Source organism: Callithrix jacchus, chromosome 9 (genome assembly GCF_049354715.1).
Source record: "Callithrix jacchus isolate 240 chromosome 9, calJac240_pri, whole genome shotgun sequence".
In the NCBI taxonomy this organism is placed as follows: Eukaryota; Metazoa; Chordata; class Mammalia; order Primates; family Cebidae; genus Callithrix; species Callithrix jacchus.
The window spans coordinates 71735900-71807988 of record NC_133510.1 but is presented as its reverse complement, the minus strand read 5'-3'; the positions used below and the strand labels follow the sequence as shown (position 1 = coordinate 71807988).

General features: G+C 37.5%; 1 protein-coding gene, 1 non-coding gene and 1 pseudogene across 5 annotated transcripts; 2 read left to right on the top strand and 1 right to left on the bottom strand.

Moving 5' to 3' along the window:
* The first annotated feature begins 7971 nt into the window (after nt 1–7971).
* LOC100412031 (adenosylhomocysteinase pseudogene) lies at nt 7972–9202 on the top strand (annotated as a pseudogene).
* Nucleotides 9203–12508: 3306 nt separating this feature from the next.
* Nucleotides 12509–12615, top strand: LOC118144569 (U6 spliceosomal RNA). Its single transcript, XR_004729337.1, has one exon. It is a non-coding gene; the product is annotated as a U6 spliceosomal RNA (small nuclear RNA).
* A 23822-nt stretch (nt 12616–36437) lies between these two features.
* On the bottom strand, nt 36438–70415 carry CPSF6 (cleavage and polyadenylation specific factor 6). 4 transcript variants are annotated; one of them, XM_009004183.4, is made up of 11 exons: nt 70287–70415; nt 59017–59226; nt 57242–57345; nt 53950–54095; nt 52875–53048; nt 52637–52747; nt 51687–52191; nt 51239–51354; nt 50599–50752; nt 48243–48435; nt 36438–41295 (listed from the first exon to the last, which is right to left on the bottom strand). In XM_009004183.4, exons 1-10 carry the CDS (start codon nt 70344–70346, stop codon nt 48246–48248), a joined length of 1770 nt encoding a protein of 589 aa, XP_009002431.1. In that variant the 5' UTR covers nt 70347–70415; the 3' UTR covers nt 36438–41295; nt 48243–48245. The 4 variants fall into 4 exon arrangements, with proteins under 4 accessions (XP_009002431.1, XP_009002432.1, XP_009002433.1 ...); XM_009004184.4 differs by having other exon boundaries at nt 48243–48432; XM_009004185.4 differs by lacking the exon at nt 52637–52747.
* Nucleotides 70416–72089: the final 1674 nt, after the last annotated feature.

Sequence of the window (72089 nt, the reverse complement as noted above, 5' to 3'; positions counted from 1 at the left end):
ACCCATCTCTTGCTGCTCTGGTTCATTTCTAAAAGATGAAACTTTGGATCCAGGATATCATCAAGTTCATAGTGTCAACAGTTCTCCACATTTGCAGCAGAATTGTGAGACTGAAATTGTCTACATAATTGCCCCAAAAGGAATGGGTTTCCATTCCATCTACTAACCCACAAAAGATCCTGAATAAAGAAATATATATAAGAACTATTTTCATATATAGAGGCAACCCAATTTCTCCATAGTGTAAGTGTGACTGCAATATGGAAGGGTTTGAATTATTGTGAGATCATTGGTGTCCTTGCAAAGTTTTTGCATTCTTAGAAACAGAGGCTCCCTGTAAGTAAATATAACCAAGTTGTGGTAAAAGTCCATGATGCCCTCTCCAGTCCTATATGGGGACATAGGCTTATGATGTCAGAAAAACATGGAATTCTGTTTTTGAGGACTGTGGGGGCCTCAATATAGTCACTATTCCATACCTGTCTACACTCCCACTACTCCTCACAAGGAGTAGCTCATTAGAGGGTGAATATTTTGTAAAAATGTGTATTCTTGGGGTTTCAACTTTGTATCAGGAAAGGCAAGAAGTAGAGGATGGCCTTTCAAATATGGCTTAACTATTCTGAATCTATCATTATGACACTTGGCTTGTGCAAATCCCAAATGTCCATTGATTAATAATAACATTCTCTGACAGCTACTTTCCCATTTCTCTCTTCTTCTTTACCTATATATTATGTTTTAAAAATTAGATAGGGTCTTGCTATGTTGCCCAGGCAGGACTTGAACTCCTAGTCTCAAGCAATCCTTCTGTCTCAGCCTCCTGAGTAGCATGGATTACAGGTGTATGTCACCATGTCCAGCTTCTTTGCTTTTATTTGGAACAATGCTCTTATTGCTATTATTATTGTGGTTTAAAAACACACACACTGTTGTATTTACCATCTTTGTATTAGGCCATTCTTGCATTGCTATAAAGAAATACCTGAGACTGGCTAATTTATAAAGAAGTTTAACTGGCTCACAGTTGCAGGCTGTATAAGCATGGTGCCGACATCAGTTGGCTTCTGGGGAGGCCTCAGGGAATTTTTACTCATGGTGGAAGGCAAAGTGGGAGCCTGCATGTCACAGAGTGAACACAGGGGCAAGACTGTGGGAAGAGGTGCCACACACTTTTAAATGACCAGATCTCATGAGAACTCAGATCAAGAGCTCACTTATCACCAAGGGGATGGCCTAAATCATTCATGAGGGAGCCACCCCCATGATCCAAACACCTCCAACCAAGCCGCATCTTGAACATTAGAGATTATATTTCAACATGAGATTTGAGTGGGGACAAATGTCCAAACTATATCATTCCATCTCTGCATCCCCCTTCTCTCCTAATATTGCAAAATACAATTATGTTTTCCCAATAGTCTCACGAAGTCTTAACTTGTCCCGGCATTAACTAAAAAGTCCAAAATCTCAAACGAGGCAAGGCAAGTCTTGTCCATCTATGAGACAGCCTGTAAAATCAAACAAGTTATTTAGTTTCAATATACAATTGGAGTACCAGCATTGGGTAATATTTCCATCTCAAAAGGGAGAAAACAGCCAAAATAAAGGGGCTACAGCCCTTACGCAAGTTAGAAACCCAGCATTAAACCTTAAAGCTTCAAAATAATCTCATTTCTCTTCATGTCCCACATCCAGGGCATGCTGATATGAGGGCTGGGCTCCCAAAGCCTTGAGCAGCTCTGCCCCTGTGGCTTTGCAGGGTTCTACCCTAACAGCTGGTCTCACAGGTTGTTGAGTGCATGCAGCTTTTCCAGGCACAGGGTGCAAGCTGCCAGTGGATCTACCACTCTGGGTTCTTGAGGACAGTGGTCCTCTCCATTAGGCAGTGCCCCAGTTGGGACTGTGTGTAGGCTCAACCCCACATTTCCCCTCGGCACTGCCTAGCAGAGGTTCTTTGTGAGGGCTCTGCCCCTGCAGCAGGCTTCTGCCTGGGCACCCAGGCTTTTTCATACATCATCTGAAATATAGGTGAAGGCCGCCACACCTCATTCACTTTTTCACCCTACAGGCTCAACACCATGTGAAAGGCACCAAGGCTTAGAGTGGCTTGCACTCTCGAGAGTGGTGGCATGAGCAGTATCTGGGGTCCTTTGAGCCAAGGCTTGAGCCAGAGTGGCCAGAATGCGGGGAGCAGTGTCCTAAGGAGGTGCAGGGCTATGGGGCCCTGGGCCTGGCCCATGAAACAATGCTTCCCTTCTAGGCCTTTGCGCCTGTGATGGGGTTGCTGCCATGAAGGTCTCTGATTTTCCCCACTCTCTTAGATATCAGCACTTGGCTCCCTTTTAGTTAAGCAAATATCTCTAGCAGGATGTTGCTCCACAGCCTGCTAGAATTTCTCTCTCAAAACACCTTTTATTCTTTTTGCATGGCTAGGCTGCAAAATTTCCAAATATGTTGTCACCTTCCTGTCTTCTTCTGAGCCCTCCAAACTCTTCCAACCTCTGCCTGTTACCCAATTCCAAAATCAGTTCCACATTTGTAGATATCTTTATAACAATGCCCTACTCAGTACCAATGTTCTGCATTAGGCCATTCTTGCATTGCTACAGAGAAATATCCAAGACTGGGTACTTTATAAAGAAAAGAGGTTTCACTGGATCTTGGTTGTGCAGGCTGTACAAGCATGGCACCAACATTGCTCAGCTTCTGGGGAGGACTCAGGGAGCTTTTATTCATGGTAGAAGGTGAAGTAGGAGCTTGTACATCATGTGGTAAGAGCGAGAGCGAGAACAAGAGAGAGAGAGAGACAGAGAGACAGAGAGAGGTGGGAGAGGTGCCACATACTTTTAAAGGACCAGATCTCATGCAAACTCAGAGCAAGAGCTTACTTATCACCAGGGAATTGGCCCAAGTCATTCATAAGGGATCTACCTCCATGATCCAAACACCTCCTTCCAGGCCCCACCTCCAACACTGGGGATTGCATTTCAACATGGGATTTCATTAGAGGCAAATAACCAAACGATAGGCCAGGTGCAGTGGCTCATGCCTGTAATCCCAGCACTTTGGGAGGCTGAGGCGGGTGGATCATGAGGTCAAGGGATCGAGACCATTTTTTACTTAAAAGTGATTACATTTCAGTAGTGTTAAATATATTCACATTATTGTGCAACAGATATCTAGGATGCTTTCATCTTGCAAAACCGAAACTCTATACCCAAACACGAATTCCTCTTCCGCTGACCCCCAGCCCTTAAAAACTATCTTTCTGCACTCTGTTTCTATGATTTCTGACCACTCTACATATTTCATATGAGTAGAATAACATGGTATGTGTCCTTTTATGAATGGCTTATTCCACTTGACATCATGTCCTTGAGGATCATCTATATTGTAGTATACGACAGAATTCCTTATGGCTGCACGGTATTCCAGTGTATAAACATATCACACTTTCCTTACTCATTCTTCTGTTGGTGGACATTTGGGTTGCTTCCACCTCTTGGATATTGTAAATAAGGCTACAATAAACACGGGTGTGCAAGTATCCTTTACACACCTTGCTTTCAATTTTTCTGCATGTATACTCAGATATGGGATTGCCAGATCATATGGTTTTTCTATTTTTAATTTTTTGAGGAAACTCTATACTGTTTTCCACAGTGGCTGTGCCATTTTCCATGGCCACCAACAATACACAAGTGTTCCAGCTTCTTCACATCCTCTCCAACATGTGCCATTTTCTGTTCTTTTGATAGTGGCCATACTGATAGGTATGAAATAATATCTCATTGTGGTCTTGAATTTCTTTTTTAATGATTGGTGATGTTGAGCATCATTCTGCACATTTGTTGGCCATTCATATGTCATCTCTGGAAAAATGTCTATTCAGATCCTCTGCCCATTTTTTACTTGAGTTTTTGTTTTTGAATTGTAGAAGTTGCTTATATATATGTTCTGGACATTAACCCCTTATCAGATACATAATTTGCAATTATTTTCTCCCAACCTATAGGTTTTCTTTTCACTGTTTCCTTTAGTGTGCTAAAGCACTTACTTAAGTTTGGCGTAGTCCCATTATCAGTTACTGCTTTTGTTGCCTAGTGTTTTTGTTGTCGTATTCAAAAAATCATTGCCAAATCCAATGTCCTGACACCTTCCTCCCATAATTTTCTCCAGGAGTTTTATAGTCCTAAGTCGTAGAGTTAGGTCTTTGATCCATCCTTTTAAACTTACGTTTTGTGGGGTAAGGTAAGAATTCAATGTCATGCTTTTGCATCCAGTTATCCCAATACCATTTACTGAAGAGATACCTTTCCCTATTGTATGGTCTAGGCATAGTGCCAAAGTTTATTTGGCCATACATACAAAAGCTTATTTCTGGGCTTTCTATTCTGTTCCATTGGTCTATATACCCATCTCTATGCCATTATCACATCATCTTAATCACATTTTTTTTTGTGGTATGTTTCAAAATCAGTAAGTGTGAGGCCTCCTAGTCAGTCATTTTTAAAGATTGTTTTGACTATTTGGGGTCCCTGGAGGTTCCATATACAATTTAGATTTTTTTCCTCTTTTCTGTAAGGGATGCACTGGGATTTTCACAGATATTGCATTGAATCTGTAAATCACTTGCATAGTATGAATATTTTAACAATATTAAGTCTTCCAAGCCATGAGCATGAGATGTCTTAACATTTATCTGTCTTTTTTTTTATTTCTTTACAATGTTTTGTAGTTTTGAGTGTACAAGTCTTTCATGTCTTAAGTATTTTACCCTTTATGTTATAGTATATAGTATGTGTTTTTGTAATTTCCTTTCCTGGTCAATGTTAGTGCATAAAAACACAAATGATTTTTATATGTTGACTTTATATCCTGCAATTTTGTTGAAAGTGTTTATTGTAATTTTTGCAGAATCTGTAGAATTTTCTAAATATGAGATCATATGGTCAGCAAATAGAGATAATTTTACTTCTTTTCCAATTTGGATGTCTTATATTTCTTTTTCTTGCCAAATAGCCCTTGTCAAACTTCTCATGTTAGATATTAGTGGTGAGAGTGCACATCCTTGTCTTATTCTTAATCTTGGAGGAAAATCTTTCAGTCTTTCTCCATTGAATGTGACGCTAGTATGGGTTTGTCTTAAATGACCTTTATTATATTGAGGTAAGTTCCTTATATACCTTTTTTGTTGCATCTATATTCATCAGAAATACTGGTCCATAGCTTTCTTTTCTTTCTTTGTGTGCGTGTGTGTTTTGTTTTGTTTCTGAGACAGGGTCTCACTCTTGTTGCCCAGGCTGCAGTGCAGTGGCACAATCTCAGCTCAGCACACTGCAGCCTCGACTTCCTGGGCTCTGGGGATTCTCCCACCTCAGCCTTTTGAGTATCTAGAACTACAGGTCCACATCATACCTGGCTCATTTTTATTTTTTATATTTTTAGTAGAGATGGAGTTTTGCAATGTTGCCCAGTTCAAGAACTCCTGGGCTAAAAAGATCCACCTGCCTTGGTCTCCCAAACTGCTAGGATTGCAGGCATGAGCCACCATCCCCAGCCTCCTGTGTTTTATTTTATTCTGATTTTGTTATCAGGTTACTACTGCCCTCAAAGACTGAGTTTGGGATTGTTCCCTCCTCTTCAATTCTCTGGAAGAGTTTAAAAAGAATTGGTATTTGTTCTTTAAATGTTTGGTGGAATTCTTTTGTGATGCCATCATGTCCTGGGCTTTTCTTCATTGGGATGGTTTTGATTAGCTCTTCAATTTTTTAAATCATATTATGTTTATTCATATTCTTTATTTTTCATGATTCAGTCTTTGTAGGTGGGATTCCCCAAGGAATTTATCCATTTATTTGACATGATACAATGTGTTGGCATACCTTTTTCACAGAAGTCTATAATCCTTATTTCTGTGACAACTGTTGTAATGCCCTCACATTTACTTCTAACTTTTAAATTTTTATTCTATTTTTTTAGAGACAGGGCCTTGTTATATTGTCCAGACTGGTCTTGAACTCCTGGCCTCAAGCAGTCCTCCCACCTTGACCTCCCAAAGTGCTGGGAGTATAGGTATGAGCCACTGTAACCGGCCTTCTAATTTTACTAATTTCAGTCTTCTCTCTTATTTTCTCAGTTGGTCTAGTTAAAGGTTAGACAATTTCACTGATCTTTTTAAACAAAAGCAACTCTTGGTGTCCTTGATGTTTTTCTACGGTATTTCTATTCTCTAATTCATTTACCTATGCTCTTATCATTATTATTTCCTTCCTTCTGTTAACTTTCGGTTTAGTTTGCTGTTCTTTGAAGTATGAGGTTAGGTTGTTGATTTGAGATCTTTCCTCGTTTTTAATGTAGGTGTTTACCACTATAAGCTGCTCTCTCCCTTCTGCGTTCACTGCGTTCCGTAAGTGTGGTATGTCGCATCTTTGCTTTCATTTGTATCCAGATATTTTCTAAATTCACTTGTGTTTTCTTCCCTGATCCATTAATTAAGAGGGCACTGCTTAGTTTCCACAAATCATGTACTTTCTTGTTATTTCCTTGTGATTGGAGAAGATATTTTATATGATTTCATTCTCCTTAAATTTGTCAAGATTTGTTTTATGGCCTAACATGTCATCTCTCTTGGAGAACGCTCCCTGAATACATAAAGAATGTGTATTCTGCTGTTGTTGAGTGGACGTCAGTTAGAGCCAACAGATCTATAGTGTTGTTCATGTCTTCTGTTTTGTTGTTGATCTTCTGTGTGGTTGTTCTGGCCATAAATGAAAGAGGAGTATTATGTCTCCTACTATTATTATGTTGCTGTTAATTTCTTCCTTCAGCTCTGTCAATGCTTCACCTAATTGGGACTTTTAACACTGGATGTACATATATTTATAGTTGCTATATGTTCCTGGTGAATGGACCGTTTATCATTACACAACATCTCTTGTCCTCCTGACAGTTTCTCCTTAAAGACTATCTTGTCTAACATTACATATGGCCACCCCTGCTGGTAGGTTCCCATTTACATGGAATCTTTTTCTGTACCTTTACTTTTAGCCTATGTGTGTCCTTAAGCATAAAGTAAGTCTCTTTTAGAAAGCATACAGTTGGATCTTGTTTTTTAAAACACAATCTATGTCTTTTAATTAGTGTGTTTAATCATTTACATTTAAAGTAATTGCTGATGGGAAAGAACTCACTATTGCCATTTTGTTAATTGTTTTGTTTGTTGTGTAGATTTTTGTCCCCCCTTCTTCCCTTTTTTGTAGTGACATATTTTGATTCCCTTCTTATTTCCCTTTGTGTATATTCTGTAGATATTTTCTTTGTGGTTACCATTGCAATTACATAAAACATCTAAACACTGTAACATTCTATGTTATGCTGCTAACAACTTATCATTGTTATCAATGTTGTTAACTTATCACTGTTGTTAACAACAAAAATTTTCTAACTTATCAATGTTGTTAACAAAAATTTTCTCTTTTATAATGAGTATCCAGTAATATACATACTTAATTTCTTCTAATTTTTTAAAATTCAATTTTTTTTATTTTTATTTTAAGACAGGGTCTCGTTATAACATTCAGGCTGGAGTGCAGTGATGTGATGATCATGGCTCACCGCTGCCTCAAACTCCTGGGTTCAAGCAATCCTTTTAGGCTTCACCTACCCAAGTAGCTACGACTACAGGCATGCACCATCATGCCTGGCTCTTTTTTGTTTTTTTTTCTTTTTGAGAGAGAGATGAGGTCTTGCTATGTTGCCCAGGATAGAAGAGCAAATATAAATTAATTGGGAAAATAAAACCCACAACCCTGTGAGCAAATGAGTAACAATTGACTCAAAACAGGAAATAGCTATGGATTTTCAGCATATAAAAAGTTGCTAGGCCTGCCCAGCACTGCCTGCCCCATGTTGGAGTCCCAGCCCGCTTCTCCTGTGTCCATCATTCCATGCAGAAGCACCACCAGCATGTCTGACAAACTGCCCTACACAGTCACTGACATCAGCCTGGACACAAGGCCCTGGACATGTGGAGACTGAGATGGTGGGCCTGATATGTATGAAAGAATTGTACTTGGCTTCAAGCCACTGAAAGGCACTGACATCACCAGCTGCCTGCAAATGATGGTGGAGACCATTGTCCTCACTGAGACCCTCATTACCTCAACTGCTGAGATGCAGTGGTCCAGCTGCAATATCTTCTCCACCTAGAATTATGTGGCAGCTGCCATTGCCAAGGCTGGTATTCCAGTGTGTTCCTGGAAGGGTGAAAGAGATGACAAATACCTGTGGTGCATCAAGCAGATACTGTATTTCACAGACAGGCCCCTCAACATGATTACCTCATCCAACCTCATTTACACCAAGTACCCACAGCTTCTGTCAGTCATCTGAGGCATCTTTGAAGAGACCATAACTGGGTCCACAGGATGATGGCCAATGGGATCCTGAGGGTGCCTACCATCAATGTCAATGATTCCATCACCAAGAACAAGTCTGACAACCTCTATGTCTGCCAGCAGTCCTGCATAAATGACATCAAGTGGGCCACAGACATGATGACTGCTGGCAAGGTAGCAGTGGTGGCGGGCTGTAGCAGTGTGGGCAATGGTCGTGCCCAGGCCCTGAAGGATTTGGGGGCTGGCATCATCATCACAAAAATTGACCTACTCAACACACTGCAGGCTGCTATGGAGGGCTATAAAGTGACCACAATGGATGAGGCCTGTCAAGAGGGCAACATCTTTGACATCACCACAGACTGTGTCAATATCATCCTTGGCCGGCACATTGAGCAGATGAAGGATGTTTCCATTGTGTATAACACTGGACCCTTTGACATGGAGATCAATGCCAAGTGCCTCAATGAGAATGCTGTGGAGAAGGTGAATATCAAGCCCCAGCTGGATGAGTCAGTGGCTGAAGCCTGCCTGGGCAAGCTGACCAATTTGACCATGAAGCAAGCCCAGTACCTGGGCATGACCCATGATGACCCTTCAAGCCTGATCACTACTACTACTTAAAGGCAGGCCTGCCCTTCACCTTCCAGTTGCTGTCCTTGCCTAGGCCCCAGCTTTCCTCCCCAAGAGCAAATGACACCAACTTTGTAATTGGTTTGTCAGTGTCCCCCATTGACTCCATGAGGCTGATCCCTCAGTTTTTGACCTCTACTGCATCCCTCATATGGTTCCAAGTGTGACAGGGGAAGCTGAGGGGCACCTCCTCAAACCATGGTCATGATGGGGATATGAAGGAGACATCCACTGGAAACCAGCTCAGTGGTCTTGGAACTGCTAAGTCAGTTCTTCCTTAGCCTGGAAGTTGGCAGTGGGGTCACAGAGCCGACGTACTTTACCATTCAGAATGTCACTTGGCCTATAGACTTATGCCCATGTGCTTGGTTTACAGGTTCAGTGGTTTCTCAGCCCATGACAGATGAGAGGGAACTATATATATTGAAGGGCAAGGAAGAACTGTTGGAGTCTGAAATGTTCCTGAGAGCCTGGCTTAGTGCTGGGCCTTCTCTTAAACCTCCTAACAATAAGATTGATACTTTCAGTCCCTATTTTACAGGGGTTAGAATAGTTAAGTGACAACCAAGAAAGGACAGAAGAGAGACAGCTTGAGGTTGAGAGAGGCCAGAAAAACATAAAAGCAGGCATAGAATTGCCACCATTTTGTAACAAGAATTGTTCCTATTATAACTTTCAGTCAAAAAGAGCAATTTGGTTTATAATGTATATATAGTGTTTGTAATGTTAAAATAAAGCAGGAGTTTGGTAAATAAAAATTTCAGTGTCTAAAAGGAAAGAAAAGATACTTATGACCTTCATAACACAAGAAATGTGAATTAAAACTACAATCAGATGCTACTTTTGGTCTAATACATTGGAAAAAATCAAAAGGCTTGACATAATCATACACTGGCAAGGATACAGAGAAACAGACACCCTCATACATCGCTGCTGAGAATGTTCAATCTCCTCAAGATCATGTTGGCAACTTTGTTATCTGTCAAAACTACAAATTTACTCAGCCAATTCCTTTCTAGAATTTTGTCCCCTAAATACAGTTTCACATGTGTAAAATGACATGCATAAGGTTATGCTCTTATGCTCTTAGCTTAGCAAAACAATGGAAAAAACCTGCATGCATTGAAGAGGAAACTGCATGCATTGAAGAGGAAATTATGTCACACATATACAATGAGATAATATGTCATCATAAAGAAGATTAAGGAAGTTAATTATATACAGATATAGTATGCCTGCAAGATATATTTAAACATTAAAAAGCAAGGTACAGGTTAGGTGTGGTGGCTTATGCCTGTAATCCTAGCACTTTGAGAGGCCAAAGTGGGTGCATCACTTGAGCCCAGGAGTTTGAGACCCACCTGGACAACATGGTGAAACCCCATCTTACAAATACAAAAATGAACCAGTCGTGGTGCCTCATGCCTGTGGTCCTAGCTACTTACGGTTGAGGCTGGGGGATCACTTGAGCTGGGAAGAAGTTGCAGTGAGCCAAGATCATGCCACTGCACTCCAGTCTTGATGACAGTGAGACCCTGTCTCAAACAAACAGACAAAAATTACTAAATTCTGATATATGTACTTATCAGTACAAGTACTAACATATGTTACCACAGGTATAAATCTTGAAAAAGTATACTAAGTGAAAAGAAGCCAGTCCTAAGAGACCATATGTCATATAATTCCACTCTTATAAAATGTGCATAAAAGGTAAATTATTATAGAGACAGAAAGTAGATCTGTGGTTGTCTAGGTCTGGGTGGGAGGAGTGTTAGAGGATAGGTAAATAATAGCTAAAGGGCATGTAGTTTTTTTCCTTTTTTATTGTGGTAAAATATACAAAACATAAAATTTACCATCTAAACAAACTGTAAGTGTACAATACCGGGCCCTTAAATACATTCATAATGTTGTGCATCCATCACCACCATCCATCTCCAGAACTCTTTTTATTTTGTGAAACGGAAACTCTGCCCATTAAACAATAACTTTCAATTCTTCCCTCCCCTCTCCCAGTATCTGGCAACCATCATTTTACTTCCTGTGATTTCAACTACTCTAGGCACCTTACCTCATATAAATGGAACATACAGTTATTTGTTTTTTTGATACTGATATTTTATTAAGCAGAATGTCCTCAAGATTCTTCCATGCTGTAACACCTGTCGGATTTTCCTTCCTTTTTAAGGCTGGATAGTATTCCATTTGTATGTAGATGCTTTACCACATTTTGTTGAACCCTTCATCCCTGGATGCATGCTTGGGTTGCTTCTGCCTTTTGGCTATTGTGCCTAATGCTATGAATACGGATGTGCAAATATAAACACTCTTATTCACTCTATTGACATACAAAGATTTTTTTTTTAATGTGAGAGATTCATCTACGATCAAACCCTTTTGAAAATCTGTGGCAGGATAAATATACCAATTGTTTACTATGTTGAATCTCAGTCTACCACTTCACTAATTTCTGCGGTTATCTCTACAATTATCTTTCTTCCATTTGTAAAAAATTTGCTATTCTTTTGGTATCTTATTGTAAGAAATGCTTAAATCAGGGGATCAGCAAATTTTTTTTGTAATGGACCAGATGGTAAATATTTTAGGCTTTGTGATGGTAAACATTTTAGGATACTTACCCTCCTGTCAGAGTACAAAAGCACTCACAGAGAATAAACCTTTATTTACCTAAACTAGCATGGGCTGGATTTGGCTTATGGGCCACAGTCTGCTGACTCCTGGCTTACATCATTAGGTCCCTCATAGACTGGTTTCCATTGTTCATTGTTTCTCTTGGGTTTTGTCCATGCTTTGTCTTCTGGTAAATCCAATCATTTTTTATTGAGTGTCAGAATGCTAATTTGAAGAACTGTAGATAGTTTGAAACTCTGCATGATGTTAATCTTCTCCAGATAACTTACTTTTGGTTTTGGTAGGCAAGTAGACCAATGTCACCAGCAGTTCCTCTTAATTCCCATAAAACAAACAGGGATTGAGACAATCTGAAGCTGAACAAGTCTTTGGGGTTCCAAATGAAAACCTGAGTTATACACCCTCTCTTAGTGGCCTTTATCTTTAATTTTTGTTCCTTCAGCACCGTGCATCTGTTGAAACCCCTATTGAGCTTCTAGACCTCTTGGCCTCCTTCAGAACAGGCAGGAAGAGGTAGCCCCAAATACTAGACTCATATCTTTGGGTTTCTCTCCTTTCCTAGATACTAACTGCACAATTCCTCATGCATTACTTGCTTTCTGAGGCTTCAGTCAGATGTATAATTTCTCCAGCTTTTCTGGTTGTTTTCAGTGAGAGAGGAAGCCTAAACCATCTATTTTACTATTGCTTGAAACAGAGCTCTCTTTGTGGCAACCATTCTGGGTCAATATTTCCTGTTACAGTGCATCTTTTCAATGTATACATGTGAGCCTTCAGTTTGCAAAATTACATTTCGGTTTTCTACTAAGAATTTCAGTTGTGTGCTCACTTCGGCAGCACATATACTAAAATTGGAATGATACAGAGAAGATTAGCATGGCCCCTGAGCAAGGATGACACGCAAATTCCTGAAGCGTTCCATAATTTCAAACTGGCCAGCAGTGTGCAGAAAGCAGAAACTGGACCCCTTCCTGACACCTTACACTAAAATTAACTCCAGATGGATTAAAGACTTAAACATAAGACCTAACACCATAAAAACCCTAGAAGAAAACTTAGGCAAAACCATTCAGGACATAGGCACAGGCAAGGACTTCATGATCAAAACACCAAAAGCATTGTCAACAAAAGCCAAAATAAACAAATGAGATTTAATTAAACTTCAGAACTTCTACACGGCAAAAGAAACAATCATTAGAGTGAACAGGCAACCAACAGAATGGGAAAAAATTTTTGCAATTTACCCATCTGACACAGGGGTGATATCCAGAATCTACAAAGAACTAAAACAGATTTACAAGACAAAAACAAATAAATCCATCCAAAAGTAGGAGAAGAATAGGAACAGACACTTTTCAAAGGAAGGCATATATGAGGCCAACAAACATGAAAAAATGCTCATCATCACTGGTCATTAGAGAAATGCAAATCAAAACCACATTGAGTTACCACCTCACACCAGTTAGAATGGTGATCATTAAAAAATCTGGAGACAACAGATGCTAGAGAGGATATGGAGACATAGGAACACTTTTACACTGTTGGTGGGAGTGTAAACTAGTTTAACCATTGTGGAAGACAGTGTGGTGCTTCCTCAAGGACCTAGAAATAGAAATTTCATTTGACCCAGCAATCCCATTACTGAGTATATACCCAAAGGATTATAAATCATTCTATTATAAAGACACATGCACACGTATGTTCATAGCAGCACTATTTACAATAGCAAAGACCTGGAACCAACCCAAATGCCCATCAATGATAGACTGGACAGGGAAAATGTGGCATATATACACCATGGAATACTATGCAGCTATAAAAAATGATGAGTTCGTGTCCTTTGTGGGGACATCGATGAATCTGGAAACCATCATTCTCAGCAAACTGACACAAGAACAGAAAACCAAACACTACATGTTCTCACTAATAGACGGATGTTAAATAATGAGAACACATGGACACAGGGAGGGAAGCATCACACACTGGGCTCTGTTGTGGGGGGCCAAGGGAGGGACACGGAGTGGGGGGAGGTCGGGGAGGGATAACACAGGGAGAAATGCCAGATGTAGGTGATGGGGGATGGAGGCAGCAAACCACATTGCCATGTGTGTACCTATGCAATAATCCGGCATGATCTGCACATGTTCCCCAGAACCTAAAGTACAATAAAAAAATTAAATTAAATTAAAAGAATTTCAGTTGTGACTGTTAGATTTCCTTTGCCTACCTTCTTCTATTTCTGTAACTCAGTGGTGCTCAGTTTACTTTTTAAAAAGGTTTAAGAACTATTGTTTTTTAAAAAGGGATGTAGGATGCTGAGGTGGGAAAGTTACCTGAGGCCAGCAATTTGAAACCAGCCTGGGGATGTAGTTAGACTCTCCACCTCAAAAGCAAAAGATTGACTCACTTGTTCTTTCAGTATTGTTCTTAGGCCAGGCACAGTGGTTCACACCTGTAATATCAGCATTTTGGGAGGCTGGGGTGGGCAGATCACTTCAGGCCAGGAGTTTGAGACCACCCAGGTTAACATGGTGAAACTGCATTTCTACTAAAAATACAAAAACAAAAAAAATTAGCCAGGCATGGTGGTGCACACCTGCAGTTCTAGCTACTTGGGAGGCTGAGGGCGGAAAATCACTTGAACCCAGGAGGCGGAGGTTGTGGTGAGCCGAGATCGCTCCACTGCACTCCAACCTGGGTGACAGAGCAAGACTCCATCTCAAAAAAAAAAAAAGAAAAAAAACAATTTCATTTCTGTGATGGTTTTCCTTTTATTTCCTCCCTCAGTCTGTCATTTCTTACTTCATCTCCTTCAATTATCTGACCATCTATGTTGTATTTTTGCATTGTGTTCTTTTACAACAGCAATAATTGCCTCATTGTCTACTGATTTCAATTCGTAGTAAAAACAGTTGACAGCCCCGCTCTTTATATTTGCAGGGCCTAGGGCAAGAGTAAAAAGGGAACCCCTTAGCCATATGTCTAAATGTAAAGGTTATAAATCAAGCTTTGGAGCTATTTTAAAAAAGCACATCCTTTTGGATGGTTTTCATATGATTGAAACACAGTTAATATAAAAGAGAACTAAATTTAATGATTACTGCACATGTCTAGGTGTTCTCATCATGGATAAGCAATGTTTGCATAAAAAATAAACATGTATTTCATAAATAATATTTATTCCATTTTTTTGCATTCATTTTAGTACAATCACAATATATCACAACAAATGTTATACTGTTTTCACAAAATTTGTGTTCCATTGACAGAAATGATCTAAATGATTAAAAAAGAAACATTTTATTCAAAGTGTACCAAATTTCCACATGGAGTACAAAATGTGTATAGTTTGAACAGAAAGAGAAGCAATAAAATCAGTGGGGTACTTGGTGGAAAATAATACTTATTATACAAAAATCGTTTGCTTTTGTGTTGAAGAAAAATATGACAGGTAAATTATTTTGTCATTTCTGTTTCCTGAAATTTCTGACACTTTAATCCCCGCTGCTCTATGCAGCAGTGTCAGTAGCAGTCAACCCATAAATCAGATTAAGAGTTGGACACAGTTACCTATTGTTTTAAAGATATTGGGTAACAGATTTGGAGAAGCATTTCTCTGGGAACCAAATGGTGTTGTTCACAAAAAGTTTAGAATTATTAGTCATGCCGTGCTGACACTGAGCACCAAATCTAAAAGTGACAGACCTGCCTGTGTGTTCTTTAATAAATGTGTGTGCTTGTGAATGTGTGTGCTTGTGATACATGGGTCACTCTGAAGTGTGGAACTCAGAGCAGGGGCCTTTTTTTTTCTGAGTCAGTGGGTGATACTGGTATTTGGTACTTTTCATCTTCTCTATACCATGCTTTTCTGGTTACTTTTCTTTGTCTGATACCATGTTTTACTGCTCTAACATTTTTTCCCCTCTAGTATCCTTATCCACCAGTGCAATGGCAAATACTTCAGATCACATATCCTCATTGGCCTTTCTAGGAGCAGCTACAATCCCTCCCCAGCCCACTATGTCAACAGTCTATTCACATCACCTGCTGTCAACACTACTTCACTATTTTTACATTTGTGTATCTTCATCTGGTATCCAGTTTTGCTTGGTGTTATGGCTTGAATCGTGTCCCCATATAAGTAAAATATATGTTGAAGACTTAACTCTTAGTACTTCAGAATGTGACCTCATCTGGAATTGGAGTCATTGGAAATGTGATTGGTTAATATGGGGTCATACTGGAGTAGAGTAGGCTCCTGATCCAATCTTAATGGTATCCTTATAAGAAGACAGCCACGGGAGATCAGAGACACACATGGAGAATGCCATGTTATGACTAAGGCAGAGACTGGAGTTATGCAACTGCAAGCCAAGGCACACCAAAAACTGCCAGTAAATCACCAAAAGCTGGGAAGAGGCAATTAGACTTCTCTGCAGTTTCCAGATGAAGCACAGCCCTGCTTACACCTTGATTTTGAACTTCTAGGTCCCCGAACTGAAGAGACAATGAGTATCTATTGTTTTGTGGTACTCTGTTATGACAGCACTAGGAAACTAATACATAGTGTGTTTTACCCATGGGTTGTTTCTAAAAGAAGATGAAACTTTGGATCCAAGATGTCATCAAGTTCATACTGTCAACAGTTCTTCACAGCTGCAGTAGAATTGTGAGACTGGAATTGTCTACATGATTGCCCCAAAAGTAATGGGTATCCATTCTATCTACTAACCCACAAAAGATCCTGAATAAAGAAATATATATGAGAAGTATTTTCATATATGGAGGCAACTAAACTTCTCCATAGTGAAAGTGTGACTGCAATATGGGAGGGTTTGAATTATTGTGAGATCATTGGTGTCCCTGCAAAGTTTTTGCATTCTTAGAAACAGAGGCTCCCTGTAAGTAAATATAACCAAGTTGTGGTAAAAGTCCATGATGTTCTCTCAGTCCTATATGGGGACACAGGCTTATGATGTCAGAAAAATGTGGAATTCTGTTTTCCACTCAGTACTGTGGAGACTTCAATATAGTCACGATTCCATACCTTTCTATACTCCCACTACTCCCCACAAGGAGTACATACTGGAGGGTGAATATTTTGTAAAAATTTGTACTTCCTGAGGCTTCAACTTTATATAAAGAAAGGCAAGAAGAGGAAGGTGGCCTTTCAAAAGTGGCTTGAGCATTCCAAATCTATTATCATGGCACTTTGCTTTTGCAAATCCCAAACATCCATTGCTTAATAAAAACATTTCCTTCTAGTTACTTTTCCATTTCTCTTCTCTTCTTAATTTTTAAAAATTAGAGATTAGGTCTTACTATGTTGCCCAGGCTGGACTTGAAGTCTTGGGCTCAAGAAACCCTTCCTCCTCTGCTTCCTGAGTAGCATGGACTACAAGTGCATGACACCGTGTCCAGCTTCTCTGCTCTTCTTTACAATACATTTATTACTATTACTGTTGTAGTAAAAATAGAAAACACATAACATTATATTTACTATCTTAATCATTTACCTAAAATGATTAATTTCAATAGTGTTGAGTGTATTCAAATTATTGTGCAACAGATCTCTAGAATGTTTTCATCTTGCAAAACTGAAACTCTAAATCCACAAAACAGTAAGTCCCTCTTCCCCCAACCCACAGCCCTTAAAAACTACCTTTCTACATTGTTTCTAAGATTTCTGACCACTCTAAATATTCCATATGAGTGGAATCCTATAGTATCTATCCTTTTATGAACGGCTTACTTCATGCCCTTGAGGATCACTCATATTGTGGCACATGACAGAATTTCTTTTTAAGGGCTAATTTCCATTATGTAAATATTCCATTCATCTGTTGATGGACATTTGAGTTGCTTCCACCTCTTGGCTATTGTGAATAATGCCACAATAAACATAAGTGTGCAAGTATCATTTAGAGACCTTGCTTTCAATTATTTTGCATGTATATCCAGTAATGGTATTACTAGATCATATGGTTTTTCTATTTTTAATTTTTTGAGGAAACTCCATACTGTTTCCCACAATGGCTGTACATTACCACCATCAATGCACAAGGATTACAACTTCTCCATATCCTCTCCAACATGTATTAATTTCTGTTCTTTTGATAGTGGCCATAATGATGTGTATGAGGTAATACCTGATTATGGTTTTGATTTCCATTTCTTTAATGATTTGTGATACTGAACATCATTCTGTGCACTTATTGGTTATTTGTATATGATCTCTGGAGAAATGTCTGTTCAGGTCCTTTATCAATTTTTATCTTGGGGTTTTTTTTGTTGTTGAGTTGTAAGTTCCTTATATATTCTGGATACTAACTCCTTATCACATACATGATTTGCAAGTATTCTCCCCCATTCTGTAGGTTGTCTCTCATTACTTCCTTTAATGTGCCAAAGCATTTATGTTTGATGTAGTCCCATTTATCAATTACTGCTTTTGTTGCCTGTGTTTTTGGTGTTGTATCCAAGAAATCATTGCCAAATCCAAGGGTCTCTCCCATAATTTTCCAGTTTTCTATTTTCTAGGAGTTTACAGTTTTAAGTCTTAGAGTTCAGTCTTCAAACCATCCTTTTTACTTTTCGTATGTGGTTTAGGGTAAGGATCCAACATCATGCTTTTGCATCCAGTTTTCCCAACACCATTTAGTGGGGAGACTCCTTTCCCTATTGTGGAAAAGTGTGGTCTAGGTACACGGTCAAAGTTCATGTGGTCACATGCACAACAACTTATTTCTGGGCTCTCTGATCTGTTCCATTGGTTTATATATCTATCTTTATGCCATCATCACATCATCTTAATTGCAGTTTTTGTGGTATGTTTTGAAAACATTTAAGCATAGGCCTTCTACTTGGTCCTTTTTCGAGACTGGTTTGCCTATTTGAGGTCCCTTGAGGATCCATATACAATTTAGAACTTTGTGTATTTTCTGTAAAAAATGCATTGGGATTTTGATAGATATTGCATTGAATCTGTAGATTGCTTTAGGTAGTATAGATATTTTGACAATATTAAGTCTGGATACTTTAACAATATTAAGCATTTTAACAATATTAAGCCCATTAAGCATGGGCTCTTAAATCCATTTATCTGCATCTTCTTTGATTTCTTTACAATGTTTTGTAGTTTTCAGTGTACAAGTCTTTCATGTCCTAAGTATTTTTTTTCTTTTTTGTATTATAGTATATGGGATGTATTTTTAATTTCCTTTTCTGATTTAACACAAATGATTTTTATGTCCTGCATATTTTGCAAGACTTTGTGTCTTGCAATTTTGCTGAAATTATTAGTTGTAATTTTGTGGCATCTTTAGAATTTTCTAAATATGAGAGCATACTGTCAGCAAATAGAGGTAGTTTTATCTCTTTTCCAATTTGGATGTCTTTTATTTCTTTTCCTTGCCTAACAGCTCTTGCCAGACTTCCCACATTAAATATTAGTGGTGAGAGGGGACAGCCTCACCTTATTTCTAATCTTAGAAGAAAAGCTTTCAATCTTTCTCCACTGAGTGTCATATATGAAACTACATATATAGAGACACAGGGTCTTGCTATGTTGCCCAGGCTGGAATGCAGTGGCTATTAACAGGCATGATTCCACTACTGATCAGCACGGGCGTTTTGACCTGCTCCTTTTCTGACCTGCGCAGTTCACCCCCTCCTTAGGCAACCTGATTGTCTCCCACTCCGGGAGGTCACCATATTGATGCCCAACTTAGTAGATACCTGATTAGCATAGCACACTACGGCCCAGAACTTCTGGGCTCAAGCCATCCTCCTGCCTCAGCCTCCTGAGTAGCTGGAAATACAGGCATGTGCAACCATGCCCAGGTGACTTTTATTATATTGAGGTAAATTCCTTATATACCTATTTTGTTGCTACTGTATTAATCCAAAATGTTGGGCCATAGTTTTCGTGTTGTGTTTTCGTCTGTTTTCAGTATTAGAGTACTGCTATAAACTCCTCTCTCATTTCTACTTTTGCTGCATCCCCTAAGTGTGGTATGTCGCACTTTTGCTTTCGTTTCCAGATATTTTCTAAATTCACTTGTGTTTTCTTCTCTGACCTATTCATTAAGAGGGCACTGCTTAGTTTCCACAAACTCGTGGACTTCCTTATTTTCCTTCTGCTATTGATTTCTTGTTTTATTTGTGATTAGAAAAGATACTTCGTGTGATTTCAATCTCCTTAAATTTGTCAAGATTTGTTTTATGGCCTAACATGCAGTCTGTCTTGGAGAGTGCTGCAAGAGTACTTAAGAATATGTATTCTGGGGCTGGGCGTGGTAGCTCACGCTTGTAATCCCAGCATTTTCAGAGGCCGAGGCAGGTGGATCATGAGGTCAGGATATTGAGACCATCCTGGCCAACAGGGTGAAACGCTGTCTCTACTAAAGTACAAAAATATTAGTCAGGTTTGGTGGTGGGCACCTGTAGTCCCAGCTACTAGAGAGGCCGAGACAGAATTGCTTGAACCTGGCATGCGGAGGACGCAGTGAGCTGAAATCGCACCACTGCACTCCAGCCTGGGGACAGAACGAGACTCGGTTTCAAACAAAACAAAACAAAAGTGTATTCTGCTATTGTTGAGTGGACGTCAGTGAGAGCCAACTGGTCTATACTGTTGTTCATGTCTTCTGTTTTGTTGTTGATCTTCTGTATGGTTGTTCTAGCCATAAATAAGGGTATTATGTCTCCTGTTATTATTGTGTTGCTGTTAATTTCTTCCCTCAGTCCTATCAATGCTTCACCTATTTGGGAGTTCTAATATTAGATGTTCATATATTTATCATTGTTATATGTTCCTAATGAATGGACCCTTCATCATTACACAACATCCTTTCTTGTCCTCCTGACAGTTTCTACTTAAAGACTATCTTCTCTAATTTCACATATGGCCACCCCAGTCTTTAGCCTCCCATTTACGTGGAAGTGTTTTCCATCCCTTCACATTTAGATTTTGTGTGTCCCTAAGTCTAAGGTAAGTCTCTTGTAAAGAGCATACAGTTGGGTCTTTTTTTAAAAATCCATTCAGCCAGTCCATGTCTTTTAATTAACACGTTCATCACATCTACCTTTAAAGTAATTGCTGATAGGAAAGAACTCACTATTGCCATTTTATTGTTTTCTGTATGTCATGCAGTTTTTTTGTCCCTACTTTCTTCCCTTTTGTCTTGTTGTGTGTGTTTGTTTTTTTTGTAGTGACATGCTTTGATTCCTTTCTCATTTCCCTGTGTATATTTTGTAAGTATTTTCTCCGTGGTTACCATGGCAATTAAATAAAACACTTTAACATTGTAACAGTCTATTTGAAACAGCTAACGACTTTATTCATGTACAAAAACTCTACTCTTTTACATCTCTGTCCCCTCCACTTTGTAATAACACAGTTTTTCTGTTTTTATAATGAATATCCATTCACTCAGATATACAATTCCTTTTCACACGTTCGTTTTTTGTATTCAAAACTGGTGCCTGGGCATGGTGGCGCATACCTGTAGCCTCAATAGGGTGAGGCAGGAGGATTGCTTGAGGCCAAAAGTTCATGACCAGCTTGGGCAACAAAGCTAGACCCCATCATTAAAAATAAAAAATAATAAATTTTGTACTGGAATTAAAAGTGATTTGCACACCTACATTACAATATTATAGGACTGTATATATTTCTACGCATTTACCTTATCAGGAGCTTCTATACTTTGAATATATCAACCTATTCCCTTCTAGTCTGCAAGGTTTCTGCTAAGAAACCTGCTGATAATTGATTAGGAGCCCTCTTGCACATGATGAGTGCTTTTTCTCTTGCTGCTTTAATGGTTCTGTTTTTGATAGTTTATTATGATGTGTCTTGGTGGGATAGTTTATTATGATGTGTCTTGGTGGTCTCTTGAGATTTATCTTTGCTGGCATTGAGTTTCTTTTATATGTCAATTTCTCTCATATCTAGCAAATTTTTTGCTGTTATTTCTTCAATAGCAGCAATGTGTCTTTTTCCCCATTTTCTTTCTGAAACTCCTATAATGTTGTTCTATTTGATGGTGGCCCATAAGCCCCTTAGGCTTTCTTCACGTTTCTTCATTCTCCTGTGTCTCAGCAATTTTGAAAGTCCTGGTCTTTGAGTTCACTGATTATTTCTTCTGCTTTTCCAAGTATGTTCAATCCCTCAGAGATATTTTTTCAATTCACTTATTGTAATCTTCACTTCCAGAATATGTTTGGTACTTCTTTACAGTTTCTGTCCCTTTAATAATATTTTCAATCTGTTTATGCATAATTTTCTTGGTTTTGTTTACTATCTATGCTCTATTTTAATTAGGCATTCTTATAACAATATTTATGAATTATTTGGCACCTCATTTACCTCCATTTATTTCAAGTGGATTTCTGGAAATTTAATTGGTTTCTTAAATGTGCCGTGTTTCCATTTCTTTGTATGTCTCATTAATTTTTGTTGGGATTTTAGTATTGAAGAATCAGCCATCTCACCCAGATTTTCTGATCTCGTTTTATCAAAGACTTTCTCCATTCAGCCTGGCTAGAGATTCTGTAGGCTTCTTAAGCCTTTTCAGGGAATGCAGCCTCTTTAGGCTCATGTGTGAATTCTACTTAAGAGGTTTGCAGGATTTCTAATCAGAAGCTCCCCATGCAATACTGTGGTGTCTTGGGTGCTCTAGCAAGTCATGGTACTGGAGCTGCACCTAGTGTCTGTCTGCGGTACTGCAGACCCCAGAGCAGCTTGTGCCCAGAAATTACAGCTGGTGCCCCGTACCTGTTAGTGCTCAGACTGAGGCAGTACAGAAAACAGTCCCTCGGCCAGGTCCCTAAAACTTGGAATGTTGGATATATGTTCAATTCCTTTCAGCTGATGCCCTGTACCTGTTAGTGCTCAGATTGAGGCAATACAGAAACCAGTCCCTCGGCCAGGTCCCTAAAACATAGAATGTTGGATATATGTTCAATTCCTTTCTCTCTTCAGGTAGAAGAGAGAAGTTGGAAGATTTCCTTCCAATTGCTCCACGATGTGCAGGGGTTGGGGGCTGGGAGGCTCTGGCAAGAGACAGGGCACTGAATTTTCCTACTGGATTTGATGCCATTGATTGTAGTCTCACCTGTGGTAAAGCAATCTGTAACTGGTTTCTGGATTTCTCACAGAGGAATTTGGTTGGTCTATCATTGTTAAATTCATTTATCCATGATAGAAGAAGGGTCGTGGGCTTACTCTTTTAAAGACCATTTCTAGGATGGGCACAGTGGCTCATGCCTGGAATCTTCACACTTTGGGAGGCCAAGGCGGTAGGATAACTTGAGTCCAGAAGTTCAAGACCAGCCTGGGAAAGATAGTAAGACCTCATCTCTACAAAACATTTTAAAAATACAGCAGGCATGGTGGTGAATGGTTGTAGTCCCAGCCACTTGGGAGGCTGAGGTGGAAGGATTGCTTGAGCCTGCACCAATCCTTCCACTTGAAGGTTTGGTTGAGGCTGCATGAGCCATAATCACATCACTGCACTTCAGCCTCAGTGACAGGGCAAGACCCAATCTCCACAAATAAACAAAAGAGTGTTTTCACTTTCTCCCCACTTATTCTCTCGTCAGTTCACTCAAATGGCCCTTTTGTCCTCACCACTCAACTCAAACCATACTACTCAGCCACTAATGAACTTAATCGTCAAATCAAATGGTCAATTCAGTCTTCATCTTAGTCCACCCTTCAGTAGTATGCCAGACACTATGTTTTTTCCTCTTTTATGAAACTCTGCTTCAAGGCCTCCCCACTTAAAAAAATTTTTTTTCTCCTTCTCTCAGCTCTCTTGCCTCACAGGCTGTCCCCTCAGACTTCTTTATTAAGTCATTCTAATTTTCTCTATCTTAAATATAGGAGTGCCCCAGGTTTCAGCCTGCTGACCTTTTAACTATCATTCTCTCACTGAGCTCATCTGGTCCCACTGCTTTAAGCACTATTTATACTTCCCACAATTCTATCTCTAGCCCTGACACTGACCTTGAATTCCCAATATGCATATTCAAATGATTACTTGAGGTGTCCACTTGGTAGTCTGTTTTCTCAAACTCAACATATCCAGCATAAAATTTTTGATTCCTACCCCCTCAAAAGTTTCTACCCCATTCCCAATCTTCTTTTATTTCATTATTAGATGACTTATTTTTTCCTTCTTCCTTTTCTTAGGTCAAAAACTTTGGAGATTTTTTTTTCTCATATTCACCTATACAGCAACAGATGAAGTTAGGTTTATCTTAAAAATAAACTCAGAATTTTTGTTTCCACTGCTATTACCCTAATCTAAGAAACTATACTTTTTTCTTTTACCCATATTAAAGCCTTTGCTTTAATTCCAATTGGTCCACCTGCTTCCGCAATTGTTCTCTAACAGCTTATTTTTCAAATAGCAACCAGTGATAAAATGTAGGGTAATATCTTTTCTGTTCATATCCTTCCAATTTTGTCATACCATGAAAAAAGCTGAAATATTTACCATTCCCTATAAAGCCCTACAAAATTATGTCCTCAAATATCTTCTTGAACTCATTTCTCACCATTCTTCTCTTCCCTCATTCTACCAGCCTTTTGCTGCCTCAATTACACTTTAGTGCATGTGCAGTATTACTTTTGCAAGAATGTTTTCTCTGGCCAGGCATGGTGGCGCGTGCCTGTAATCCCAACTACTCAGGAGGCTGAGGCAGGAGAATTGCCTGAACCCAGGAGGCAAAGGTTGCAGTGAGCCAAGATTGCGCCATTGCACTCAGCCAAGATTGCGCCATTGCACTCCAGCCTGGGTAACAAGAGCGACACTACGTCTAAAAAAAAAAAAAAGAAAGAAAAAAGAATAGGCAACAGCATCTCTTTTCTAGTTCCTCTACCTGGCCACCATTTTAAAAACAAAAGTTCTTCATATATATAGATATATTTATATATTATTGCATCAAAACACATTTTAACAGACTTCACAGCTCATTTAAAGCTTCAGTTTATAGTCATTCATGTGAAAGATTCTATATGGAATGTTCATTTAGAATCCCTCACTGGAATTCCAGTGTTCTATGTCAGAAATGCAGAAGTCCTACTTCAGTGCAATGCTAGACATTTTACATTTGTTCATTCATAATTTTCATTCAGGAGTTTCCTAACTTCACTTTCGTATCTTCAGTTTTGTTTGCTTGACTAATTTCCTTTAGCATACTTTCAGGTAAGGTAGGTTGGTATCTGTATAGATAATCATATGGACGAAGATGATAAACGAGGCATTCTAACTCACGCATAGTTGTAGAATCAACGTAGACAAAAGAAACTGCAAGATCAGAACAGCAACCAGGACCTTCTACAGGAGGATAATAGTTCTAATTCCAGTACCAAAAGGTTCTGGGTAGATCAGCTTTAATTAAATGGTGTTCTGGCACAAAGGGATGAAAAGTTTCTTTTCCAGTAGTATCTCTGGAATCTCCTGTTTCTGAACTCATAAACAACACTTTGCTACAACGCTGGGCCCATGCGACTTTGACATGTCTGGCCTTTTTCTCTAGGTTTTGAGGGCCTGTCATAACCAAGCAAAGAATTTTAACTTTCTGACAGAGGTTTTCAGTGATGTCGGTGTTCTCATTTTTATGTTGGCTAAAATCTGCCTTGACGTTCGTTTGTCCTCTAGATGACTGTGTCCATTAGCATGTGAATGCCTCGCATGAGGATCATTATGAAGAATATTAGGCTAGGTGTCACCCTGTTCTCCCAACAAAATACTAAATATCTGAGAACAGAAAAAAAAAAAAATCCTATTGCCGATCCGGAAGAAGGATAAAAAATTCAGCCAGGATTTAGAGGCCATTTCTATTAATATTTCTAAGTATGATTTAGAGGCCATTTCTATTAATATTTCTAAGTATTTCTATTTAGAGGCCAAGTCTATTTCCGACATCAGCGCGATCCCCTCGCGCTCCTCCTGGCGGTGGCAGAGAATGGGACGGCCTTTGGTTCTCTGGGCAGCCGCACAAGTGCCTCATGGCCGCTAGCCGAGGCCGCCCGCTGCAGCCCAAATCCTTCCGCGGCAGCGGCAGCGGCGGCGCGGCCAAGGCGAGATCACCATTTTCCTATTGGGTGTCTATTGTTCTTATGTGTGTATGGTTTATTACCTATTCTTGATAAAAGTCCCCTGTCAATTATCTGTGTTCCAAGTATCTTCTCTCAGTTTGGGACTTCTCGTTTCACTCTTTAAACAATCAGGCGTTAATTTTATTCAGGTTTATCAATCTTTCCCTTTATAATATGTACTTTTAAGTCTTCAGAACTTTCTCCAATCCAAGGTCATACAATTATTTCCTATATTTTCTTTTTAAGAGTCTGGCTTTGCCTTTTACATTAAGTCCACATTTAATCCATCTAAAATTGAAATTTATATGAGATTCCCATTCTATCATAAATCTAGTTTTCATACATAACGTGGTTTCTAGGCTCTGTATTCTTCCATGGTCTTCTATTCTTGCATCACATCTGTATGATCTTACAATCTGGTTAGGCAAGTCTCACTCCACCTCCCTCTTGGTTATCGTTTGCTTTTGAGCTTCCAAATAAAATTTAGAACCAGACTGTCCTATTCATAACAAAAACAAACTTCTAGGGGTATTATTTTAATTTGCATTGATGATACAGATTTGGGAGAAGCTGTTTTATTTAACGATACTAACTCCTCCTACCCAACATGATTACTGATGTCTGTCAATGATGCTGGTCCATAGAACACACTCAGGAGCAAACAGATGTCCATTGATTTGGGTCTACCTTAATGTCTTTCAGTTAAGATGTAAAACTTGACAGAGAACTTTGCACACCTTTTATTAAATTTAACACTCGCTGCATTATATCTGGTTTCTAAATTGACTTTGTATTCATTGATGTTGCTAAACTTTTAATCTAATAATGTATCTGTAGATTCTTTCACATCACCTCATATCTTCATATAATGACCTCTAAGAATCAGTTCTACTGTCACGTTCTCTGGCTTGACTTTTCTGACTCCTAACATGGATCACTGCTCTGCTACTGAATCTTACAAAATACCTTACCTCATCTGTAAATGAGGAACCCCAACAGGACTGTTTTTAACACTTACATGAAATAACATATGGGAAAGTGACCAGCATATATTAGTCTCCTTAGTTCCTTTCTTTCTTTGTATGCTCAAGGTATTTTGCACATTGCAATCACTTTGAGTTACTCACTGAAAGGAAATTATTTCCTGGCTCCTAAAAAAAACAGAAGTAATATTCATTGGTTTTATATCTCCTTCCTGAATACAACACACATAATGTAGACATTGTGTGTGTGTGTGTGTGTGTCTGTGTGTATTTATATACAGCCTATAATATGCTTTCACCTAGGGCTAAAAACAAAAAACAGCATCATAGAACTAAGTAAAATTAAGACTACTCTCTTAACACTTGAATGTTAGGATACCATAAATTTCCTCAAAACAAAAACAAAAAAACAAATGTATTTTCAGGCCAGGTGCAGTGGCTCAAGCCTGCAATCCCAGCACTTTGGGAGGCTGAGGATGGTGGATCACTTGAGGCCAGGAGTTCGAGGCCAGCCTGGGCAACATGGTGAAATCCGCCTCTACAAAAACTGCCAAAATCAGCTGGGTGTGGTGATGCACACCTGTAGTCCCAGCTATGAAGGAGGCTTGAGCCCAGGAGGCTGAGGCTACAATGAGCTATAATCATGCTACTGCACTCCAGTCTGGGTGACAGAGTGAGACCCTACATTTAAAAAAAAAGGATTTTCTAAGGTAACAGTCTAAGTACTAAATACCTTCCTTTTAAATGACTCTCATTGTGTGCACTGAGTAAACTTAGAAACATTTTCAGTATAAGAATGGAAATAAAAACGGTTTGATTAGCTGACTCCACCATAATAGAAAATTATTAGGTTAATTCTGGTTTGATAGATTAGAAAAGGACTTTCAGATCTTTCTTAGTTTTTAAATCAGATCTTCAGTTCCTGGGTCTGCCCTTTACTGGTTGTATTACTTGGGGCCTAAACGCATGTACTGAACTGTTTCCTCAATGATTAAAATGGAATTATCAAATCATGATTTACTGATTCATTTCTTACCTACGCCAATCCCTAGAAGGCAGCATACTACCAACATTTAAAAACACTTCAGCCACTCTAACACTCACAAAACATTTAAAAATAAGAGACCAATTTTCACCACTAAAATAGATTTTTAAAGCACCAAGTATTGAAAAGAATGTGGAGACAGTTTCACATACAGCTGGGGTAAATCTGGAGCAATTTAATGTGTCAAAAAACTCAAATATTCATACTCTGAATTAAGCACTCCAAGAAATTCATTCTTGGAAAACAGGTATTTGCACTAAGATTTACTTGTAAGGAAATTCATTGCAGCATCCTTTATAATAATACTCAAAAACCTAGTGAAATAACCTGAACATCCAGTGGCAAGAACTCGTTAAAACTATGTTACAAGTTGAAATACCAGGCAGCCATTAAAAGTAGTTTAAAGGCACAATTTGTCGATCTTTAATGTGCATACAAATCACTGGGGATCTTGTTCAAATGTAGATTATTTCACATGGTACATTCTACACTTGTTACCAGGTCCCAAGACCAGGTATCCATGTAGACAATACTTTCTACATGTTGCTATCCATGTAGACAATACTTTCAGGAGGAAACTTAAAAATGTCCATACTCTAATAAAAGTCCTCAGCTGGCCCCATAACCTAACTATACATTCTCTCTGTAAAACTGACTTATTTATTCACACAAAATACGTCATATCCAAGAATTCATGGTACTAGTAATGTTGAGTCAGCTATTTTATTTCTAAACTATGTCAATGGTACTTTTGCCTGTGATCTCATCACAATATTATGTAACCAATGAAATAATGAGTGCAAAAGAGAATTGGTTTAATGAAAACCAAGTTTACTTTGGTTTGTTATTTTTCTTTTTGAGACAGGGTGTCTCACTGTCACCCAACCTGGAGTGCAGTGGGGCAATCTCCAGTCGCTACAGCCTTGACCCAGACTCAGGTGATCCTCCCACATCAGTCTCCCAAGTAGTTGGGACCACAAGCCCGTGCCATCACACCCAGCTAAATTTTGTATTTTTGTAGAGATGGGGCTTTATCATGTTACCTGGCTAGAATTCCTGAACTCAAATGATCCACCTGCCTTGGCCTCCCAAAGTGCTGGGATTTACAGGCATGAGCCACTGTGCCTAGCAAGTACTTTGACTCAATAAAAAAAGAATAGCTTTAAAAACTGCCACTGATAACCACTTGTCCCCATTAGGATAACTACTATCTGATGAAAAGCACAAGTATTGCTGAGAATGTACAGAAATTACAATCTTCCTGCATTGCTGGTGAGAATGTAAAATGGTGCAGTAGCTATGGGAAAGTTTCATGATTCCCCAAAATGTTAAGCACAGAATTGCCATCACCCAGCAATCCCATTCCTATATACCCAGAATGGAAAACAGGGACTTAAAGATAGTTGTACACCCATGTTCATAGCAGCATTATGCACAATACTCAAAAGGTGCAAACTAACTGTTCACTGACAGATGGATAAACATGTGACATATATGTACCTATGTGACATTCAGCCATATAAAGAATTTGACACATGCTGCAACATGAATTTTAAAAACATGCTAAGTGAAATAAACCAGACCCAAACCACAAATATTGTGATTCTATTTACATGATGTACCCAGAACAGGCAAATGCAGACACAGAAGTACAATAGAGATTATCAGGGGCTGGGGCCAGGGTGGGAATGGGGAGTTGTAGGAATTCACTCAAGGCAGGAGCAAAAATATTAGTAGTTTAAAAAAAAGTTATAAAGCAGTTCTTGGTGAAAGGCAGCCTAAATCCCCTTTACACTGGTTTATAAGTAAAGCAAATAGCTAAAGTATGTAAGAAAGTTTACCTAACTTGTTTACTCATGTAGTCTTAAAACTAAACTTTAAGCCAAATGGTCCTCTCAGGAGGAAGTCAACCAATATATTACCCTCTAACAGTGTTTGCTTTAGGCATCAAAACCTGTCCTTTAATCAACCTCTAGCAGTGTTAACTCAAGCCTTTGTCAATTAAACTCTAATAAACAAATGCAAGTCTCACTAGCTAAAAAAAGCTGGCAGCTGCTATCTCTTTACAGCACTCTCCAAGGAGTCTATAAGCCATCCAGTCACACTCAGCCAAACTGGCAAAGCATATCTGTGTGTCAGTGTACTTTATTCATACGTCGCTACATTGAAGTCTGCAAAACAACCTCCTGCAAGTAGTAACCCCAATAATAGCACCCAACATGGGGCAACCCTGCCAGGGAGTTAATGTTTAAAGGGAAGAGTTTGTTTGGAATGACGAAAAAGTTCTGGAAATGGATAGTGGTGATTGCAAAACACTGTGAATGTATTTAATGCCACTGAATTGCATGCTTAAAAATGGTTACAATGCCAACTTCCATGTTTTACAATTTTTTAAATGCTGACATAGCTCTTGCAATAGTTGCTAACAAGACAGTGAGGCAGAACTGTAATTCAAAATCATTCATTCAAATATTAACATTTGCATGCCACATACTGATGCAGACACTTGGGATTTAACAGAAAATAAGATCCTTGCTTTCATGGGGATTTACATTTGAGTGAACAAGCATAATATAAACTGTTAGGTCATAAATGCATGGGAAGAGTAAATAATAAAGCAGAGTTAAGGGAGGTAGCAGTTTCCATTCAATAGAATGGTTAAAACAAACCTCATTAAGATTCTTCTGAGGCAGGCATCTCCAGCATTCCAGGAAGAAATGGCCCACACAAAGGCTCACATGCAAGATAATATGTGGCCTGTTTGAAAAACAAGGCAAGAGTGGCTAGAATGGAGTATGTGGAAAGGTATTGGTGGATCTGGTCAGAGGTAAGAGAGGCCAAACTGGTCAGGTGTGGCAGCTCACACCTGTAATCCCAACACTTTGGGAGGCTGAGGCAGGAGGTGCTCAAGTCCAGAAGTTTGAGTCCAGCCTTGGCAACATGGCAAAAAGCCCATCTCTACAAAATAGAGAAAAATTAGCCAGGTGTGGTGGTGCACACCTGTAGTCCCAGATACTCAGGATAAGATGGGAGAATTGCTTGAGACCAGGAGGTGGAGGTTGCAGTGAACTGAGATCATACTACGACACTCCAGTGAGGCTGAGAAAGATCCCGTCTTAAAAAAAAAAAAAAAATAGAGCAGAGGGAGCAAATCATGGAGAGACTTTTGTCAGGACTGCAGCTTTACATTGATAGAAATTAAGAGCTGGCTGGGTGAGGTGACTCAAAGCTGTAATCCTGGCATTCTGGGAAGTTGAAGTGTGAGGATTGCTTGAACCCAGGAGTTCAAGAATGCAGTAAGCGTTACAGTAACACCACTGCACTCAAACCTGGGTGACAGATCCAACTCTTAAAGAAATGGGGAACCACTGCAGGATTTTAAAGAAACAATATAGACTGACAGCTATGCTGACAACGGACTGTGTAAAGTGGCAAAGGCAGAGAGCAATCCCAGGAGTAGTAAGAGATCCTAGTTATTTTCTGATGGTAGAGACAATTTCCCTGTAGTTGAAGGGTGTGAGGAGACAAGAGTGATCTGTTTTGGGCCTACACAAATGACAGTATTTATATTTGTTGTTGGGTAAGACTGTGGGTTGAGCAGGTAGGTAGTAGGGGAAAGGAGGGGGAGAAATAGCCCATTTGAATTGGAAATATAAATGTGAAAACTGACAGCATATAAAACTATAGCCACGAGACTGGATAAGAGAACCAAGTGTAGAGACAAGTACCCCGGAAGTGCCCTCAAAATTAAAAGGTTAGGGGAGAAACAGCAAACTAAGAATAAATGTTAACTTTGCCTCCCTGGCTTTACCCTTTGCTATTAACTGATCAAGTAACTAGTCTTGGCCAAATCTAATAAAGGCATATTCTGTTCTTGATGTGTGTGTAAGTCGAAGAAACAATTGGTAGAAGATCAATTACTCCAGATAAATTACTGCCCAGGTATGCATAATAGAGATAAGGAGTTGGGCCATTCGTCTTTTACTGTTCACTCACAGTAAGATGTTTAGTAAGTCAAGGAAAACATAAAATTGATGGCTAAAGAAGTTTATAGGTAGATAGTCTCTCAGTGTGCACACACATACATAGCATGTGCTGTTTACAAGTAATGTAAAATATAAAACCTCAAGTTTACACTCTTGGGAGTAGAATGTGCTGCTAATATCCTTGGATAGAATTGTGAGCTGTATAAAAGACTTCATCAAACAAGTGTTTACAATAGATAACCTAAGATATACTATTGTGAAAAGGCCGCCCTCACTAAAATCCTTTATAACGGTTAGCTCGTTTTTACATTCTACAAATCACGACTGTATATTCCTAGTATAGGTTAGATGCCTAGGAAGATTCTTGCATTCTGTGTTAAGACAAGGTAATTTCCCCGGCAATTGAGGAAAGCTGAAGAGGTCATGACGTAAAATGATAACCTATTTCAGGGGAAATAAAGAGCTAAAGTGGTACACTGGACTGAAGTTTCTATACTGTACTGGGGAGGGGTCCAATTTCTAGACTCAGTGCCAACATTTTCCACCCATTATACCCACCAACCTAATCTCCTATCAAATAGGAGAGCAGAATCTGTAGTATTTATACGAGACAAGATACCACACTAAAATTCTATGGCCTATCTTACACAAAAGTATCTAACACAGTATCTTGTACAGTAGTACTCAACATTTGTGTAAATGGATTTTTGATAGTATGTTCCTAAATGGTTAGTTTGGGTATCAGTAAAGCATAAAATCTTTTTTTTTTTTGAGACGGAGTTTCGCTCTTGTTACCCAGGCTGGAGTGCAATGGCGCGATCTCGGCTCACTGCAACCTCCACCTCCTGGGATCAGGCAATTCTCCTGCCTCAGCCTCCCAAGTAGCTGGGATTACAGGCACACGCCACCATGCCCAGCTAAGTTTTTGTCTTTTTAGTAGAGACGGGGTTTCACCATGTTGACCAGGATGGTCTCGATCTCTTGACCTCGTGATCCACCCGCCTCGGCCTCCCAAAGTGCTGGGATTACAGGCGAGAGCCACCGCGCCCGGCCAAGCATAAAATCTTATGGTGGTGGTAGCTTAGCATCATGACATTCAGTAAACAACAAAATAGGAATCACAAAATCATCCTAACCTTTACTCACTATTCTGCTAGTCATAACCTCTCAAGAGTCCACTGCCTCCCTTTTGAAAGCAGAACACTGGCCAGGCGTGGTGGCTCACGCCTATAATCCCAACACTTTCAGAGGCCAAGGCAGGAGGACTGCTTGAGCCCAAGAGTTTGAGACCAGCCTGGGCAGTATGGCAAAACCCATGCCTACCAAAAAATATAAAAAAGTTAGCCAGGCATGGTGGCATGCAACTATGATCCCAGCTACTCAGGAGGCTGAGGTGGGAAGATTGCTGGAGCCCAGGAAAGGCAGCAGTGAGCCATGATCACACCACTGCACCCCAGCCTGAGTGACAGCGAGATCTTGTCTCAAAAAAAAAAACAAAAAACTATCTCAAGCGTCTTATAGGATAATTAAAAAATAAAGCAATAGGTACAAAAACCATTTTTAAAAATGTTGATGATTGACTAGGCACAGTGGCTCATGCCTATAACCCCAGCACTCTGGGAGGTCACGGTGGATGGATCACTTGAGGTCAGGAGTTCCATACTAGCCTGGCCAACATGGTGAAAACCCGTCTCTATTAAAAATACAAAAAAAGTAGCTAAGCATGGTGGCTCACACCTATAGTCTCAGCTACTCGGGAGGCTGAGGCTTGAGAATCACTTGAACCTGGGAGACAGAGGTTGCAGTGAGCCAAGATCACGCCACTGCATTACAGCTTGGGTGACAAAGGAAGACTGTCTCAAAAAATGAAATGTTAATAGCAATCCCCTAAAAAACATAAGGACAGCATAGGAGATTGTGTTCTTCAGCTGGGTTGACAACTGTTAAACTGAAAACTGATGAAGACAATTACTGCCTTCTCCATCCCATAACTTGATCCATCTACCCTCTTCCAGGGAACGTTAACTAGGTGGACTGCCACCATAATGGGAGCCTAATCTTAGATAGACTCACCAAATCCTGATAATCTACAGATCAACACTGTCACTTCTAAACTAAGCTAGGCCCACACCACAATGCCCTGAATTTCTATTTCAAAGAAAACTTAAGTTACTAACTATGACATCGTAAAGTTTCTACCACGAATCTACAGCCCACAAACTTCTATTTTTATCTACTCTTATCGTCTCTCCCGACGGGAAGGGGTGTTTCACTTTTATCTATTCTTATCAATTTTATCTGCAGCCAAACAGCTTTTTGAAATGCTGACTGTGACACTTCACACAATTCAATGATTCCACGACTCAAAGGACAATCTTTAATGTGACCTACGAGCTCTGGAGGGCCTAGCCTTGCCAACTGCTTGAGCTCCACATAGACTACGTTCGTCACTCCCTGCTTCAGCCAAACTGGCATTCTTTCAGTTCCTACTAGCATACTCCTCTTGCCAAAATGTTTTGCAAGTCTCTGCCTAAGATACTTCCCTTTTCCCTTCACCAAGTAATTTTTTTTTCCTACAGATCTCAGTATATTAAAGTCGTAAATTTTATTTTATATATTTATATAAATATAACATATTTTATATAAAATATAATTTTTAAATATTTTTATTTAAAATTCACATTAAATTGTATTTATTATTTTTGTCCGAGAAGGAAGTTCTGCTTTTATTGCATTGAAGACTTTTCCAGAAGCCTGGTGGACCCACACCTCCCTCCCTCCAGCTCCAAAGGCAGTGCCAGCCTCTGCTGTGTCCCCCACTTTGAAGTCGGTCTCCCCTCCTGCAGGGCCCATTGAGGAGGGGTGGGTGTGGTGCGGGGGGCCCAGAGGGGAGGCCCTGGGGGCAGAGGGAGGTCACTCCTGTTTAGACTGGAGACCAGGGAGGGCCCAGCCACATCTCCCAACACGACTCTGAGCCAGAGGCTGGGGTATAGCAGGGGCTCAGCTGTCAGCCCTGGGGTGTGGTTTCTCCCTGGAGGGCAGGTGCGACCCCTGGAGAGCGGCTCTCAGAGCCCTGAGGTTCCAGGGGAAAGAAACAAGTGAGACCACGAGAGAAAAAAGAATCCACAGTTTCTACAATAAGCCCCGCCCTCCCCGAGCACCCTGGTCAGCTGGGGACCGCCTCAGCCTTCACCCTTTTTGGGGGTCTGTGGAGTGCAGGGCTGGCGGGCCGCTCCCGTTTGGGGCTGTCGGGCTCTGAGCCGCGGTGCTGGGCACAGAGCTCCTGCTTGGGTCTGGCGGGGACAGAGCTGTTGATCCGGGTGGGGGATTCCTCCTTGGGCTCCAGTTTGGGGGCAGGCGGGCGGGGCTGGGGCACCAAGTGTTTCTATAAAATATAGATTTTTTTGAAAAGCAAAGTATGTATATTATCTGGAACTCACAATGGCTGATCAGAACTGATGTGCCATATGAAAATCCAAGAACCGTTAATGAATTACAAAAGGGAGAACAAAACCAAGAACAGCACTGGAAATCATTTCAAATAATTACTGTTTCATGGTAATCGCTCTTAAAACTAGGAAGACTGAGAAAAATCTGTCCATAAATTTTGTTAAAAAAAAAAAAAAGCTGATCTCTTTCACTAATCAGGTCTTGAACTGACTCATATGTAGTATGCCATCTGGCCAAAAAATATTTCTAATGGGCCAGGTGCGGTGGCTCACGCCTGTAATCCCAGTACTTTGGAAGGCTATGGCAGGCAGACCACCTGAAGTCAGCAGTCTGAGGCCAGCCCAGCATGGTGAAACCGTCTCTACTAAAAATAAAAACTTCACCAGGTGCGGTGGCACACGTCTGTGGTACCAGCTACTTGGGAGGCTGAAGCAGGAGACTTGTTTGAACCCACGGGGTGGAGGTTGCAGTGCTGAGATTGCAACACTGCACTCCAGCCTGGGCGACAAAGTTAGACTCCGTTTAAAAAAAAGAAAAAGTCCTAATGATCTTCTCTTAAAAGCTAAATGCCCTCACAGTGCAGGGAAGAGTCTCAACTAATTCAACACAAATGGGAATTAATGGAAACATATAACAAAGAGTAATAGGAAATCTAACAAAAACCTGAACCACAATTTTAGTAGAGGCATGGAAAGGGGTCCCAGTGATGGTAATACTATTTCTCATGTTATATCAGTTGTTTAGAACTGTCACCTTTAACATACTCTGAAGCTTGCAGGTAAGAAATCTGAGGCATGATATTAATATCCTGGGCACAGAAATATTTATTGAAATCACAAATCTATTACTGTTTCAAAAGTATCCTATACTGTTTCCAAGCTACCTAGTAAAATATTTTTGCTGCAAACATTTTTACTTGATTAAAATCTAGTGAGGTTAATGATTATCTAAAACTAGACAAATGCTTTCTGAATCTTCGATTTACAAACAATTGTAACAGCCTAGAAATCTGCCAGGCCTCTTAATCCTAATTTTAGCCTGAGTATCAGCTGCTTTAAAGAGCATCAAAATATCAATGCACAAGACATTGTACTGCCAATATATATTAACTATTTAAAACCATACACAATGGTTACCAAATTACAAATCAAACAAAAAGGACAAACTGCAAAGTCTTATCAAAAGTGTTTTATTTTCAATACAAGATAAATACCATGCTTGTTACTAGTGCAGTTTAAGACCAACAATGGCCATATAGCAAACTGCCAAACAGTCACCTAAATGCTAAAGAAAGGAAAGACAAAGTAAACATTAAACACAAAATTGCAATTACAAACATTTTAATAAAATGGAATGAGCATTTTTAAAGAAGCTAGTATGAAGTCTAATTCTTGTGGACAGCAAAAAAACAAAACAAAAGTCTATTTGATCAATTATCACCTTACCTTTTTGCACAGAAATCTTATTGTGAAGTCACCATAGAGTCAATAGCTAAAATTTTAAGACTTTCTTTGGCCTTCTGATATTAACAAATTATTTACAAACTGTGATCAGTAATTCATGGATATTGGTAATATGATACAATTTTTTTTTGTTAAGGGCTTTTCATTAAAAATTGTAAAATAACTTTGTAAGGCTGTACAGGGCTGTAAACTACTTTACTAATAAACCATGGGATGCAGAGGAAGGAATAGACCTTTTTTTTTTTTTAAGGCTAAAGTCATCAATAGTATAGATGCATTCCTTAAAATACATTGTGATTTATACCCAAAGGATCCTTTCCCATTAAATACCACCTGAGTACTACAATTTTCAAAGTAAAAAAATAAACATGAATTCACCATAATATTTTAAAATAATTTAACTTACAGAATGCTGAGAAGTGTTATGCAGTAACAATGCAACAAAAAGAACACACTTTCGAAATGAAACGTTTTTGCTAAATGCAGGCTCTGTCCAATTATGAAATTAATGTAAAACATTTACACCCATGGCAGAGTTTTACTATACTCCCACATGAAAAAACTCTTGGTAGTATTTACTATGCAAAGTTACCGCTTCAAGATTTGTGTGACTTCAATTAAATTCAACCTAATATTTAAAAGACTCCCATTACAATATGTTAATTAATATAGCAGGAAGTCTTTAAAGACACTAAACTCTGTCTATATATAATCAAGTATTTATACATCCCATACAAAAACCATAGTAGCTGCATACTCAGTGAATGCCAACCTGAAATTTTAAAAAAAAGTTGGTTAAGATAAACCTAAATCATTCTGAACAGTGTTGCCTGAATGTTTAGAATATTCACAAAAATTCATCTTGCTTCTTTCTAATGCCAAGAAAGAAGAGTATAAGAACTTCCTCCCAGAAGCCTAGACATTTTAATATTTTCTATTTCAGCTTACAATGAAACTTTAATCCCAACTATTGATTTCTCTAAACCAAAAATCTCACATTACGAACACAAGGAATGCCATATGTAAGGCCACATCTTAATAAATTTATAATTTTTGGTTGAATAGTGAAAAAAAATAAGTCTAAGGCTTCTAAGAGTCAAGTTGCTAAAAAAGAAAAAATACACCAGTGTTTAAACTGAAGGTTAAGTTTAAAAAAAAAAAACAAAGCACACACACACACACACAGTAAGAACAGAAAAATAGAATGCTTTGCTACAAAAATCCCACTAATATATTTTAGCACAAAAATGTCTAATATACACAGTGGATAAGCGTGCATTTAAGTACATACAACTGGGGGAAACATTTACAGAGGGCTATGGGATGCAAGTGAACTTAATGAGTAAAATTTAAAAACCAGTTGTTATCTGTAAAACAGTGAGAATCTCAATACTGTATTCTCAGTAAAGAATTAGAACTTCCTCTTAAAAGAACTTAAGCTGAAGCTTAAAACACAAAATTGGAGCCACTTTAGAAAATACAGAAAATGAAATGATCATTCAGGTATGAAAACCAAAATGCTGAGAGCACTCCAACATAAAAGTCTTGTAATAGCATCTCATTGTATAAAACAGTATGTATTTAGATTGGCACATTTAAATACATAAGGGAAAGAGAAAGTCTTTACCCTTTGAACAATTTTCCCCTTTCACTATAAAATATTATACAACATACATTAAAACCTCCATGTTTAATAACTGACCTGAAACTAGTAAAAAATAAAGCAATATTCTCCACAGGAGAATTAAATGAAAATAGTATCTTAAGCTACAAGTTATCTGTATATTCCAAATTGTCGTTAACTGCTTAAGAACATTCTAGGTAAAAGGACCATTAAATGGGCTAAACTATGATCAAAAGCCACTGCACCTTACTCCAAACGTTGTGAAAACTGACAAAATAAAATACGCATCTGCAAATTTACACTGGAATATGCTTTCCACAACATAGTTTCTTTAACCAAAAGCAGCACTTTCAATCCAAAGTGTTGCTTGAGAAGCAGTACCATTCAGGTACTCTATCACTCATCTGCAACTTTACTACAGGCTGAAAGGAATGTGACTGTGTAGCACTAATAAATGCTATCTTTTAAAAATTGAACTTGTGTTCATATCCACTACAGTTATTGACTAAGGAAAAAGTAAAATGGTCTCTGAGACACTTTTTTTGGTGTCTATGCAAGGATTTCTCTCTTTGGATTGTTTTTACACATTAAAAAAAAAAAAAAAAAAAAAGGAAGTTTTTTCAAATAACATCCGCCCATAAACAACTGAAGTGGGTATGAAGAACAAAACAAGGCTTGCAATTTTCACCTTTACTGCTATACATTCATGTGTTATCAGGTAGAGAATGACTTTGCAAAATTACTTGGTCAAACCAAGAAGTTATTTCCTTCTGACAACACTTAAACATCATGGTTTAGCAGCAAACAATTCTAGTACACTCACATTGTCTGCAACAAAAGTCATGTAATGAGATCAGCCAAGCAGGGAGAAGAGTGATACAGAAGGAACAATTAAAATGTTGCACTGATAAAAAATGAAAAGGTAAATAAAGGATTTCATTAGTATAAAATTTCCAGTTTCATTTCAAGTGCAGTTAGATTTTTCTGATTCCATTTTTAAATTGTTCAAAGAAAATTTTATTCTCATAGACATTTTACTTACCTTTTAACCTATTAACTAATTTCTCTTGTAATATTTATATGTCCACACTTCTTCACATTAGAGCATTGTAGTTAAAATATTAAGCCAAGAAACGACAAAAACTAACTATATACAGAAAACATGAAAATTTTGATACAAATCTAAAATAATGTTAAGCAACTGCATTTTCAACAAAACGCTTAAAAAAATCATTTCTGGAAGCAAACAGTTCTGATAAACATCAATGATCCCATGCACAGATATTTCAAACACAAAATATTTTAAAATAAAACTGGCAGTGATATGGGTAACTCAAAACAGCTAATTGTGTTGGAAGTGGTTTGATAGCAGACAAGATAAAACTGAAGCACAGCAGTGGAAATTTCTGGAGGGTTTCTACAGCTGCACATAACATTGTATCTGGGGTATTTTAATACTTTAAGCATTGTCCTAGAATTTGGGTACACTTTAACAACCAATATCTATTAACAGAAGATCTCTCAAAGAAAATCAGATCTTAAAATATTAACTTGCTCAAGAATTTTAACTCAAATTTCTGAAGTAGTGATTCCAAATTACATTCCCATAAAAACACCTAATCAAGTTGACACTCTGCCTCCGCCAATTTTGCAACCAAGAACACATACTAGCCAGGTGCTTTTAAAGAGGGCCTATATGTAAGGCAGGTTTGAAAAAAAATCTTCGATTAACTAAGTTAACTACATAGCATGAATCAATAGGTTGCATGAATATACACAAAATTCCTTAAACTGTGCAGACACAGTATACCTGTCATTTCCCATTACAAATACTGGAGAATACAACCTAATGTTAAAGAACATCACATTAACATTTTTCTTCAAAATTTTGTACCAATTGGAAAATAAAACTAAGCCTCTCTTTACTCACATTTATCTGCTGCAGGGCTGTATTTACACTGCCTATGGCTTAAAAAATAAACCATAAGGACACTCAGGAGAAAAAAAATAATTGCAGCATCAAATCAGAATCATCAAAATTTCCTCAATGTTAGCGGTTCACAATTAAGTGTTTCAGTACATCTGTGTTGTAATTAATCTACATTACAAATCAAATATGTACGGGTTTTTACCTAAATCTTTAAAAACCTCCATTTTTTGACCCCTTACACACTGACTGGATTGCTATGTCTGTCAAATTTCATTTTTTTTCAAGTTTACATACCATTCAGCAAAGTCACAAGCTAGGTAAAAACAGCTAGAAAAGCAGAATATAGAAATAGTAAATAACCATGTAATCACCTATTCTAATATCAAAATCAAGGGCAAAAGACACTTAATTACTGTGTTTAATTCACTGAACACAAGATTAGATTGATGCATATCCAAAAACGCTATTGCAATGCTTTAAAGGACAGTAAAAATGTCATAGTAACATTATCTTTAGGTATTGCTGAACACAAGACTTTCCCTGAGGTGTAAACATCAAATAACTTGAACAGCTTTACACATCAGCCCCATTGAACAGTTTATTACAACACTACATCTATTGTAATCAAAGTGGTGCTGTTTACAGACATTATCATATGAACATTTTTAACAAGAACAAACTACTATAAAAACAAGCATTTACTTGACTTTTTTTTTTCCAATTGCTTGCACATTATAATGGCCAAATGTATATAACCAGTAATAAAGTTGCAAAAGCTATAACTTTTTAAATCACACAGGTTTCCTTCAAATAAAACAGTTAAGCAACATAAAAAATAAAAGTAGAGCTACTGGTTACCATTTATGCAGATTTGCTTTATTCAGATCTATTCCTGTTCATTTTATCCATGAATCCTTACAGGTTCAGTTCAATCACAAGAAGCAAACTGCTGGACAAGCGTCATTTTCCCCCATGAAGACTGTTTTGTCTTGGAAGGTGATCCTCTTCCTTCAGCTGTAATGTGTCAAAATTTGTGATGTAGATTTTGCTATTCCCCAAAATACACAGAAAAATGCTGGCTTAACTATACATATACAAGTCGTGCATCTACTTCACTGTTATGTATTCTAACACAAAATAAGAATTAACTGAAACAGTAGCTGCCTTTGTGGTGGCGAAATGTTCCAATTTATCTGATGATTAAACTAAGACATTCTGATTTCGTTCTTCTTAGATAATACTGTCTTATACATTTGATGACCAAAGCAGAAATGAAAATATAGCAGCTACTGTTTCTGTGATGATGGAAACATTCGTAAGTCATTTTCTAAAATATGCAAACTACAAAAATAAACAGAAAATGCTTGGATGATTTTAATGTAAATATCTTTCATTCACCCACATATCAAGTCTATAAACTCATTTAACAATTAAATGCTGAACTAAATATAAAATGCAAAATTATTTTACAAATTAATTGTATTTATTTGACAGCATACAGGAACTTATGCAATTATCATAAATCAAATGGTGTTCCATGTTACAAAATTTATAAATAAGATTTAGAGAGTATGCACATTTAAATCAATGACATTCACGTACATATCTTTAGACGTAATACAAATTTAACACATTTACTTTACTTTTCCCTATTCCACCTATGTAGGAATACCTAACGTAGTATTATAAACTAACCAAAAACAAGCTAAGTGGGACTCTACAATGTAAAGTTCATTTAAAACTCACATAAAAGAAAAAAAAATAAAGTTGATAAACGAAAATTTCAAGCATACATATATATGCAAACTTCAGATAGAGAGGTTCACAAGAAACATTCAATTAACTTGGATATAAGTAATCACTGAAACTCCAGGTAATTTAAGTATAAATTACAAGAAACCACTTCAATAATAAAGTGATTTAAGAGTCAAGAGGGCACAAATTTCTTTAAAAAATTTTTTTCTGTTTGAACATGTTAATAGGGCACAATGTTTAGTGATATTCTGCCATAAAATAACTGAAAAATACTTTTTGCTCTACAATTGAGTTATTTCTGCCACTGCTATCAATTTTTCTTTTGTCTTTGCCTCCTCAACTAGGTTGTAAGTATCTTAAGAGCACGAGTACATATATGCATTCACATTACCTAGCAGTAGTAACTTAACATTTAAAAATTGCAAAAGAAAAAAAATAGATGTTACAATTGGGACTTTTTCTTTTATATATGTAATTTCTATATGCCTGTTATTTTTCAGGTAACTTCAGCCATTGCTAATGTTATCTTTCATTGCATCTTCATCTTATGTTGATGCTATTTAGCGAAAGTATCTAATAGAAAAAAATCTAAAATGGCAGCTTTCAAATGTTTTATTGTCTGTAATGCACTTTTAAAAAACTGGTTTATGTATTAAAGAGAAACAAGGCATACATTCTAATCTGAAATAATAATTACTGGGAAATTAATAAGTCTAACTGCAAAAGAATGCTATCTCCCTAAATTTTCTATTGCACTGGAAGGGATGAAAAAGAGAGATCAGGTCATTAAAAGGGAAAAAACTATTTAAAGTCATAGTGAGCAAAACAAAAACATTCAACTCTTCCATAAAACAGATCACATACAATGCATCTTCATATCATTATCTCTCCAGTGGAAAATTATACTTTTTTTTGGAGACAGAGTGTTGCTCTGTCACCAGGCTGGAGTGCAGTGGCATGATCTCAGCTCACTGCAAACTCTGACTCTTCAGTTCAAGTGATTCCTCTGCCTCAGCCTCCCAAGTAGTGGGGACTACAGGCATGCACCACCACATCCAGCTAATTTTTTGCATTTTGAAACCCTGTAGAGACAGGGTTTCACCATATTGGCCAGAGTCGTCTTGAACTTCTGACCTCAGGTGATCTGCCCATCTTGGCCTCCCAAAGTGCTGGGATTACAGGCATGAGCCACCGTGCCCCGTTATACTGTTTTTAGATAGAGAATCCTGTTGCAACACAGATATTTTTCCAGGACTAATGAACTCATCTTTTGTCTAATTATACTTTATAGATGAATCTTTACTACTAGTAAGTCTAATTTTTATCATACATACATAAAATATGGGGGATAGTCTAGCAGTTTTTATTTCTATTTCTAAACACTTTACATTTATGCACTTGAAAATACAGATTTTACAGTTTTAAACGGAAGTGAATTTGAAGGCAATACAACCCATTTCCAATAATCCAATTCCACATTATACTCTCTCAAATGTCTAAGCAGACAACTACACCAACAAAGATATCAAAAAGAAGCTTCAAAGTGACAAATACATTCAATGACCATGTTTTCAATGTATCATTTGGTAAAATCAGTAATGTCAAAGCCACACAATTACTTGCTTTAGCTATCAATTATAAAAGACCTATGTAAACAGTTAATAAAATAACTAAGAAGATAAATGGAATGTACAGTTTTTAAAATAGTCTGTAAACTAAAGTGAGCACTAAGTAAAATCTCAAAACACAGAGAAGTACCTGAATTTTAAGATAATATATCAAGCCATTATTAACTCAAATTATAATTGTTTCTGTTAGAAACTTATCTACACACATTTGTTAGAATTAGTATTTTTAATTCATGTGTAAATGCATCCTTTAAGATTCAAATATATACTTGATAGGGCACTTTTATAGGTTTTCACATTAATATATTGAATTAAAAGGATTCTCATATAATTTTAGAGATGCACTATTAACTCAATGAAATAAAATTCACTTTTCTCTATCTGGTAATTCCTTCCTTAATGAGAGGAATGGAAATGAGGTGGGCAAGAGAAACAATTATCTACATACAAGATAGCTCTAAAATCAAAATTCCTTCTTGCATTGACTAGAACATATTACATAAAAACAATTCTAGTTGTTGTAGATATTTACAAGAAGTTCCTTGCTACCAAAATATTTCATATTTTCATCTTTCTACCTCTGAACATAGTACTTACCTCATTTTAACTAAAGCATTTTATTACTCTATCAACACATAAATAATTGTTGCTCTTACAACCCACTAAAATAGAAATAAACATAATCACAGTCAAAGAAAAAAAAGATTTACAAAATGAACATCTCAAAATAACCTGTTATTTATAATTCATGAAAAGTTAAAACATGCTACCACAAAAGAAAAATTCATAAATTTGGATAGCATAAATGGCACCCTTACCCCTTTCTGGTTATTAGGTTTCTCTAAACAGCGTTAACTAAATATTCATCCAAGACAGAATTTATTCAAAACAATCTATTTTACAAACTAAAACAATGGTAGTAAATTGAACACTGAGATGAAGGTGAGAGAGCAAGGTGACTCACACTGGCATTGAGGTTTTTTTTTTTAAACAGGGAACATTAATCATTTGAAAACAAAACTATATTCTTAAACCACAGTGAGCAAAACACACTATACATCCATTCAAGGGATCACGTCCTACTTCCTCTTGTAACATGAATTAAGTCAGCTGTGCAGTGAGACAGATTTTGTAAATACTCAAAGCAAGGAAAATCAGAGCTAAAGCAATGAAAGCTAGCATATCCAGATGAAGCAGAGCAGTTAGAATACAGGGCTGAGAGGTATAAGGCAGACCTCACATAACCTAAGAGTTGTAGAAACAATTTTAAAATCTTATTACAACCAGTATAATTCACCAGGTAATTAAGATAATTTAATTCTCACATAAGACTCAAAGCAACAATAACAAGAAAATGAAACATCTTTAACATGTAAGAAAGAATTTTCCTTTACTCTTTTGGCTTTTTTTTTTCTCAAATTAACACAGTAAGTTAAATACACAATGCAAAGCGTCCTAAATCTCGTGAAATAACAAAATCTAACATCTTATGGTCAAGATATTTAAGGTAGGAAAAAGGTTGTAAGACAGCAAAGGCAAGTTATTGAATCCAGACCCCATACCAAATGCTTAAAAATTGTGTCAAAGTCATGGATAATGATTTGAGAATTGTAAAACCTCATAAAATAGGGAGAGGAAAAGCCTAAATAAAGAGTATTTTAAAAAAATAATTTGGTTTCAGTAAACAAAGAAAAGGTAAATTGTTAAAACCAATTTGCTGAGTAGGGATATTCCAAAGAAGTAACAAGAGGAATGCAACCTTTTAAGCAGCTCAACTATGAAACTAGAATTATTTCAGTAAGAAACGTACTATCTTAAAGCACTGAACTACTTTTATTTTGCTCAGAGTGGTCTGAGAATAGAGGCAGAAATTACAGAATATGAAGCACAATGTATTTACATACTGAAAATTTACAATACTGGTATTTTCTCATTGAAATATTATGTATTTGAACTTAGATACTGAATACTTTTAGAAAAACCAATACATTTTAAAATGAGAGAATGCAATTAACGTTACCAACAGTTCAAACACAAAAAAAATTAAGATGGGACAGACATTAACAGCTTGCCAAGATCATTAAGTTTCCAGTTTAATTAAGGACTTGCCCTTTTATCCATTCATCATCACTTTAATAGATTACATTAGTATTTTATTTGTATACAGCCTTACTACTGACATTCACTTTAGCTTTCAACTCACTCATTCCATTTAGTCCATTTAAGATTTACATGAAAGCTCAAAAGGACTCATATTTTAAAACTTCTAAAAAGGTCAACAGACTTTATTATGTTGGTGATCAAATTTGCAGATAGCTTTTGTTTTAAAAAGAGTTTTACTTGAATATATTTAATCCCATTCCCCACCCCTTTACTCTTGTCTACATCCACAATAAATACTGTTTGATACAGCAAACGTACAATAATCCAGGATAACAAAATTTTTTGCACTAGAAATGCTTATGTAAAATTTTGCTTGGATGAAGGCACATACAGTATTACAACTCAATTCTGATTAATGTACAAACAAAACATGGAAATTCTGGTATGGTACATCAGTGATTAAGAAAAATGTCAACAATAGTTTGCACATTAGGAATCTGCAGTTAATGTCTGAATGTAATGAAACTCAAGCCATGATGTTACTTAGGTGTACCCATTACTAGAATGTAATGTTAGGTAACTCAAATACTTTAACAATAGACTTTTCAGAACATTTACTTGTTGACTATGCTAGTTTCACTAAAACCAGTAAGAAAACTGTAATTAGTTAACTTTGGGTTTAAATCGGCTTAGAGAACCCCTGATGGACACATCCAATTTCGGAGATGAATTCAAGTTTCATTATCATGCCTTTACTAACTAGAAGCTTGTTGATAACTTACAAAGTCTAAAAAAATAGGTAACTTATAGAATCTGTATCTTTCTATAATGGAAATGGCTGACATAGATAAGCATTTCAACTAATAGCCCAGTCACAATCCACCTTAAGCAACTGATGGATATTGAAATTTTTTTCATTAAAATGGGATCAGATATATTTAACTCAAGGGAAGAGATTGCTACATCTTTAAATTTTAATGTTTAGATTTACATAATACAATAGTCAATTTTTACATCCAAAAACAATATCAATTTTAATAATCTTAATTTTAAAAGTATAATTTTTTTGCCTCATTAAAAGAATGTTTTGAGATTTGTATTTTGCAATACATGGAAAACTATATAAAAATTAAAGTTTTGATATTCGATCTGCATATTCAAAATGCAAAGAAAAGTATCAAAACCAGCCTTTTAACTTAAAAAGTCCTTAAAATTGTAAACTTAAGAGCTTATTTGTGCTCCACAAAAACAGCATGCTTATTTTCTAGGCATTTAAGGGTCTCATTTGCTAAAATGTTATCTGTTATGGTTAAAGAAATTGCTATTCTGTCATGGAATTACATACACTTGATAAAGCCTTTAATTTTGCCCATAACATTTTAAATACTGACAATTACCATGACTGAATTTTCAGTAAGTTTCCCATGATTACTGAAAATAATCACATAAAGAGTAATCTACATGTGAGGGGTTTGTTTTAGCCTTATTTAATTTGAATATGCCAACCAATATATAAAGAAAAAATATTTTAATTTACAGAATAACCTTTGTGTCACATGCATAAGCCTTATAGTGCCCTCCCCCAGCTCTTCACATGAATAAATGCTGTTAACAAATATAAAAAATAAAATTACATGTGAAAATGAAGCATAAACAGACAACTCTTCCCACTTATGAAAAATGTACACAAGAAATAGTTTTAAAATACAGAAAAAAAGACAATGATTATGATTTATGAATGAAACATCAAAGAAAATTATTTCAAGTTATTCTAAACTTGGGTATATGGCTTAACACAATTTAAATTTTTTAGATATGGTACACCCTGAACCCATTTTAACTGAATAACTTTTATATCTTCTTTGCAAATTAAAGGATACTGTTTCTTTTAAAAACAAAAACCAGATGTCAGGAAAACAATGTCTCTTCTAAAAAAAAATTTTTTTTTTTTTTTTTTTAAGGAAAAAGGCTCTTTGAATGTTGAGAAAACACCCTCCTATATTACAAACTATGATTGTGTTAGATTTTCTCATAAATTTTTAGGGACAAATAAAACTAGTTCAAGAATAGCCACATTCCATTTATTTTTAAAAATCCAAACATATATATGAAATAACTCCCTGTATTTTATATTTTAAATTACACACAAACTAAGTATGTGATTACAAGAATCCCAATTTTTAGATTTTAGAAGTACGCAATGAGTCCTCTTGATTATTTCCTTGCTTTGTTAAGACCATTAATTATTTGAAACCTAAAAGTGATTAACTCAGCAATAAAATACTTAAAGATAAAGGGTCAAAATTTTTACCTGTCATTACTTACCTGTTATTTGTTTCAGATGTTTCAAGATTAAATTCACAAGTAGTTGGACCATTTAAAATGTAGGTATATACTGTATAAATAGTAGCCTTGGAGTTATAGTTACTGTTAAGAATACACACGCTAAATATAACAGGAACAAGGAATACCCACCTTCTAACGATGACGATACTCGCGCTCTCGGTCACGCTCTCGGTCACGGTCTCGGTCCCGATCCCTGTGCCTCTCTCGTTCTCTGCTTCTCTCTCTATAATAATCATCATGACGGTCTCTACTACGGGATTTATGGCGCCGACTCTTTTCTCGTGATCTACTATGGTCCCTCTCTCTTGATCGTTCACGTCTTCTAAAAGAAATTACTGGATTAATGCTCTCCATAATTAGTTTAAAAATAGTCAATTTTTTGGTGTCTAAAAAAATCTAACGTGGCAAAAGATTCTTTGTAAATCTGGTTTAAATTTACTATCTGGAACTGCCAATAATGACTTACCAACTCACCAGTAAGCACGAATCAGAAATTTCATTATTAAAAAACACTACCAAAAAAAAAACAGTAAGCAGACACATCACAGAAATGCATCACATCATCAATTTAAACTAGCAGCATAAATAGACATGGAGTATTTACTGAATAAACAAACAGAAAAGGGAAAAGTTCAAAGCACTTGTGTTTTAAGCTAAAGAACATCTACAGTATGTTTTCAGATATAAAATTCATAAAATCACAACACACAATGGGACTTAAATACATGAAAATGACAGCCTATTAACATGTTATTTAACATATGTTAAAATACTAATCTTACATTTCTACCTAACCAAAATATAGTTCATGAGAAGCAGCACCCAACACTAAGAAACTTTCTAATACACACATTATGTTCAGGGGAGAAGAGGCATGGGAGAAGGCTAACGATTATGACTAGTAGCATGAATCGATATAGTATTCACACTGTATTTAATAAAAAGAAACATTTCATGAACTGCCATTTTTTAAAAACAAATAATTAAACCAAAGTTTACTGCCTTAAAGACCTCTACAAATTCTGCTAAATTTATAGTAAGGAAATAATAACTATCTATTAAACAAGAATATTTATGCCTTGTATTTCTGCACCAGACAGCTAAGCTTAACAAACATTAAGTGCTAAGCTCCTTGATCAAGGCGTAAGTTGTTACTTCTTTTTCAAGAGAGGGTCTCTGTCATCCAGACTGGAGTGCAGGGACATGATTACAGTTCATTGCATCCTCGACCTCTGGGGCTTAAGCAATCTGCCTACCACAGCCTCCCAAGTAGGCAGGACTATAGGCATGCAGCACCAGGCCCAGCTAATTAAAAAAATTTTTTATAGAGATGAAGTCTCCCCATGTTGCCAAGGCTAGTCTCAAAATCCTGGGGCTCTAGTAAACTTCTTGCTTTGGCCTCCGAAAGTGATGGAATTCAAAAGTTATTACGTTGGACCTTAAAGCCTAAAAAGATGATACCAAATACCTGTATCTATGACAAATCTGTTCAGATACCAAGATTCTTACACTGGGTCAAAAAGGTAATAATCACAAAATTAGGGACCATGTGAAAGGCAAGCTCCTTTCTCTTAAAGAAGACTACCACTAGGTAGAGTACACTAAAAACACATCTAAGAATACCAAGTGAAGATTAAAGGACTGCCTTTCAAAAATATATAAAATTTCAAAGTTAGCAGCAATGCTAAAAACAAAACCAACACTACCTAAAAGATAGATCATTCATTCATTCAGTCCCTCATTCAAGAAATTTTTATTTGGCACTCATTCTGTACCAGACACTCTGTCGGCAACAGAAATAATATAGTGAGAATGGCTGAGCACAGTAGCTTATGTCTATAATCCCAGCACTTTGGGAGGCCAAGCTGGTAACTTAGCAAGACCTCATCTCTTAAAAGAAAAGAAATACGGTGAGCAGCATAAAGCCCCTGTCATCACTCAACATGTGTTCTAATGAGAAATATGCCTTTATAACACCTAAGAATTGGTTATGGTAAGTACTATGGAAGAAATAAAAAGAACAATAAGACAGACTAACTTGGGAGAAGCCCCCTTAAGAAGTTAGATTGAGATGAGAAGAATAAGGAGCCAGCTATGTGAAGAGACAGGGAAAACTGCTCCTAGCAGAAGGAATATAAAGTAAGGTGGTCAAATGTTTGATCTATCTAGAGAAAAAGGAGAAATATGGCTGGAGAACAGTGAGTAAGGGAAAAGGTACAAAATGAGGCTAAAAAGATAGGCAGGGGCTTTATTACACAGTGCCTCGATCTTTACAATCTTGCTTTAAGACTGAGTAGAAGCCTTTGAAGGGTTTTAAGCAAGCAACTAACATTTAGAGTTTACAAACAACAACAAAAGAAACTCCAGCTGCTAAATAATCAGTAAGTAAAAGCAAAGTCCTCTTTCTAATATCTCAAACACAGTATTTTTTCCACTTGTAAACTAATAGTTTTCTTTAAATAGAAATGAGACAGGAAAGTTTTACCTTGATCCAGAACCGTAAGACTTGGACTCAATTCCATGAAGGCAATCTTGCAAAGAACTAATAAGAACTTTGCAACGATCATCTGCAGATACTTTGGATTGCTTAATTAAAGAAATTGCAGTTACCAATGTCTCAATAGCACTTCCATAATCACCTGTGGGGGAAAGAAAAAGAGTTTGAAATTAAACAAATTTTGTTTTCAAAATACCATCAAACCACTTGGGGTAAGAGTGGTAACGCATTTTACAAAAGTAGTGTGCTATAAAATAACTATACAAGATAAATGTCTTCTTTTAGTATTTCACCATTTACAAAAGCCTTTCATTCTCATATTAACTTATTACAGGTGTGTGAAGCATGTTATCATTTTGCAAATATAAGAATAGGTGTCCTAGTCCCCTGAACCATCTAATGTCAAGGGTAAGACTTAAATCTATACCAAATAACTTAAATTTGGATTTTCCCCACTACACTGTGACACAGCTTTTTTTCAATGCTTTTTAAATAAATGACAGTTAATGATTTGGGAATACAAAAAGAACTACTACATGTAAATGACCTATCTTCTAGACTGCACTTACATTTTTAGGTCATTTCTAATAACATAAACAAGAAACATTAATACAAGAAATATACAAACCAGCACTGGCATCAGACACAGCTCTCGAAATAGCACTACTTGAGATTGCCCTGTTTCTATTCATGATTTCTTCAAACTCAGCTTCACTCAATGGCGTTCTCGCAGTATCCATTTCCCTGTAAAGTAAAAACATAAACCTTAACTCAAACTCTAAGTCAGTCACAACAGTGTAAAGCAATTCACACTAGCTGCTTCTGACATGTGCCTTAGAGAGAGTGGTTACTTTTCCAGATTGAAGCATGCTACATTTCCTATAAAGAGAACATGTCTAAACACAATTCTCCTATACAAGTATCTTTCAGCTATAAGAGTAGCAGCTTAGATCCCTCAACTTCTTGGAAGGCAGAAATAACATTTTTATACATCTATAATCTAATATTTATTTTCACAGTTATTATTCCTATCTTTATCTTTTATCAAGTACTTTTACAGACACACACTAACTTACCTTCCAGGGGGGCCATAGTCACCCCTATCATATGGTGGAGGTCGGCCATATGGGTCTGTTGGTGGTGGACCTCGGCTATCTGATGTAGGCATGCCACTGTTAGTTGGTGGAGGAAAGAAAGCTGGGTTCACATGCGGAGCTGGCGGTGGGGCACCTGGAGGTGGTCCAGGAAGATGCGGAGGAGGAGCTAGTGTAAGGGGTGGCCCAAGCGGACCAGGTGGACGAGGTGGAAAGGGGCCTGGAGGTGGAGGTGGTCCCTGTTGTGGAGGTGGTGGGCCAGGAGGGGGGCCGTAGCCTGGAACTGGAGGTGGAGGGCCAGGAGGAAGCGGACCCAATGGAGGCTGCCCAAAAGGCTGTCCAGGAAAAAGAACTGGTGGTGGAGGGCGATCTCCTCGATTAGGAGGCCCAGCTAGAGGAGGAGGCAGAACCTGACCAGGAGGTGGAGGACCTGGTGGACCAGGTGGGCCTGGAGGACCTAAGGGTGGACGTGGTGGAGTCTGTCCAGCTAAAGAACAAAGGGGAGAGAGAGAGAAAAAAACACTTCACTAATAAGATATTTTAACTTTCATATGCCAAGATTATACTTTAAAAGCATAATGCATATACCAAGGCTTTGTCTTTAAATAAAACTCATATATGACAAATGTTACGTTATCAACTACAATGATGAAGTATATCCTTTCATATTTAACTAGCTCAATTTATGTTTACGAAAATTTATTCAAACAAAAATTTTAAAAAAGATTACAGCACCTAGAGATATTTTCCATCTTTTAGCGTACACACACTTCTTACAGTGAAATCACCCACCTTATATTCTACTCTGATGCAAAGCTAGAAAGTGAAACAAGGAAAAATGATCTTGAAAGGATTTTTTTAAGAGGTAAGAAAATAAGACGGATGTAAATATTCTATATATAAGTCAAGCAAGTTTGGAGAAAAATAAAGACCTTTTAGGCCAAAAATGGGTATTTCCTCTATGCTGTGCCCCATATGCCATGGAATCCTAGTTTCCAGGAACAAAGGCCGAGTTCCTTTAACAAGATGCTTGATCAAATTTCCTGGATTCCAAAAATAGCATAACAAGGAGAGTAAGTCACATTAATAATGCATTACTTGAAAAAGAGAGAAAAGGAAAAGAGGTATTAGGTAGACGTTTTATCAATGGTAATTTAAGAAAAGTTTTACCTGGAAAAGGTGGGGGTGGCCCTCCTGGTCCTGCTGGCCCAGGAAATCTGTCCCCACCAGGAACAGCCCCTGGAAAACGGCCCCGTCCTCTACCACCTTGTGGAAATGCTGCACGAGAACTCCCTCCTGGAGGACCAGCTTTACCTTCCCCAGACATTTGTCCTGATTGTGTAGCTGCAAATATCCAAATACTCATAAATAGCACTTAATAAAAATAGTTTTCTGAAATGTAGCCAATATTATTAAAAACAACTCTATTTCAAAGTTCATTTATACAATATGTTAACTTGCAAATGCCTTGTGACTATCCAAACTACATGACAAAGTATGGGTAAGGAAAACATTCACATTTATTTGGGTACTTTTAAAGACTCAAAATATCCAGGTTTAAATATATTTTACATAAGTAAATATCAGTTACTTTCAATACCAGTACTCTGCAGCAGCCAAGACCGAAATTCTTCAAGATATCTTAATTTGAGTATTACATCATTTAAATTTTGTAACATACTTCTTCAGTTAAGCCTTAAGTGCTAAAATATTAAAAGAAAAGGAACCACTTGAATTTCTGTTAATTACATAATTATCCATCTTATCTCTTTAAGTGATAACATCCTTAAATATGCAATGACAAATCTTTTCTATATTCAATTTACCAAGTGGTGAAAGGTCTTGTTGCCAAGCAGAAAAATCAATGAACATTTTCTGGTTATCAGTGATCTCTCCCCCACCATAACACACATCCACATAGCTTTCCTTGAATCTAAGAATTACAATGTAGTTTCTTTCTGTATCTAAGATGGAAATAATAGAAAAAGAATGGCAGGGCTACAGAACTTGCACACTGTTGTGTACTACTGAGTCCCTTACATTTGGAGAAATATGGAACAGGAGGTTTCTAGTACATAGACCGACACTCATAACCAGTGATTAAATCAAATTCAAAGAGCATGGACTTTGTGAAATGGAGTTTCTAGTGAACTAGTATTAAGATGACTTCTCTAGTGTTAACACCTAACAAATGCACTGGTTAAAATGTACGTATTTTAATAAAAGCCTCTAACGGATTGCTTACTTTTCCTGGACTGCATTTCAAATTGACTCAGGAACTGTTTATTGCATGGAGTTACAACAGGATTCTGACCATGAAGTTCTCTTTTAGGCAACAGATCCATTAACTTTTTTGAAGATGCTTCAGATCCAACACCAACAAGGGCAAACCTAAAAGGTGTTTAAGGGGTGAGGATACAAAGAGATCAATATTATTACTATTACTCTTCTATAAAAATGTCTTAATCTAATCTGCTTTTATGTAAAACAAACAAAAAACAGCTGGGCACAGTGGCTTATGCCTTAATCCCAGCTGCTTAGAAGGCTGAGGCAGGATTGCTTAAACCCAGGAGTTTGAGGCTACAATAAACTATAATCACACTACTGCACTCCAGCCTGGGCAACAGGGCAAGATCCTGTCTCTAAAAGTAAATAACTTTAAAAACTGAAAATATTTCTTGAAACTATACAAGTACACATTTTTTATTCATCTTCTATAGCATACCATAAAATTCAGTCATTTAAAATGTATAATTCAGTGTTTTTTTAGTATTTCACAGTGTTAAAACCACCACCACCATCAATTTTAAAACGTTTGCAACACCCCAAAAAGAAACTCCATATCCGTTAGCCATCACTCCCATTTCTTCCCATCCTTGTACTCTATAGAACCAGTAGATCTAATTTCTGTCTTTGTACTGGCCTATCCTGGACATTTCATCTAAATGGAATCATACAATAGGAGGTCCCTTAGGATCAGCTTCTTTAACTGGTGTATTTTCAAGGTTCATCCCTTGTTACAGCATGCATCACCACTTCATTTATTTTTAAAGCTGAATAATTTTCCATTATAAATATACCACATTAAAAGAAACTTATTCATCAGTTCATGGACATTTGAGTTGCTTCTACTGTTTGCCACAATAAAAAGATGTACAACACCATTGGGGAAGTGCAAATCAAGACCACAGGATACCACCCCATACCCAAGTATTAAATATGTAAAGAAACTGCAATCTTTGCACACTGGTGATCAGTACATATTAATAATGGTGCAATGACTCTGGCAACAATCTGAAAATTCCTCAAAAGTTTAAACATCGAGTTACCATATAACCCAGTAATTCCACTCCTAAGTATACATTCAACAGAATTGAAAATACATGTTCACACAAAATGGGTATACAAATATTCACAGGGGCATTTTCCTTAATAACCAAAAGTGGAAATAACCGAGATGTCCATCAACTGATAGATTAAAAAAGTGCTATATCCATGTAGTGGAATATTATTCAGCCATTAAATGAGATGTTGATGCATGCTTCAACATGGATGAACCTTAAAAACATTATGCTAAGGAAGAAAGCCAGTCACATAGGACTACATATTATTACATTTAAATGAAATGTCCAGAATAGGCCTATCCAGAGCACGTTAGTGGTTGCCAGCAGATAGAAAAAAAGGAAATGGGAGTGACTGCTAATCAGGTACAAGGTTTCTTCTTGGGGTGATGAAATGTTCTGTAGAGACAGTGGTAATGATTGCCAAACTTCATAAATACAAGTATCACTGAATTGTACACTTTAAAAGTGTGTATTTTAAGGCATATGAATCATATCTCAACAAGAAAAACAAATTTAAAATAATCAGAATGATTACCAATTTGTATAGCTATAGGATATTCTAAATTCTTTGAGGGATGGAGGGTCTTAGCAGCTTAAAAAGCTCAAGATCTTTTCCCCCCTAATGCTCAATATAATCTTTTTAACCTATACTTCTTATTCTAGTCAACAAATTCTGTTGATTGTGCCAGGATTCTCTTAGGTCACAACATTTAGAAGCAACTAAATTAATTTAACAAATATTTATTAAGCACCACTTCCTATACGCAAGGTACCATTCTAGAGCTGGGGATGTAATAGTGAACAAAACAAAATCTGCTCTCGTGAAGCTTAAAGTCTAGCAAGAAGAGACAGCAAACAAGTAAAATCTATCAGAGCAGAAATAAAGGAAACAAAATAGGAAGCTGCTACTTTGCACAAGGTAGTCTTGGAAGAAAAACTCTCAAACAGTGTGAGTCCTAAATTAAGCAAAAGAGTAAGCCATGTGGATATCTGAGGGGGAAAAGTAAACCAGGAAGAGAAAACAGCTAAACGTCCTAGGTAAGAATTGGTCTGACAAACAGCAAAGGGACTAATGTGGATGAAAAAGAGTGATAGGAAATAGGGTCAGAAAGGTAGTGGGAAACAGATCACAAAGTACCTTGTAGACAGTGGTAAAGACTGAGACAGGAAGCCATGAAAATATTCTGAGCAGAAAGGAATTGATGTCATTTTTTAAAAGAACTTCTACTATGTGAAGCACAGACTGTAGAGGGCAGTCTATACTTCCAGTTAGGAAGCTACTGCTAAAGTTCAAGTGAGAGAGGATAGTGGCTTTGATCAAGTGGTGTAAGTGAAGTTGGTGAGAAGCGTTCAGACTCTGCAAATATTTTAAAAATATTCTCATTTAGTATAAACTGGTATAACCTTCTAAGATAACTAAGCAATATACGAAATAAGCATATTCTTTATCTTTGTGCATCTAACAATTTATCCTTAAAAGAAAACCCAAAATCTGTACCTGAAGACGTAGATAAATGATGCCTGCTGCAACATTATTTATAACAGGCAAAAGTGGAAACAAGCAAAATAACAAAAAATAAGAAAGGTAAATTACAGGCATTCGTTTACCTTTCTAATTTAAATTACCTTTCTAAATTATCTCTCTATGACATTAGAGAGGATGTGTATTTATTTTTGTTCCTTATATCAAACACAAACACATGAATTATAATTCCTTTCGTTTTTAAGGAAAAGCCCAAAAGAATCTTCACTATGTTAAAAGTAATTATCAATGGATGGTAGGATAGTGACATTTTATTTCCTTACTTCTGGATATTCTCATTCTCATCCTTCTCACTTGTACAGTTCAATAGTTAAATAAAGCAAAACAGCCATGTAATACACATCATTCTTCAGTTGCTCATCTTCTCCCATCTCTTAATCACAGAGAGAATAATGGTTCTTAAACTGTCATTTCAACAACCATCTCAACCACAGATGGAGAAAACTTGGGAAAATTAGAAAACAGATCTGTCCACATCTCCACTCCACTAGTTTTAGTGTGCTAGGTAACAGGGTATATAAAATGAATAGTATCCATCTTTGTCCAAGAACCTCCACAAGTGTAATTAATTAACACTAACTTAAAGGAAAGTTAACTTGTAAAAACTGTATCACTAGCTACTAAGTCAAAAAGAAAGAAAGAATTCTTACCCCTTTGACTGGCCATTTGCCCGATTTTCAAAAAATTTTATCTCCAAAATATCATTTACTCCCAAAGAATGAACTGCTTCAGTTAAGTCTTCATCTGTCGTCCACTGCAAGATATTTTCCCCCTTGTTAACCATTAAAATATAGCCAAGATTTTTACTATCCCAATTTAGTTTTTAAGGGGAAATTCGGGACATAAAAGAGAAAATGAATGCTGAGTGCAAATCTAAGTCTAGTTATGGCCAGTCAGGCTCCAAGCTTTAAACAGTACAAAAAACATCTGAGAACCTAATTTCATTCTCTGATAAGCACTTCAGAAACCAGAAGGTATACACGCTTGGGGTTACAATAGTATTTGACTTTCAAGAGTTTCTAGTCCCTTATTGCTTTAAACTGCTATGATTTTAATTTGTGCATAAAATCAATTTGACTTCCTCCCATTAAAAAAAATTCTGAATTGCACTTGTTTTTAATTAAAACGTAGAGAACAAAAAAACTAACACATACTTAATATCCACCATGTACTTTATGTACCAACTATTTAACTCTTATGACAACCCTGTAACCCTATTATTATCCCCATTTTACATATGATACAATAGAACTTAAAAAGTTTGCCCAAGGTCACAAAACTAATAATAGAAGCTGGAGCTAAGATCCAAATGCTTAGCATACTTTCTTAACTACACTGCTACTGTCTCCAATATTGTAGAATGCTCAGACTGGGTGGTGGGAGATCTATTACAATTAGTTTTAAAAGAAATGTAAATAGGCCGGGCAGCACAGTCCCAGCAGTGTGAGAGGCTGAGTTAGGAGGATCACTTGAGGCCAGAAATCTGAGGCCTGAGCAATCTAACAAGAAGTCAGATCTACAAAAGCTTTTTTTTTTTTTTATTTTAAATTAGCCAAGCATAGTGGCACACGCCTGTGGTCCTAACTACTTGGAGGCTGGGACACAAGGATCACTTGAGCCTTCAGTGAGCTATGATTATACCACTGCACTCTAGCCTGGGTGAAAGAGTTTTGCAAATTCTTTCTCCAAAAACAAACAAAAAAGAAATGTAAATAAAACGTTTAAAAATACCGTGCTATTAAGGAAATGCAAGAGTGCCAAGTTTTATTGATTTTTAGATATACAATGTTTTTAACTTTCAAATATATCTAATAACTAAGTAGAGATATAAAAATTCTATAGGACTATTTTAATGATACTTAAAATGTAATGTTAATACAAATATAAGTATACATATGTGCAGTTAATAAAGCTCTACATCAATAATCTCAGTCTCATGACAACCAAAATTAAAATATATACAGCAGTGCTTCTATAAATCAGATTTCAAATTTAAGAGCAAAAACAAAACTCAAATTTGTAATACAAATTAAATAATGGACACTATTTTTAAACCAGGAGTGATACCATGTTTCTTTCCTTTTACACTTGAATCCTGTTTTGAGACTCCATGGGAGCACTATTTTTAGTGAAACTGGGATATCTGAAGCAAGGTAAAGTGGTAGCATAAAAAAGATAATGGAAGACAAAACTAATTTAACTAGTATCTCCACCAAGAAAAATTGAATAAGCACAAAACTCAAAACTAGAAGAACTGGAATGACGTTGCAAACAAATTTGTATTTCCCTCCTCATTGCACAAGCAAACACATACAGAAAAACAAATATGGCAACTTCAAACTTTTGATCTGGAGAAAAACATTAACTACTGGAACAGTTCAAAATCAATTACCAATAACTTAATTAAAATATTAACTTTACTCACCCATGTTAGATTTCCAATATATAATGCAATTCTCTTTCCAGTATACGTATAGACAACATTTGGTGCCGCTCCTTTACCCACATCATCACCAACAGTTGGTGGGAGAGTATCCATGTAATCCCGGTCTTCTGGGGCATCTCCATTATTTGCAGATGGAGATATGACATCGTCATACAAATCTATCTGATCATGCCCACCATATTCAGCTTCCTGAGATACAGAAACAATGCTCTAGATTATACAAAAGCCAAAATACTACTAAACAGATTAAAACACAAATTCAACTTTTTCTTTTAAAAATCTGATAGAAAAAGGCCAAGGATCTCAGTACAAATCTGTTTTCACTTTATGCAACAGATACATTCTTGAACAGTCCTAAAAAGTTAATTTCTTGCCGGGCGCAGTGGCTCACATCTGTAATCCCAACACTTGGGAGGCCGCAACAGGCAGATCACTTGAGGTCAGGAGTTTGAGACCAGCCTAGCCAACATGGTGAAACCACATCTCTACTAAAAATGCAAAAATTAGCCAGGCGTGGTGGTGCCGGTAATCCCAGTTATTCAGGAGGCTGAGACAGGAGAATCACTTGAACCCGAAGGTGGAGACTGCAGTGAGCCAAGATTGTGTCACTGTACTCCAGCCTGGGTGACAGAGTGAGACTCCACCTCAAAAAAAAAAAAAAAAAAAAAAAAAAGTGAATTTCTTTTTTTAATCTCTCTCTCTCTCTCTCTTTTTTTTTTTGGTAGAGACCAGGTCTCGATATTGCCCAGGCTAGTCTCCAACTCCTGAGCTCAAGTAATCCTCCTGCCTTAGCTTCCCAAAGTGTTGTGATTCCAGGCTCGAGCCACTGCACCCGGCCTAAAGTTAATTTCTTTATAATGAATCCTACTTTTCCACTGATATTATAATGTAAAAATAAGTTGTTTTGGAAAAAGAATGACATGCAGACAAAAGAAAGTAATAACAAAACTTTCCTTGGAAATACTCTTAAGTAATAACACATAAATGCAAATAGACAAGTTTTTTAATTGACATTGGAAAAATTACCTCAAAATCCAAAGCCATTATATCTTTAATATCTGACCACAGAAAAAGTTATTATTTTCTATAGTATTCAGATCTTGTTTTCTAACCCTGAGGAAGCTACTAATTTTAGAAAAAAGTAGTGAGCTTAGCCACAGGAAAAGAAAGAAATGTGGGCATGTAAATAATTCAGGATGTCATAATAAATGAACAAGGGAAAGAGAAACAACAAACGAAAATATTCGTAGAACTATCCAAATTAATTATCTCAAAAGTTGTATCATTCTCAATGAACAAAGAGCTAATGCTTACCTGAATTCTTAGTTATCTAGTCAAGTAAATTAGCAAGAGAAAAGCAACAGATAACAACTTTAAAGCTTCACCAGCAGAATTAAAGCAATGCTACTGGGGGTCACTTACATGCCTAAATGATAATCAGGGAAAAGGAAAACTAAAAGGAAACCGACACAGGAGCAGGAATAATATAGAAAAGAGGATTCAGTTTGTAAATAAGTACATGAAAAATGAAATGTAGGTAAAAGCAGAACACTCAACACTAATTGCCTTTGATAACCATTACTAGACCACAAGCTTGACTAAACCTGTAGCATAGGAAAATCTCCATTTTTATCTTCTACTCTCCCTTTCCACAACTACTTGTGTTGGTGTGAACCATTTTATTCTTATGAGGTGAAACATTTGAGGTAAGAAAAAGACAATTACAAGACAACTTAAAAGTTCAGACATAATTTACAGATTCTCCCATTTACAATTTTCTAAAGAACTGTACAAATGGCACATATAGAGGAGCTCCTAGTTTTAGGGACTCAGCCAATAGTCCATAAATGGATAGAGAACAATCCAGAGAAAAGCATTTGTTACATGATGGTAAACGGATCAACAGGATATTATCATGTGCCTGGGCCACTGTTTTTTTTTTTTTATTTAAAAGAGAGCCAGAATAAGATCTTTAAAAAAAAGAAAAACGTCTAGAAGGGGAAATATCATTTATATACATAAAGGGACCTCAAGTAATCAGGTAATCTTCTAATTATGACTTATTCAATTTCCTTATTACAGAAATCTTTACATACCAATTTTACTTGTTATGAGGTAGAATGTCTATAAGACTTATTTAATGAGGGGTCTGGGATCTCAAGGTTAAATCAGAGAACAAAGCTATCCTTAACAAAGGGCAGAAAACTAAGACCACAAGTCACTGAATAATGCCATAATTTTATTTTGTTTGTACAGCAATACTAAAATAATCTTTATGAGTTTTTGTTAAACAAAGTAACATGCTCAAATTGCAATGACCACAGAAATTAGGAAAAAAGAGGGTAAGTTTTGTTATGAAGTTTCAGTGTAGCTGAAGCTTCAGGCGCCGTGGCTGCAGCAGTAGTTCCATGCACTTAAGATACTAAAAGGTTTCCCACAAGGGGTGTTGGGCACGTTAAACTCTCTTGCAATCCGGTTCTGTACATCAAGTAGAATTACTAATATTATTCAAAGGGAGTTGAGTTTCCATCCTCCTCAGCAGAAACTATAATCACAATATATGGTCTGAGGGAAAGTAAAAAAGAATGGAAGGGTTATTAACAGCAGGACTAAATGTATTTTTATATTTACACTTTCACTTACATAAATAGGTGAACAGATTCTTTGTGTTTTTATTAACTATAAACCTGTGAAAATGTTTACATAAGTAGACAAAAAATTTCAAGCATAATTGCAGCTACACTAACCTGGTACATCACAATCACTTACTATTTTTGTCCATCCATGAATTCCTATGTTGACACAAACCAATTTTCCACATTGATATGATTCTACCAATATTTAGGATCAGCCATTTTGTCTGGTAGTTGTCCTGCTTCCAAGTGGTTGTAGTATGATCCTAATTAAGACCACGGTCCTGGGGTTTGAGCTCCATGTGGACTAGTTAGCTTCACTCTGTTCCAAGGCCACAGCCTGTACTCTTAGCCCCAAGAGTATACATTTAAACTTTGTAAAAAATATATATATAATGAATCTGAATGCATTTGCTGCCATTACTAAAAATAAAACTCAAAGCACACTTTCTTGCAGTATCAGTAATCTTCCTTTTAATCAGCTTCACAGCACATTGATCCTCCACAGTAAAAAAAATACAGAATACACTGGACTTTACTCTTACTTCATAAAGTGAGAAACCATATATGATGTTTGCATGAAGAATTATGCAAAATGTGTATCACAGGTCATACATAGAGCTCTGCAAGCCTACTGAACAAACTAATAAAAAGGTTTCCACTTTGTCAAAGAAATATTTAACAGTATCAAATTATATTACATGAAAGGCCTTTTCAATTATTACCTTTAATTTTAATGATATTTAAAAACAAGACTATCAGCATCACCCCTCTCATTATCTTTCATACCAAATGCTGCCCATCTCATCTACTGTTCATAGCAGCTAGCTAGCTGCATTACATAAAGCTTGGAGGAAGCAACAGCTCTTAGGGTTTGCAAAAAGACTAAATTTTTTTCATTCCCTACCATTCTAAATCACTACAATCACTCAAGGTATTCTCTCAACATTTTACACAACAAGACTATGCTCTACATAATATAGAAATATCTGTTGCCAAGCCAGAGAAAATGGATGATAAAATGACTGAAATCCTATAAATTTCCTTAAATTAAGGATTCTCAACATTTCATTATTCCTGTCTCCCTCCCTTCAAGAAGTTACTTTTAGACATTTTTTTCCCTAATTACACTCCATACAATTTTAATATCACTGATATAAAATACATACTATATACCGCTACTGGGATGAACTTGTTAGTTGTCAAAATATTCATCATTCTCCCTGAAAGACCTGACTTTTTTTGGTGGTTCTAAAATTACAGTAATATCCTTTGAGGCTAGGCATGGTGGTTCATGTGTGTTAATCCCATCACTTTGGGAGGCCAAGGCAAGAGGATCCCTGGAGCCCAGGAGTCTAAGACCAGCATGGGCAAATTAGGGAGATCCCATCTCAATAACAACAACAAATATATATATATATATATATATATAAATTCGTACATTATATGATAGTATTAGTAAATGCACAGCAAAGGCCACTTGTTTCAAAGCCTATTTTAAATTATTTCCATTTAGAGAAATATATGAAGGTGGGAAGTTACATTTTGCATTTACAAACTATATCCTATACCAAGGATATATACCAAAGAAAAGAAATACTGGTATGCAAAATCCAGTAACAGATAACCTAATGAATATACTTTTAAAGAAAATGTATCATTTTCAGGTTTTACCTAATTATGTTCTGAGTAGATAGTAAAAGTGGCTAGTAATCCCTGTAAAAATCCCTTCCTTAACTAATGGTAAGGAAGCCAATTTGGTACTAAAAAATATGCAACATACACCATAATGGACAATTCACAGGCAACTAAATTAACTGCATTCATAAAAACAAAATGGAGAAAAGTTCTAGCTTCCCTGAACATTTCTATCCACGTTTCTGAATGAATTCTATCTAGTTCATTCTCAACCTGACAGCTTTATTTCAGATGGTTTTCTAGTAAATATAAGTCATAAATGTTTCTCTGATATTTTCCATAATTGGCTCAACAATTGACTACAATACATAATGACTGAATGTAAAAAAATGATTCATTACATAAAAATTGACTTATCAGGTGTCTAGGTCTGTAACTTTAGAGTGCATTTTTTTGTTCCAACTACCACCTCTATACACTTTCATTTTTTTTAAGTAATTAATTTTTTTGTGTGATAAAGTTTTGCTCTGTCACTCAGGCTGGAGGCAGCACTGGCCCAATCTTGGCTCACCGCAGCCTCCACCTCCAGGTTCAAGCAATTCTCTTGCCTCAGCCTCTGGAGTAGTTTCAATTACAGGTGTGTACTACCACACCTGGCTAAATTTTGTATTTTTAACAGAGACAGGGGTTTTACCACGTTGGCCAGGCTGGTCTCAAATTTCTGACCTCACTCCTGACCTCAAGTGATCCATCTGCTTCAGCCTCCCAAAATGCTGGAATTATAGGCATGAGCCACTACACCTGGCCTACACTTCCATTTTAAAGTTGGGTGGACAGATTACTAAATCTATGCTATCAGTGACCCAACTGCTTGACAGACCAGAAACTAAATTCCACATTAAGAGTTTTTGAATCCCAAACAAACAACAAAATACGCTACTTCAATGCATGAAGTGCATGTTTTCCCCAAGTTCACTGAACTTTGACTTTCCTCTCCAGATCAGCAAAACCCTACAGATAAACATAAAGTAATGGCAACTACAATAGAGGACCTGTCAGTGTGCTGTAAGTACAGTAGTCCTCTCTTATCTGAGGGAGATATGTTCCAAGACCCCCAGTGGACACCTAAAGCCATGGAAAGCAAGGAACCCTATATATACTACATTTTGCCTTATACATAATTATGATAAAGTTTAATTTATAAAGTAGGCACTGTAAAAGTTAATAATAAAAGAGAAAAGTTATAGTCATGCATGACATGACAATGTTTTGGTTCATATATATAATGGTGGTCAGATTATAATGGAACTGAAAAATTACTATTGTTTAGTGATCTTAGCCTGATGCATGACTCACATGTTTGGGCTGGTGTAAACAAACCCATTGTGCTGCCAGTCATATAAAAGAATGGCACATACAATTATATACAGTACATGATACCTGACAACAATAAGTAACTGTTACTGGTTTATGTATTTATTATATTACACTTTTTTGTTTTTACTCTTTTCTGCATTAATAGGGATGGGGTTTTGACATATTGGCCAAGCTAGTCTCAAATTCCTGGTCTCAAGCAATCTGCCTGCCTTGGCCTCCCAAAGCATGGGGATTACAGGCATGAGCCACCACACCAAGGCCAAATATACTACAGTTTTTATCACTATGTTAGAGTGTACTCTTCCTACTTTAAAATGTTGACTGTACAACAGCCTCAGGCAGGTCCTTCATGAGATATTACAGAAGAAGGCACTGTTATCCCAGGAGATGACAGCTCATGCATCTGACTGCCCCTGAAGACCTTGCTGTGGGAAAAGACGCAGAGATGGAAGACTGATACTGATAATCCTGACCCTGTGTAGGCCTAAGCTATTGTGTGTCTTAGTTTTTAACAAAAAAGCTTAAAAAAAAAAAAAAAAAAAAAAAAAAGGCCAGGTGTGGTCAGTCGCTCATGTCTGTGATTCCAGCCTCCTTTGGGAGGCTGAGGCAAGAGGATCACTTGAGGCCAAGAGTTTGATATCTGTGCAACACATTTTGTCTCTAATAAACTTAATTTTAAAAGTTTAAAAAAATAATAGCAAAGAGTTTAGGCCAGGTGTGGTGACTCACGCCCGTAATCCCAGCACTTTGAGAAGCTGAGGTGAAAGGGATCACTTGAGGTCAGGAGTTTGAGACCAGCCTGGCCAACAGAGTGAAACCCCATCTCTACCAAAAACACAGAAATTAAGCAGGCATGGTGGTGTGTGCCTGTAATCTCAGCTACTTAGGAGGCTGAGGTAGGAGAATTGCTTGAACTCAGGAAGCAGAGGTTGTGATGAGCCAAGATCACGCCACTGCACTTCAGCCTGGGTGACAGAGTGAGACTCCATCTCAAAACAAAACAAAACAAAAAACAAAGAAAAAAGTTCATAGAATAAGGATATAAAGAAAATATTTTATAGTTATATAATGTGTTTGTGTTTTAAACTGTTATTACTGAAGAGTCTAAGAAGTCTATAAAGTAAAAACAGGCCAGTCACAGTGGCTCACGCCTATAATCCCAACAGTTTGCTAAGGTCAAAGCAGGAACACAGCTTGAGCCTAGGAGTTCGAGACTAGCTGGGACCACACAACGAAACCTCATCCCTACAAAAAATAAAAAATTAGCCAGGCATGGTGGCACATGCCTATAGTCTCAGCTGCTCTGGAGGCTGAGGCAGGAGGATTGCTTGAGCCTGGGAGGTCAAGGCTGCAGCAAGCCATAAATGCACCACTGTACTCCAGCCTAGATGACAGCGAGAAAATGTTTCAAATAAATTAAGTGAAAACATTATAGCAAGCTAAGGTTAATGTATTATTGAAAAAAAAGTTTTAAATTTAGTATAGCCTGAGTGTACCGTACAGTGTTTATGACGTCTACAGTACTGTATAGTAATATCCCAGATCTTCACATTCACTCACCAGTCACTCACTCACTCTCTCCCAGAGCAACTTCCAGCCATGCAGGTTCCTTTCATGAAGGCCCTATACAAGTGTGCCACTTTTTATCTTATTTTTCTTATAAGATATAACGTTTAATATATGAGAGCAAGGAATACCCTGACTTTTTATCTTTTATACCAAGATTTTCACTTACCTTTTCTATGTTTAGATATATTAAATACACAAATACTTACCATTGTGTTACAAGTGCCTAAAGTATTCTGTACGGTAATATGCGGTACAAGTTTGTAGCCTAGGCGCAACAGGCCACATCATATAGCCTACATGTGTAGTAGGTTGCACCATCTAGGTTTGAAATGTAAAAGCACTCTATGATCACATGATTAAAGCACCTAAGCATGGACTTCTCAGAACATATCACATTGTGAAGTTGACACAGGACTGTATAACAATTTACTGTAATAAAAGTTACCTAAATATAGTATCTCTCAAAGTATCTTACTGTACGTAATATTTTCAGACCTCAGAACCACAGGTAACTGAAAACACACAAAGTGGAACTGTGGCTAAGCATGGACTACTGTGTCTAGGTATCTCTCAGCTCCCCTGCAGTGTACTCTAAGGGTGGAGACTATCTAATCTTTGTATCCCTCATTGTTGGCACATAACAGACACTCAAGAAATGTATTTTGAGTAATTCAATTATTATTATTATTATTATTATTATTATTTGAGACAGGGTCTCACTCTGTCACCCAGGCCGGAGTGTAGTGGCTCAATCTCAGCTCACTGCAACCTCTGCCTCCTGGGTTTAAATCATTCTTCTGCCTCAGTTTCTCCAGTAGCTGGGATTACAGGCAGGCACCACCATGGCGAGCCAATTTTTATACTTGATAGAGATGGGGTTTCACCATGTTAGCCAGGCTGGTCTGGAACTCCTGACGTCAAGTCTGTCCACCCTAGCCTCCCAAAGTGCTGGGATTACAGGTGTGAGCCACCACACCTGCCCTGAACAATTCAATTTCTAAATTATTTAGTTTTGGCCAGAATTTTTAAATCTACAATTACTAAATATTGGGCTAGTAATTACTGCACTTGAGTATAAATCCCAGTTCAAACTGAATTAATACACTATTAAGTGTGAGACAGAATCACTGTCTCCTCAACTTCAAGTAGTATGGAGGTTTGGAAAATGTTTAAATTCTCCTTCCAAATGTTCTCAACCTGGTGACATTCAAAGACCTCTAACTTAAAAACTAAAAAGAACCCATAGGAGTAGCCAGTGCCTTGTGCCTCCTCCCCCTTCATTCTCCATTCTTAATTCACCTAGTGAAGAAAGAAACTCTATTAGTTTCACTAACTCATTCTCAATCTATCCTCAAACAAATTAGTTTCTGCTAAAACTATTGAATGCCTCACACTTTTTTCTCTGTACTTCAATAAATGCAAATCACACTTTTTAAAATAATACTGTGCCTTACCAAAATACAGAAAAGCTTGACATAAGTATGACATTTAAAACAGAAGATTCAGCAGGATACAGAAAAAAAAACAGTAGAAAACTGAAATACAGACTATACCGAATTTCAAAGTATAAATCCAATTAGAACTGCAGTTCACACTGGAAAACAAAGATTTTTTAAAAAATGTTTACAACAGTTTTGAAGCCAAAATATGTCAAAACTGGCTAATACTTAGCATTTTACCCAACTACAATAAAACAAGAGTTCTAGTCTACGATAACTAGTAGAAATAAGGTCACCAGCTAATAAAGATTAAATCAGCTGTAAATAATTTTGTGGTTGCCTCTAAGATTTTGGAAAAATATTTTAATGATAGAAACATTTTTAAAAACAGGATAAGCTTTGAAAATAACCAACTATCCTTTTGTGACCCTTTTTTTGGGGGGGGGGGTACAAGAATTACCACAGTAAGCAGTGGTATGCAAAAGGATATACAAATCAATTACTGATTGACCAATGATATGCAAAATAACAAAAACAATGCCTCTATTTAACCTGGCCATTAATCTATTCAAACACATAAAAATTTTACTGGTAAAGTTATACAACTGTTTTAGATATAATGCGGCAAAGTTACACTTAAAAGGAGTCCCTCGCTGGGTCCACAAAACTAATCTCAGCACTTGCTATCACTCCATCCAGGTATCTGAATAAGGGAGATGTCCCTCTCTAATTAAGTCTCCAAAAGCCTAAAAATATTTCATTAAAAGGTACTGAAAAACCTTAGCTTCTAAAATTGTGTCTCAATTCTTTTATTGCGCATAGAAAGGTGAAGCAATGTATTCTCTGTAAGAAAAGCTAATAAAGGCAATCTTGAACACTTAATCATTGTTCCTTTACTTGCAGTTTCGGCCTTCTTTTAAACTCACCGTTACATTCATTTGATAAATAAAGGAAAAAAGTTTCCTAGAGGTCTTACAGGCGTGTAAGACCTCTTAAGCGTTAGAATCTGTGGTGCACTCGAGGAATTTGTCTGATTTGTAATTGACACAACTCAAGCTTTATATTGAAAACAGCACAATTTTTAAAACACAAAGATTTAAAAACCTTTGATTACAACGTATTATATCTATAAATAAATCCAATCTTCAACGGAGTAGCAAACATTTAAAGCCAACTGGTAGTTTTGTTTTCTAGTACTTAAACCAGAGGCACAGTCATTCCTGAAAAATAGAACAGCAAAGATCTCTGAGTTTGCTTTTAAAAAGCCTGAGCAACTAGTCACGAATATGATCGTTAATGGAGGAGAAATAAACACATTAGCCAAGAGAATTTTATTAAGCTTCTCATAAGGATCTGGGAAATACAATAATAATAATAATAATAATAATAAAGCTTTTAGAACACCGCAGTTACGCACAATTTGATTTTTTAAAATGTGTTACTACATAAAATGCAGTAAAGATAGGAACAGCAGGCTCAGACCTTAAACGTCACTACTCTAGCAACAAACGACATCTTTTGCAAGGATGCCCACTGTGAGACATCACAGGTCCGCATTACCTCTAAGCAACATCGTTCAGGAAAACCTTGCATTCTCACTTTGGCCCAGGGGCGAGGGCGGGATTTAACACTTTGTTTTTGAAAATAGGGTCTTATCTACAACTCTTAATTTTTAAACCACATCATAAAGATTTGGGGAGAACGTTCTTTCATTTCAATCACTATGAGATCTGTTTGGTGAGCTACCATCTTTTTGTTCCATCCAACCACCGCGTTTCCAATTCTTCCTTTTGGTCCCGGCCACACATCTTCACAGGTATTTTCATTATAAAGGCCAACAACGACTGGGCTTCAAAAGCACTGCAAGTCTTGGATTAACGAGGCAGGACCAGCGCGCCGACTTTTAAATAGATCTGTGCCTCCAAAAGTCAAAGGACTTGTTGCAAATGAGCTGCCTTCATAAAGTGGGAGGGGAGGAGGAGGAAGGCGCCACGCCGAAACCTGTCGTAAACCCGAGCAGAAGAGCCCCAGGGACTGGGCGCGCGGGATACAAAGGGCCGTGAATGCGGCCTTCCAAGAGGCGACCGTGCGCGGGCAGGGAGACAAAATGGAGCGATGGGAGGAATCGGAGCCCGAGCGGCAGCGGCAGGAAAGGGGCGGCGACGGGCGCGCGACCCACCGGGGCTTCCCCTCCGGCCAGCGGCGGGGGAGGGGGTGCGACGGCGGCCAGTTCTCCCCGCCGCTTACACGCGGCCCCACTGCCCGGGCCTAGCGCGGCGGGAAGCGCCAGCCGGGTGCCGCCAACAATGGGGAGCGAGGCAGCGGCGGCGAGGGAGGGGCCGAGGGCAGCTGCACGGCGGCCTGCGTCCGCGCTCGGGGCCCCGCGGCGGGTCACCGCACCCGCGGCCCGCGAAACGACGCGGTAGAACGAGGGGCGAGGCGGGCGCCACGCCGGGGGTCGGCGGTGCGGCCCAGAAGCGGCAAGGGCGCACAGTCTGCAGTCGCGTCGGCTCGCCGCCCGCAGCGGGCCCCGGGTCAGCGTCCGGCCGCATTGCCGCCCGCTTCGGCGGTGGGGACCCGAGCTCTCACGTACCTGGTTGAACTCTTCACCCACATCCGCGTAAATGTCTATGTGGTCCACGCCGTCCGCCATCTTCCCTCAGCCTCGGCCGCCGCCACCTCCTGCAGGTCCGCCCGCCGCGGCAGCAGCAGCGGATCTAGCGGCGGGGGCGGGGCGCTGCGTCACTTCCGAGGCCCGAGGAATGGAGGCGGGGGCGACAGGGACCGACCGGGGGAGGGGACTCTGCAGCCCAGCCACTCTGATGGCCGAGGAAAAGCTGCGCCTCTGAGGGCAGAAGCCGTTTCTTTTGTGTCTGGGTGAAGCTCGGGAGTGGGGGACCATTTCTTTGTCCTACTCGCGCATCCAGCTTACCAGTGGGTCCACCTGTTTCCACCCATCGTCTTTTCACGTTGCCTCTGGCATACTCAGACGTTTTGTTAATATTTTCATTTCTCCGTTTTTCTTATGTTTCTTATATCCAGGACTTCTAAAGGTGGAAGTCATATGTCCATGGTTTAAATAGAAAGTGAAACCCCTGGACATTCTATGAGCGCCTTAAGACCAAAAACAATGTCTTGATTCTGCATCCTCAGAGACCAGCAGTTTTATGTGCATCGTAAACGCTAGATACCCGTCAGTGGTTATATTTGTCTGCTGTTTATGTTGCCATTTCCATCTCTAATCATCATGGGCTTCTTTCCTCTCCCCTTCTTCTCGCATTCATTGCCCTTCATTTTTTCCTCAGATCTGCAGAAGGTTGTCTCTGGCATAGTTCAGATGCTTCTAACATTAATGCAGTCATCTTAGTGCCCACCCAAGAGAGTGGAGGTATCTTGAGGCCAGGGGCTTCTCTCTCAGAATCATAGAATGTCCCAATGGGAAGGGGACTGGGAAGGTGTCCTTAGGTCCAAACATCTCATTTTACGGAAGAGAAGACTGAGGCCTAATAGAACATAAGTGATTTAACCAGGTCACATGGTCAATAAAGGTTGGAACATTCAGCCACAATACTTTATTCAAAGATTTCTCTCCAGCTTGAAGCCTTCCATATATTATTTATTTTTAAGTCATTAAAAAAATATATATACCATATTAGAGCATGTCTCCTGAGAAACAGACTGGCCAGAAATCATTCATAGAATGATAAGCCAAACAGCATCTGTAAGGTTGAGCATCTCTAATTTGATGAAATGCTCCAAAATCTGAAACTTTTTGAGCACTGACATGATACCACAAGTGGAAAATTCCACACCTGATCTTATGTGCCAGGTCATAGTCAAAATGCAGTCAAAACTTTGTTTCATGCACAAAACAACTAAAAATGTATGAAATAATCATCAGGCTATGTATATACGGTATATGTGAAACAGAAATGAATTTCATTTAGACTTCGGTCTCATCTCCAAGATATCTTTATGTTTATACAAATGTCTCAAAATCCCCCAAAATCCGAAATCCAAACAGTTCTACTCCCAAGCATTTTGGATATAAAAAAGACTCAATCTGCTCCTGGTATGGTGGAAAAAGCTTGTTTGCCATCATGGAGACCAGTCTAGTGATCTGGGTACCCATTTCTAATCAGAAATTTTATCAGCTAGATGACCTCAGTCAGGTTTTTAACTCTTATCTTCAATCTCAGAATCTTTAAAATACAGGCAATAATATCTATCTCACTAAGTTGAAGGCTGGTGATAATTTAAATGAGTTAATATGTAAAGTGCCCTGTCCTGTTCTAAGAATCAGTATTTAGATACTAATTCACTTTCTTTCATGGGGCATTATTGAAGAAGAGAGACAATGAAGTTTGAAGGTGAGAGCATTTTCTAGATTGGTGGT

Coding starts and splice junctions, on each gene's coding strand:
- CPSF6 (XM_009004183.4), bottom strand. CDS start 70,346: ATGGCGGACGGCGTGGACCACATAGACATTTACGCGGATGTGGGTGAA. Junction 59,227..70,286: donor TGGGTGAAGAGTTCAACCAG/GTACGTGAGAGC, acceptor TCTGTATCTCAG/GAAGCTGAATATGGTGGGCA. Junction 57,346..59,016: donor ATATTGGAAATCTAACATGG/GTGAGTAAAGTT, acceptor AATATCTTGCAG/TGGACGACAGATGAAGACTT.